General features: G+C 40.1%; 2 protein-coding genes across 2 annotated transcripts; both read right to left on the bottom strand.

Moving 5' to 3' along the window:
* Positions 1-51810: 51810 nt before the first annotated feature.
* LOC144706976 (pentatricopeptide repeat-containing protein At1g59720, chloroplastic/mitochondrial-like) lies at positions 51811-54957 on the bottom strand. The gene is made up of 2 exons (XM_078580082.1): positions 53908-54957; positions 51811-53401 (listed from the first exon to the last, which is right to left on the bottom strand). Exons 1-2 carry the CDS (start codon positions 54826-54828, stop codon positions 52574-52576), a joined length of 1749 nt encoding a protein of 582 aa, XP_078436208.1. The 5' UTR covers positions 54829-54957; the 3' UTR covers positions 51811-52573.
* Positions 54958-57407: 2450 nt separating this feature from the next.
* NUFIP (GATA zinc finger protein) lies at positions 57408-69611 on the bottom strand. Its single transcript, XM_078579904.1, has 8 exons — positions 69403-69611; positions 68629-69285; positions 62658-62755; positions 62507-62580; positions 58760-58832; positions 58338-58434; positions 58196-58258; positions 57408-58044 (listed from the first exon to the last, which is right to left on the bottom strand). The coding sequence occupies exons 1-8, from the start codon at positions 69454-69456 to the stop codon at positions 57484-57486; spliced, it is 1677 nt and encodes a 558-aa protein (XP_078436030.1). The 5' UTR covers positions 69457-69611; the 3' UTR covers positions 57408-57483.
* Between the last annotated feature and the right edge of the window lie 2478 nt (positions 69612-72089).

Raw genomic sequence — 72089 nt, 5'->3', positions numbered from 1 at the left:
TAGTATTGCACAGAGAGATTCGGTATATTTAGAAATGAGATGAATCATTAGAATCTGGGACTGGATTACAATACTGAATCCCGTATCTTCGACCATTTAGGATATTGACGGAACCCATTGTGAAATTTGTTCAAGAATTTATTCACAAGTAAAGCTTACGAATCCTTGCTCTTATGATGGGTCTCATGGAATCTTATGGTTGTATTAAGATATGGAAAACATAAATCATCACTATATAAAAATAATCAGGATCAGTAAAATAATACTGAAACTCCATGAAAATTCAGATTTAAATGTCAAGAAAAATTGGGTTTTCTTGATGTATCATATTTAAATTCAATTCAGTGAATGCTAGAATAAATATTCCATTGTCTTCATAAATATGTCATATAGTGAGTGAGAGAATAGAAGTGAGAGAGCAAGATTATACCACAAGAGAGAGAGAGAGAGAGATAGAGACAGAGGGAGATAGCTGTCTTTATGAGATGGATTCATAGAAGTAGTGAGGAAGAGAGATAGCACCAGAGAGAAATGGAGCTTGCACCAGCAATGAAAATAAATATATAACCAGCAAGGTACATAGATAGAATCAACAATAAAGACAGCTAGTACGCAGGAGGAGTGAGATTATTGCAACGAGGGAGAGTCAGATTGAACCAGCGATGGAGCTAAAACAACATCCAATTTTAAGAAATCATCAGCATCCAACATATTATATTGTTGGTGAAGTATCTTAAAGGTAGCCGCTCCCAAGGCAGAAAAAGCAAGTGCCATACATTTAAAAGTATTTCAACTTCAGGTTGTTAATTGTTAATTGAAAATCAAATTAAAAATACAAGTAAAACAACAGTCAATTTCCTCGCATCTTGAAGTTTACAACGCATTTATTTTTTCATTCTGAAAAATGTATCTTGGCCTTTGTTGGGCATTAGAAACAGTTACATGATGGAAAATGCAAAATGGTATGCGTCTTAGTTGAACAATCTGTAAATATATGCTCATGAAATTTTCCTATGTTCCAGTTTGATGGTTGTCTAAGATTTAGATAATTCGACTTGCTAGACACGCATGGATAATTTGGTCAATTGATAGAAGTCCCACGCCATGTTCCAAGAGTGAGTGGGTCTCTAGAGGAGATGTAGATAAGACCATGCCATTATCAAATTGAATAAAGGCATTCCCATCCAGGAAAATGTGAACAACTCTTTTCCTTGGGATGGAATACTAATAACTGGATTTTTAGGAGTTTATAATATGTTGTTTCAGGTAAATCAACTTATGCTATAATTTAATAATTAATTAATCACTAAGTAACCTAATATAGAGTGAGCAAGGGTCGATCCACCGAGAGGATAGGTGTCTAAATTCTAATTAGGGTTTCTTTACGAATGTGAAAAGATAAGATGGATGAATGGATGATCTTTGAATGTTTATCTCCTTACGAATATCCAAAAAAACAAAGATCAACGTGAAATATGTAATAAGGGTGTTCCTTTAAACCTAAATTGATTTAAATAAAATTATGTAAACAAAACGTACTCCTAATTAAATGTTTCTTTCAGCTATGTCCTAGCGATGATCTCTTCAGGTTCATATCATTCATGAGCCTGTACATTTTGCCCTGTGCCTTGGCATCTTACTCTAACATGAATAAACAAAGGGAAATAGAAGAAATTCACTAACCTATTGATGAAAACACACCTCTTGACATCTCCTTGGGCTTTGTTTCACTTCAGCTAGCCAATGGCTAGAGGCCGCACATAGAAAAATGAGAAATGGATGCTCTTAAAACTCATTTCCTTCACAACTTGCAAATATTTGAGTACCATCAAAAATATAAATTAAACACAACTTCAGGGGCTATTTATAGGTGGTTCAGAAAATGAGTTCTAATGAGAAGAAGATGCCACAAAAATTTTGAGTCAAAACTCCTTCAGGATCAAGTGATGACCCTTTAAAAAATGCCCCTTTTAGGTTTTTTCAATTTTCAGGCATATTTCCAATTTTTTTCTGATTTTTATGAGGTTTTGATCACTTTTTATGATCGGGAAGCTCCTCAGCCATCCAGCTGAACCTCATAAAATGCAGATTCGTCGCTGACCATCGAATAGATCACATAATGGTCATATTGAGCTTTGACTGAATAGATCATCAACTTGAAGATTTGATGAAATTATTATTGTCCAGTTTCCCTTTGAAAGTGCAGAGTAAATCATAGCCGTTGGATGATGATCAAGTGAACGATGTTCTCTGTCCCCAGATGACTCCACATCCCCCTTCGACCTGCATAAAAGACAAAAAAACAAGAAGGTAAGCTCACCATGATTGAACGTGACCCTGAAATTCGCATGAAGCCATGTCGCAATCGTTTAGTCCCATATTAGTTTCTTTCAAACAAGTTATGTGTATAAATATGAAGCTCTATTTGTTGATTTGAATAGTGCTCACATGCCACACTATTTCTCTTATCTGCACGCGCACGCATGTGTGCACACTCGTATACACACGCACACATACATCCACACGTGTGCGCCGCATGTGCTTCCTGTTGGGGTCTAGAGGCCTTGATCTGGATAAATAAATGAAAATGATTCACTGCGGAAGACTTGAACGAATCGAACAGCATCAACAAAACCATTGAAACAATGTACCTTTACACAGATCGCATCTGTGATTTCTTGGATCCTCGAGCGAGCCGAGTTGAGCTACTCAAATGTGCAGCCTCTAGATGTATCCATGCGATCCTCGACACGTTGGATCTCCTCCTTCTCGTTGACAAGTCCCGTTCTTTCTCCGTCGGCGTCGTTACGCCGTCCCGACCACATCAAGGATAGAGAGGGGATGTGGAGAGAAAGGAGAAGAAGGGGGAAAGCCCCTGAACAATTCTGGCCTGGGTGAATTTCATTCAGGGCCATCCCCTATTTATACTAAGTGGGTATTTTTCATAAAAACCACCAAAACTTAACTATGTCTTGCGACGTCCAAACGACCATTTGTGTGTGACCCTCTAGGCCCATGTATCAGTCTAGTTAATGACTCCAGTGTCCCAATAACCTTTATTGGCCTAACAAATTAATTATCTATATCATCATATAGATTAATTAACGTCAGATTGATTTAACCTAATCAATAGGTCGAGTCTCCAACACGTGGGGTGCCAAGCTACACCTCGTGTTCTAGAAGATACAAAGGAGTGTTTATCAACTCAGTCAAGGAACCTGTTCATCATCTCTTCACATGTACATATAGTCCCTCATCCACTTCACACTCCTAGGATGACTTAGGGTATGGTCAACTCTTAAACCCTAATCGGTCATCTGAGTTAGTACTGATGCATTCAGAAATCATTGGAGAACTCTTCTCTGGTATTTCACTACCTTGGCCAAGGACTTCATCGCATCGTCTTCCTTGTGTTGTCACCTCTTATACTGTGGGTGGACGATCCATCTTGACCACTCAATCATCTTCGTGAACTTCTTGATGCACCCAAAATAAGACTATTTAGAATCCCATTATTAAGGACAAATAGGTCATAGTCAAAGTACAACTGTCTGTCCACAAGACATCTTTCGTGTCTCAGGTCTAAGGGACACTTACATAACCGTTTCGTAAATCAACCTGATTGACAGTTCTGTATAATACCACTCAAGAATTTGTACGAATCAATTCAGTCAACTATTTCCACTAAAGAGCACCCACTCATCAAATGAATGAGGTTAGATAGTGTTATTCTATCCGGATACTTTGATGTCCTTCTCGAGTATCCTTCGAATAGGAATATTTAGAACACATGCATAATGACTAGTGATCTCCGTATTAAGATCTCATCATAATTATCCAAATCAGATTATGTATACATTAACTTCATTTTGAGCATTACACGTGCATTATAATGAATATGGAACGAGATGTGAAATGTGTGATTGCCTTGCAGGCCACATATATTTCCATCATTCCCATCCTAATCCATTTGTTCATTGCCACTCAACCACCATCAATATTCATTACCAGCCACTCATGTGAGCCACCACCATAACACATGGTGGCTCACCTAGGTCATCACTATTGCGGACTGTTTCTGGCTATGTTCACCTTCCCTTGCCCTTCACACTTGTGAATACCCCTACTATTTAGTCTCCACATCCATCTAGTATAAGAACATAATATAAAGTTGAATATTGGTTAGAAGGACCTCTAATAACAAATCTCCAAAATGTTACAGAAATTAAGACCCTCAGCACTGCCCTATCACCCAATGCCAGTGATATATTTCTTGTTCTCGCGTTTTGCTTATTGGCCTTATTTCTTATATTTCTTCTTGTGTCTTTCCAGCATCACCAAAGTTATTGGAATAGATTTTTGATTTCATGTAGTTGATCATTATAGATTATTAAATCTGAAGTTGTCATATCATGGTGGTTCTGAAACAATACTCCTTTTCTAAGAGAAGAGGTTTCAGAATCATTACTTTTTGTTTCATGTGCTTTTTTAATGCCATACGATTTAGTGGAATAGACTTTTTGACTTCAGGTAATCAATAACTCAAAATTATTGAATGTGAGGTTTTGTTTTTTCATGGTGGTTCGGATAAAATAATTCTCTGCTGAAGAAATAGGCATAAAATCATCCTTTTAAACATTTTGAATTTTAGAATGGATTCTTCAAATTTGTAACATGACTTTCTTAATTATAACTTAACTTTAGTCCTCTCATTTTGTGTTTATTAAAGTCATGCTATATTAGATATTGTATCGCAGACTACCCTATGTCTGTGTACATTCATTCTATTTTGGATATTGTGTTTCATTCATCTACAATATCATACTCAAAACATCACTGTTTGTGAAAATGCGTCTCTACCACGAGTGATCAGTCCAAAAGATAATACTATGGTTCGTGTCCCTATTAAAGAACTATTTAATCAATATATAAAAACTTTCAATTTAACTCCATCAAAGCAATGAAGTCAAAAATACCCCCACTTAGAGATTCGAGCTAATCATAGGAGTTAACATGACTGGGGAAATCCATATCCACCCAATAATACTGTTTGAAATGATGACAGGACTATCATGATCTGATAGCTAGTATCTACCCAAAAATACACCATGAGGTCATGATGGAAATCATAATGACCATGACTTAATGTATACTCCTGAGGATACTCATTCATGTTGAGATTGGATTTGTGTTGAACATGAAAACCTATATCTACCAAGGAGATATCCCAAGCTTGTAATAGGAATCATCCTGAGTTAAATGATTTTTTACCACCTATGGATAGACCTACAGTTTGTGATAAGAATTGTCCTGGACGCAATAAAGTGTATCCACCAAAGGATAGAACACGAGTTTGTGATTGCAACTTTCCAAATGATGAAAACAGATCATAACAGTTTTAAAAGTGTAACAAACTGAATCCTTCACATTTGAATCTATTACAGAGTTCAAGGAGTATCTTCATTACTGGTGCACGCTCAACAGATATTTCAAGACGTATGCCAGGCTTGAGTTGCAAAAGGTCTAGTAAGCTTAGCTCAATTCAGGAAATCAAGAAAGAAAATAGAGGGATCCATCTAATTCAACTACTAGAATCATTCCCTGCACTCCTTCCGATGCAATAATTGCACATTAAGGGTTCTATTGGATTAATCATCCTCATCCCTATTCATGTGAGCAATTAGCATCTCATTTCCACTGAAACTACAACCATAAGCTACATGCCACATATAAAGTTGGGAATACTATCTTGTGTCTCTCATGTATATATTGTATGTTTTTGGTAGAAGACACATGTTAATAACATCAAATAAGGGTAGTCATTTGCATGCATTCTTCATCATTACTACCCTGAAATTCAGTTCAACGCTACCAAAAACTATTATTTTACATAATAATGAGATCATGCCTTCCACTTTTTCCAATAATTAAAAAGCTATAGTTTTTACTCAATTGAGGTTTCCATCAATACTCTGACATGTATTATACCAAGTAACATAGTTTGGGATTTATGGGATATTTCTAAACCCCACTAGACTCAATGAGTCAAGTGGGACATGAATCTAACAATTTCCCTAGTATGTTGACTTTTCAGGTCAAGGGTTGACTTTCAGTGGTCATAAAATTACGAAATTTTATGAGGAAGTCAAGAAATGAGTCTAGAGTCTTGGGAGGGAATTTCAGATCAAAAGGGGCTATGAATAAGAAGATGCATGCTAATTAGTGGTGCAGACTCAACCGATAGGCTTGTTGTGAAGGAGCATGAAGAAAACCTTCTAGAAGGTCCTTGGAGGCTTTCAGGATGATCACAACATCTAAGAGGGACTCCAGCTGGCAGTTATTGTTTGGTGGAGAGCCTAGGGTCGGGATCCAGTCCAGGATTCATGAGGTGGAACCCATCCATCCATCCATTCCAGCTCAAATCCAAGGGCTAGGGATGATATGTAACTAACTCTATCCAACTTGTTCTGTTCCCTCCAAATTTGACCTGGAGGGAAAGAATCTGGTTGGTTGGAGTCTGATTACCAGGATTGAGGCCTCAAGAACTCAATCCTGGACGTTTATCCATGATCCAACCACCAAGAATGGCTGAAACAAACACATGTAGCCCTATAAAAGGGCCCCCCTCACCCTCCTTGAGGATATCCAAGAATTGAGTATTGTTTTGTTCCACTTTCTTTCTTTTTTGAGCTTGTTCATGGGTCCATCTTCATCCTGAAGGTTCAAGGAGTCTTCTGGGAGCATCCTGCATCATGAAGCCAGTTGGTAGGGAGCTGAAGAAACCACCTTGGGCCCCTTGGGTGTGACAAAAGAGGTTCCTTTATTATTCTCATTCTAACTCCTCCTAGACTTTTCCTAAACTTCTTGACTATCCTTACGCAGATAGCCAACGTCTTGAGCTTTCCAACGCCTACTCACACGTGTCAAAACGATATCTGGAACTCCAGATATCATCGTTTTGGTGCACCGCATGTGAGAGCACCTCCGACGGCGTGACCAGCGGCAGAGCGCTGAAGCCCAACGCACAAGTGCCACTTCCGCCTGCACATTCAGTGGCGGAGTGCCCACTACTGTGCGCTCTCTCTATCTCTTCACTCAGACTGTCGCAAATCGTTCCCGAACTGAGTTAACTCAGTTCGATAACGATTCAAACAGCTCTCTCTCATCCGGTTCAACGACTTTTAACCAGAAAAGGGAATTACAACTCAATTAATTTCAGAATTGTTTATCTCTCCCTAGAGATGATAAAAAATTCTGGAAAAAATCTCAAAAATCATTTTCTGTCTAAGCTTTTCATGGAAACTTTTCTATACCTAGTAAAAATCATATTCATCTTTTTTCGTTGAACATAAACCAGCTTAACAACTAAAAACATTATGCAAGAGACTTATACAAGCTGAAATTTAAAATTCTAATTGAAATTCATCCTAACTAGCTACCTAGCTCCCTGAGGGATCAACCCTTACTAAGTACTACTAGTAAGGTAATAAAATTGTTGATTGGTACATAACTACCCTTACAAATGACTTGGTTAGTGATCTTTTTATCATCAACTTTCAACCCCTAGTTTGGACTAGTCACGTTCTCTTTCATACCAAAGACCACTTCTTTGGATTTATATTTGCACGATGGGCACAAATACTGAAGCGGAACGGGAAGGGATTAACTCAAATGAAGGTTATCAACAAGTAAGAATCCATCATGAAATTAATGTAATACAAAATTTAAGGTAATGATGAACTACCTCAGTTGAAGAAATTGATGAACAATGGCATTGAAAATTACGGATGAATTACCCCTGTCTTTTGGACTATCTTATTCCCCTAGAACTTCATAGAGATTGAAGAGCATTGCATTAAGTCATTTACTTCAAGATGAGTGTTCTTATACTTTATTGATACTATGATTTCAAACAACAGTGATATTGATAATTTCCACAAAACTCCAACAGGTATCCAAATCTGTAAAGACCAAAAAACTATATGATGATTAAAAGGAATGATCAAGCATATTCTTGATGGGCATGCATATACTTTATTGATATCACCTTTCATTCCTTGGATTCATATTATCAATGGCTAGTGGTTGAAATTTCATTTATTATAGTTGCCCTGCAATGCTCTATAAATTGGCAAATGATGCAATAGAAGTTTTGGTGAGTTTTAGAGTTGAGTTTTCTTCTCAGAATTTGCCCTCTCTACTACACCATCATTTCTTGCCGCAGTCATTGCTGCTGAGTGAAGACATTCCTTATGTGAATATTCTTCATTGTAAGTGCCCCATTGCACTATTGAACTCCCCCTTAAATGCAACAGTTTGCCACATCCATCCTCCGCCGCCCACACACTGCCACATGCAATTGTTCCTATTTGCTAGCTGCTGGTGATCATCTAAGCCACTCCTCATATACTTCTACACACGAAAATTGGTCAGAGTGGTGGTGTGTAATAACGACAACCAAAGTGAGTGAGAGAGTGGAAGATTGGTAGAGGGTTATCTTATCAGTAACCTCAAGCACCATGCACAATTTAAGACTCTATATGAGCTGCTGTAACTCACATGAACTGACGTTGTACATTGATGTCACTTTCCTATGCTTCCTCTTTTGAATACCACCATGAAAAAACATCAATTAGGGTTATTTATGTCATTTAAGGGTTCTGGTTTATACAAATATATATAATTGCATCATGAGCATAGAGCAAATAAGAGCCGAATCTGAAGTTAACAAGTATTGAATAAGCAAATTTTATCTTTAACCTTTATTTTTAGGATTTTTATATTTATTAAGAATAAAAATTAAATATTTATATTTATACTTATATTTATTAAGAATTAAATTAAATTAACTTATTAATAAATATAAAAACTAGGGAAGAGTAATAAATATAATTAAATGAAGGTCAGAAAATATGAATCTTATTTATTCAGATTTTATAGAATAATTTTTTGAATTTTAATATCATTTTATATTAAAAAATTACTAATTAATTGAGAATGCCTTTGTTGGTGTTGTGGGAGAGCCGAGCGATGGTAGATGAAGATGGACATGAGTGGAGTGGAACAGATGAAAGAGATATCGTGCTGATTGCAACGAAGATAATGGTTATACGCGCCAATGAACAGTAGAGCCGGGGTAAGTGACGACATTTTTAGTGTCACTGGTGGTGTGCATGCGATTGGAAATCAAGGAAATAGGACAAAAACGGAAGTCTTAAAAACACAAAAATCACACTAAACTCGTTGATACGTGCCTAACGAGACGAGTTGTGCTTTTCTTCATGTCTCTTGATTTGAACATCATTCCTTCAACTCTTCGTTATTGGAGTACAGGATTGGAGCCAAACAATATTGGAATGAGAAAAATACTCTCTAAATCGTAATTAGGAACAAAATCCAAGGGTGTCTTTTAAAAATCATGGAGGGTCATAATTATAGATCCCAGATGGTGGATGGATAGCAAAGCCAAATGTAGAACTACCCCTCAAAATTTCAGCCAAAAACTCCTTCTAAATCATTAGATATCATCATTTCAATTTTGGAGCGATCTAAGCCATCCACTTTTCTCTCCCCTCCAAATTATATAGCCGATTGCCGGCCCGGGATAAACTTTTAGGACCAAAGGAAATCAATTAATTCATAAAATATTTAAATAAACTCCAAATTATAATTTATGAATTATATTTCCTTTACAAATTTAACTTCGGCAAAATTCCAAAAAAATATAAGAAAATCCAGGAAATTCAGAATATCATATTAAAAATATAATAAACCCCCTAACATATTTAAATATATCTAAATAAAATATGTTCTTAGTCGTGAAATTACTTTATTCATGAAATTAATGTCATAAATTTATGTTAAAATATCACAGAATAAAGAAAAACTGGAAATTCATTATAAAAGTGAAGTAAATCATTTTAAACTCATGGGTTGATGATAATTTCAAGGAGCATATACAAATAAAGTGCATGAAGTTACTATGAAAATTAGCAGTTACTTCTGATTTTTACACCACTCTCAATGTCCAGGTCCATTATGTTTTTTCCTCATCCAGCGTGAAAGGAAATAAGACAACTTAGTACGTTTCAGATGTTCTTGATTCTCCTCTCTTGTAGGTTTTTTTTATTTCCTACAAAATATATATAATCCTTAATTTTGAAAATGATCTAACATTTATGCAATGCATGGTGAAGTATCTAGCTTGCATTGGTCGTCTCAGCTGGCACTGATGCTTTATAATCTCGTAACAAAATTTGCATTATGACATTTACAATGCCTTGGCCAAAGCCTTTATTCCAAGTCCCATCTTGAGCATACATGGGCCTGATACAATTATAATTTCTTAGGTCAATGTTTGAAGATAATCAATTATCGGTTCCCTAGTTCATAGTCTAGTATCTATGGATCATGGACACAAATGTGCTGTGAATTTATTTGGGTGATAGCTAATCGCAGTAATATTTAGGGTTTCATATTGATTAATCTCTTGGGCCCCTTTGCTCAATATCTCCACCAAAATGGTTATTGGATCAAACTATTCCCATATAATGTCCATAAATATCCTAAGAATAGGAAATTCTAATATAAGAATATAATTTCAAAAATCTTTGGGTAAAACAGTTTTTGTTTTTGATAAAAAGGATTGTGGATGAGTAAAAATGTGGAACAAATAAAAATATTAGTCAATTAGATATCCAACATGCTAGAAAAATAGAGCTAATTCTTTTTGCCTTGATTGCTCTCTTAGAAATTAGTGAAATCCTAAAAAGGATATTGTAACTCAGGGAAAATTTAGAAAAAATATTTAGCTTTATTCTGAGCATAATAAATTTAACCAGTTGCAGTGAAATATTATAATTGTATGGAATAATCTATTTTGTGAATATGTTAAATAAAGGTAAAACAAATCAAGATATGCATTTATTCAATGAATCAAATGCGTAAACTGAATAAACAATACATGTATACTCATATACCTAATGAATTATGCCAAGGGTAAAAGACAACTAGCATGCAATACCTAATTCAGAATCAGAGCAGTTGGCACGCCATTATTGGATGTTCCGCCATGTAAGAAATAATACAGGTGAGCAGCTAAAATTATAAAGATAGTTAATAGTTCTCATTGCAGGAGGAAAGGACACTTCATCTAAGAATGTCAGAAAATAAATGAGGAATAAAAGAAAAGCAAATGACAGAGGGATGATGTCAATCCGAGAAAAAAAAGGCATTATACGTGGATCCAGTGAAGAAGAAAAGGACAATCCCACCAACAACAGTGAAGAGTAAATCGATCAACAGGAGAGACTTTCAAAATAATTTCATAAAAACAGCTATAACTCCCCAATTTACATATCCACTCTTATTTAGAAACTTCTCGGCTTCCTTCTAAGATGATCCTCTTCTTTGTCCTTCCTCCAAAATATATTATCAGTTTTCAGCCCCACTATCCATCACATTTTTCAAAAGCTTTCAAGGATAAGATCTCGTTAATATCTTCCAAACTATGTTGGGGATGATAGATTGCGCAATATTTAAAATATTTTTTTCCATCAGTGACCACTCGCACTATGACATTGTTGGAAATCTTGCAATGTCCATCCATTATGAGGGGCCGATGCTTTCCCCTTGAAGCCTGGTGAGCCGGGACCCATTTTCTACCTAATTCTAAACTTTTATTGTTGGGTGGGACAGAATTATTTAATTCGTCTGGGACCTGTTCTTGGGCTGAGTCCAAGAGGAGGCCTTCACAAGGCCAATTGGCTTGCACCAGATCGAACTACCAGTAGGTGGTCTCGGAGCTAGCGCTGGGCCTACTCATGAGATGCTTCTCCTGTCTTCCAGCAGGAAAGGTATCCTATTCGTTGCATCGAAGATTATTTCCCCCTTATTTTCACGTGCCTATCTGTCATCTATCACCCAAGTTCTACCCGTCGTCAGTGAAGATTTTAATTTTAAAATAGAAACCATGCTTATCGATAAAAATAGCTGAAAATATATATTTATTGTCGACAGCTGAAGTTATAAGCGTCTAACTGGTACGACAGAGTGGATAAACACCAGAAATAAACTCTCCGTCCTGTCGCCTGTTTGTTGGCTTTCTGTATTAAGATTTGGAACAATTTTTAGAAAAAATCTATTCAGGGAAGCTTGGAAATATATATAGATTCATCGTCGTCAGCTCAGATTACACGCTTGTCGATGGCTAAAAGCTGAACGAAAGAGTAGAGAAACGCCAGAAACACCATCTCTCCATCATTCCATCTATGCTTTGCATTCTTTCCGCTTTAGGAGTTGGAAATTTAAAAGAAATGAAGTAATCGTGGATTTATTAGCTTGAAAAAACATATTCATCGTCGTCAGCTCGACTTTGAAGTTGTAAAAGGCTAAATGCTAAACACCATCTATTTGTTCTTTTATCTCTGATTTGCTGGGTTTCCTTTTATAGTATATAGATCATTAGATCCTTTTAACAAAAATAAAATTTACTCATGGATATATTAGATTCAATTTACACGTTTATAAATGGCAAAACGTTAAACGAAAGAGTAGATAAAACGCCAGAAATACCATCCCACGTCACTCTCTCTCTTATTTACAGGGTATCCTCATTAGAATGTAAAACCACTAGTTAAATAAAATATATTCAATCGATAGATATGCTCGAAAATAGATTTATAATCGTCGGCTGAGCTTACGCACTTGTAAGCGGATAACCGGTAAGCGAAAGAGTAGATAAACGCCAGAAACACAATCTCCCCGTCTTTCTTTATCTGAGCTAACGGCGTTCCGCGTTAGGAGTTTGAACCTTTTTTAGAAATAGAATATTCATAGATAGATAAGCTGGAAAATACATTCATTCTCGTCTGACGAGCTTTGAAGCGGCTGAACAGTAAACGAAATACTAGATAAAGAGAAGATAATCGATGGTTTGCTGGCTTTCCACAATAGGACTTAGAAGGAAAATGAGGCATTCATGGCGGCGGGTGACACAGGAAGACAGCCACGAGTTAACGCTTCAATGCGTGGGCTCAACCGACGGTCCCAATTAGGCTGCCCGTGCATGGCGGCACATGGCAAAGTTGGTGAATGCGTGGCTCCTTCAGTCTTCTCATATCAACCTCTCACGCCGTCTTTCCTGCATGGCTTCTCGAATTCAATGCACCAACTGAATTGGAGGTGTTGAAGATGACGGCGGCCTTATAACTATTTCTTTTCTCCCCGTTTCTACCTTTCTCCCCTATCGCGTATTAATTTTGTTTTGTTTTATGGAAAAGTCAAATTTTCCATTATCGGCGATCTTTAATGGTACTTCTTATTTCAGATATCGTCCTTAACATTAATTATATTCCAATCAACTTTCCTCGTGTACTGACGAGAAACTAGTTTATTGTTCTGATGGATCAGAAAATCTCACCAAGAAACAGAGTCAATTTACCGTAGAATATAAAAATCACGGAATTAAATTTGGGGAAGATTTTGGTTTCAGGCGATTGTGAAGAAGACCCGAGAACTCCTTTTCGCATGCGGAGTAGAGCACTTAACGTGTAATCAAACGAATTGCGAACATGAGGAAGAAACAGGAAGAAGGCGAAGTGAGTAAGATACATCTCCTTAACAAAGAGAGTCGAATAAGAAAGATGCGGAAGAAACAGGAAGAAGGCCAAGTGAGTATAATACATCTCATCATGAAAATCCTCGTTAGAGGGGGCAAGTGAATTAAATTTCTGTTTCGGCGATTGTGAAGAAGACCCAAGAACTCGTTTTTCATGCGGAATTGAACCCTCGACCGGAAATCGAACGACGAAACAGTAAGAAGGCCAAATGGGTAACGAGGAGGAGAGTGAGATACATGTCATCAAGACAAAGTGCCAAGGAAATATCCTCAAGAAAGAAAGTCAATTCGCTATAAAGTAAAAATTATGGAGTCATAATTGGGGGGAGATCTCGGTTTCAGGTGATTGAGAAGAATACCCAAGATCACATTTTACATGTTGAAACGAGCCCTTAACAAGAAATCAAAGGAATCAGAAAGAAGAAGAAACAGGAGGAGGAACAGGTGGGTAACAAGAAGAAGAGCGCAATCCAACATCGGATTTCTCAGACAAATTAAAACCTTGGAGAGGTGACAGAGGAGCAGTCGCAAGGGGCCTCCCTCTCCACCTCTCTTTTGTGGAAGCTTCGGTGGCAGCCGCAGGCGGCGCAGGCGAGGGCTGCACTCGTGCCCTCTTCTCCGGCGGCCATGAATTCCATGCAGCCGTCCACAGCATAGCCTCCGATGGTAGCCGCGTGGTTCCTCCTGCACTCCCCGTACTTCACCATCTTCTCCTTCTTTGCCGCCTCCACCCTTGCCTTCCTCTCCTGCAACGGCCCCATCCTCCCCCACTGCTTTCTGGCCGTCGATTCCGCTACCTAAGAGAAGAAAGAGAGATGGAGCGAGAGAGAGAGAGAGAGAGAGAGAAGTAGAGAAAGGAGGCTTTATAATGGAGGAGTATGATCAAAGAGGGTAGACCTGTAGGGAAGGCTAGTGAATACGGAGAGCAGTTTCTCAACTGGGAGAGAAAAAGAGAGAGAGAGGTAGATAAGGAGCCTTTCTAAGGAAGGAGTCCGAGCAAATAGGGTAGACTAGTGATTATGGAGAACGGCTTCTTAATTCGGAGAGAGTGAGAGACGAAGCAGAGCGATAACCGTACTCTCCCTCCTCCCCATCCCCAACCGCTTTGTTGGAGCGTCTCTAATCTCCCATTCTAAGTTTCCCATGAGAATAGAGAGAGAAATAGATAGAAATAAATAGAGAAGTACATAAAGAGGTAGGCTTTATAAGGAAAGAGGGTAAGCCCGTAGGGAAGGCTAGTGAATAGGGAGAACAGTTTCTCACTGCGGAGAGAAAGAGAGAGAGAGGAGATAAATCTTCCCCAACCGCTTTATTGCCGTCAATTCTCTCAAGCTTCTCCAATCCGCACCCTATCTTCTCTTTGAGAAGAAAACCAGAGAAGCAAAGACTTAGAGAGAGAGGAAGAAGTAGATAAAGGAGGTTTTATAAAATAATAAGGAAGAGGGGCTAAGAAAGGAGGGTAAATATGTAGAGAATGCTTGTAAATTCGGGGAACAGTTGCTCCATTCGTCGAGATCTGTGTTATTCCGCAACGTCAGAAGTGGGTTCGGGGGTATTATTGGGCATGTGAAGTCAACAGAATCTGGTGGTTCAAACAAGTTGCCATGCCACAAGCTTTGCTTTAGAGGACCAAGTGACCCCGAGCTCGTGATTATCAATTAATTGAGAGAAACTATAGAACATACCTGACTCCACTGAAATAGGCTATTCTTGAGGGGTAGTCCTTCAATTTTTGAGTCAACAAGTAGGAAATTGCTTATTCTCTTAAGAGTAATGGGGGCCTCCCAAAGTAGTTCACCCTTACGTGTGACAGAAGGACTGAGCCATAAATATTCGCGACAGGGAAGCCTAATCCTGTTCAGTCACCTAAAGTTATCCCATTTTCAATTAGTATACAGAGCCTCTTCACATCATTTAAACCACGGCTTTCATAAGAATAAATTAAACCCAAATCTTTCAAACGTGAATTACTCTATTATTGATTGAATGATAGCTATAAAATTCAACCATGCATATTATTGTCCATTATTGAATTCCAACTTAACAGTTGACCGTTTCATTATTGTCCTGGGATGTCATCGTCTTAAGTGCGTATTTAAAAATTGAAATTATAGCGCATGCGTCTGGGGCCTAGATAGTGAAAGTAACCTTTGAGGGCGTTGCTCGGCTTCAGTCAGCATTCGAGATGACGTCTGTTGACTTAAATATAAGATTGAGCAAGCACGGTGATTCTTCCCACACGTGCAATGATGGCAGAGTAATCCGGGAAACATAACTTTCTGATTGCACTTACTCTCCCCTATTCGGTGTGGATATGTCTCTGTGAGAGGTAGATAGAGAGAGAGAGAGAGAGAGGCACGACGAGAGATGAGAGAGGCGGGATAGAGAGAGGTAAAGCGAGAGATGAGAGAGAGAGAGAGAGTAGCGATAACTACTTTTTTTCACAAAAATAAAATTGCTTGCCACGCCACAACATGAAAATAAGGAGCCAAACAACGGGCAGAGGAATAAATACGTTTGAGACTTGAGTAAGAGACTGCGACATCGAACAAACGGCAGCTTTACTGACCCATGTGGCACCGAAAATTTAATTAGACGGTGGGGCTGATAATGATGCAGCATTCCACGTCCATCGTAGAAGAGACGTCAGTATGAAAACGCTGAGAACAAGTAATACGACAGCGACGCACCAAAAAAAGCTAGATAATGTTGGAAACAAGGGCTCTCTCCTTGTTGATTTACACAGAATGGGAGAGGCAATAGAGTAAGAAGTATTGGAAAAAAAGAAAGAACTGTGTTTATTAAACAAATACATGTCTTGCACATCCATACTGAAATGGATATATGTTTCCAAAGCACCTTTAAAACGAAACTTTTCAAAGAAATTCTTAAGTTATGCAAGAAGCAATCCTGGTATTTTTGCAACAGTTGCTTCTCTCCATTATTCAATGTTAGGCCATAACTGCCACTGGTAACATCCGACAATCCAGATTTAACCGAACAGATGAACACCCTAACATTTGGATAAAGTGGTAATAGCGCGAAGGTGTCGTTCTTGGAGCTCTTCAATCTCCTACGCAAAATAAATATGGCAAATTGAGATTCGGATATCATTTCAAAGATATTTGAATATTTTAATGAATAGCTTGCATTTGAAGGCTTAGGGTTGTCAGAATAAATATTGATGTTTCTTGAACGATTAACAGAAGAAACCTAAGCGGAAAACTGAGATGGGGTGATTTGCTAGTCTTTAGGAAGTTTGACCATATATTTTGTAATGCTTTTGAATGATAGATAGAAGGCTTTGGAAGAACTATAGCACTTCTGCTTGTGCCCATTGTTTATGAATGAATAATTAACTTGAAACATACCTTGGACCATCGCATCCTCAACAAAGCAGTCAAGCCTTCTTGAGACGAAGCCTTATGGATCAGCACAGGATCACAATCTTGAGTCTCTCTGTGTAAGTGGTTTACCATCAACATCTCTACTGGATTTTACCCCTGCTTTACTAGGACTTTTCTCTTGAGTTCCAGTGGCTAAGATATGAGCCACGATGAGGGATTGTATCAGGTTCTTTGGATTTTATACAATCCAATCTAGTTAACAATGTCAAATAAAATTTACCTTGATACTCAATGAGATATAGGATCGGGTAGACCCTGTTCTTTTTAAAGCTTAGGCTAGTCCTTAATCCAGTTTGGGGGTATGCCCCCCAAGCTGATAATGAGCCTTAACAAAGTTTTTTTTAATTTCCCCAAATAAAACACTCCGAAATAAGGTCTAAAAAGGATACCAAGGAACTAAAATTTGGTGAATGTTTTTCATCCTAAAGCCCCATAGTCTTCCATAGAACAATGATGCTTGATGACGAGGGACCATACAGCTTCGAAGAACCTGTCAAACCAGTTCATCAGGTGAGGGCTCACAGGCGAGACCAAGCCTTCAGGTACCTGGCCTCGTCAACGGGCCATAAAGGTTTGACGTTATCTTTCCTTGCATTTTCCTTGTTAAGAAGGCCATGTATGTCGGTCGCATATGTATTTGTTTTTGTTTGTTCGCACGTGTTTCGACTGCTATAGGGACCTACACGTCTGCGCGTGTGTTAGCGCATGTGTGGGCGTGTTAGTGTGTCTTCCTCTCCTATTAGAGGGCCCTAAATACTTTTTATTGGGCCTTCTCCCCTATAAGGGGGAAAGCCCATAATTGCCCCTATAAAAGGTGGGGCCTGACCATAGGAAGAGAGGAGAGAAGAAAAGATTGAAAAATGTGATTTTTTAGTGATTTTCCTGTATTTTAAAATTTTTTTGATTTTTTGTCATATTTATGAAAATGCCAATGCAAAGTTAGAAGAGAGAAAAAACCTTAGAGTTTGTTGGAAACCCCCATCGTCCTCGTCGCTCCTGACGCCGCCTAGCGTCACCTGTGGCCGCCTGGCAGCGCCAGCGGCTGCCCGCGGCGACCTGCGGCTGCCAATGTCCGCCCACGCCGCCCAGCCCACCCACGGCCGCCCAGGGCATCCGCGGCCACCAAGGCCACCCTGGCTGGCTGCGGCCGCTGATGTAGGATGACTAGGGGATGACGGGGTGATGCGGGGTGGCTAAAGGAGACGGGGACAAGATGACAATGGGAACCGGATACTAGGATGACTAGGGGAGGGATGGGATAAAACAGACCACAAATCACACGATCAAATTCGTAGATTTAAATCCGGGGAAAGTAATGATGGTGCAGCCCCATTCCTCGTCGAGGGCAGGAGTACTGTCTTACAACCACCGCGGTGAAAGCAACGCAACACATTCAATAAATCCGAATGGCGATCGCTAGAAGATTCAATGACCTATTCAACTAGTCGCTTGAAGATTCAAAATCCAATCAAATTCGATGGCGGCAGATGAACACTCGAAGAACATTGGAAGAAGAACACGAACACCAAAGAGTGTAGAAGTACCTCGGCACTAGATAGTGTGTGAAGAGGCTGCGGGAAATTTTTGACGCGTCATTGACGGGACGATTGACGTGGGCTTTGACAGGGTGTCGCAGATCCCACTATGCGATCAGTTGGCGGGGTTTCAAGGGGGGATTCATCCCCTTGCGGGGTTTGGGGCAGCGCCCCGAAACCAAAATGGTAACAGGGTGTGCACTCGCAGAATGAAGGATCTGAAGACCCGGATGATGGTTGTAGGGGTCGTGTGGGTGCGAGGTGGCTGCGCAGGCGGGGTCGGTGCGCAGGCGCCAGCCTGTGGGGGCAGCAGCGGCATGCGGGGGCTGTGGCCTGTGTGGGGGTAGGCGGCCTGCGTGGGTTGCGGCCTTGTGGGCGGTGGCGGTTTGCGCGAGCTATGGTCTATGCGGGCGGCGGCGGTCGGCACGGCTGCGACTTGTGTGGACGCTGGCGGCCTACGCGGGCCGCGGCCTGTGTGGGCGACGGCTCCCTGCGTGGGCGGTAGCCTGCGCACGCAAGTGGCCTATGAGGGCGGACGACCAGCGGTGGCGGCAGCGACAGCAACAGCAGTGGCGGTTCATGAGGGGAGAGGGCTGGGGCAAATCTTCCAAGAAGAAAGAAACTTCAATTCTTGAAAATAAATTCGCCAAATGTTTCTTGCAACATTGGCCTACATATAGGCCTTGGAGGAAAGAGAAAATATGAGAAATGAAATAAAATAAAAGTAGACGACGTGTTATCGTGTCACGTCAAAGGGCAGTTCTGGATCTGACATCGACGACGTGTCATGATGCGTGATGGGGTGTGTGTAGGTGGAGGCGCGACTGATGCCGGTGCGTTGACTTGGTCGTTGTTAGGCCAGTTCTATAGTTGATGTTGGTGATGAGTCATGATGCGGGACGTCTCAGGAGATGATGGTGGCGTGTCCGCGGATGATGTGTTGACGTCGTCGCCATCAGCCGTCCAAGCCACCCTGGACACCCGCAGCCGCCTAAGCCGCCAGAGGCGCCCGCGGCCACCACAACAGCATGCGGTTGCCTCGCCTGCGATCACCTACCAACTGACTACAGTTGCCATCGTGCCTTGCCATCACCCCCGTGGCCACCAACTGCCCTCCGCCGTCATGCTTTGCCATCGTCGCTACAGCCGCCAGCCGTCTGCTGCTGCGCCTAGCCGTTGCCACGTCTGTCACTACACCCGAAGCTGCACTTTGCCACCATGCTCGTGGCTACAGCCATCACGACGCCTCGCCACCACGCCCATCACCGTGGTGCCTTGCCATTATCCCCGTCACCGTGCCTAGCTGCCTACTTGCATCGTTGCTCGTACTTACGGCGTCGCCCTTACTTGCGCCCCCGCGCCTCTTCATGTCGCCTCACCTCCTTGTGTCACCGCGTCTACTTGCACCACCGCACTTACTTGCGCCACCACGCCTCCTTGCGCCATTGCACCTACTTGCACCACTATGCCTACTTGCACCGTCACACCTACCTACACCGCCATCACGCCTACGAGTTGCTTGCCTTCCATGGTTGCCAAATCAGACACCTCCCAAGCCTACCATTCCTGGTAAGCTCATCAATTCCCTCTCGGCATTATATTATTTCTTTCAATGCCTCCAAATGTTTTCTCCGCCACCAGGGTTAGATTAGTGATAGATAGGATTCACGTTCTGAGGATTAGGATTTCATTCGGTATGTCCTTGGTTGAGACCGTCGAAGGAGTGCGCAAAAGTAGTAGTAGCCAAGCTCGCACTGTCGGCCTTCAACCCGATGTGTAGATCATCGGGAGCCTAGTGGCATTCCAAGGTCGCACTTACCGTAGCCTAATTGTCGTCAGTGTCCGTCGGCACCATATTTTTACTTCTCAGTAATTTCATCCTTGCATCATCATCACTTGCATTATGTGCACATTAGTCGTCTCCACTACATGACATGAGTGTCATCGCTCTCCTGTGGTGTAACACGAGCCGTTCAATCCCGGTGTCCATCATGTTATATCACTTGACCTCTATTAATCAGCCATAAAAACCTCCTCTTCGTCATTCCCCAAGTGTTGCATGACATGTGATTTTTAAATTGATTGAATAACTATTTATTCAGTATTATTATCTTTTGTGTCAAATATATGTAGCCTCCAAGCCAATCACACATTCTAAGTCTCATTTTATATTCATCGGTACTTTATAAACATATATTCATTATAATTCACTTTAGATGTTTATAATTGAAGTCCATGAATACATTAAATGACTAAGTGAATTATGATGGAATCATAATACAGATATCACTTGTCTTTAAACATGTGTTCTAAACCTTATCGTTCAAACTACAGTCCAAAAGCACATGAAAACCTCTAAATAGAATAGCATTTATTGAGTCATTCTTCATATTCAAACTGTAATCGTTATATGGAGATACTAATAACATATATTCTGTGTTCTTTGGGCCACAGTTCACTGAATTTATCCATATGAACCCCTAAATGGTATAATATCTATTGTCAACCAGGTTTTTTCATGTCATGATTATGTAAGTGGTCCTTCAAACTAGGACACAAAATATGCATTGTGGATGGACGGTTGTGTCTTGACTGTGATTGATGTATTTACAATTGATCATAGTCAAAACACAATCCATCCAAGCTCAATGGCAGCAACAAGTCCATGAAGGTGACTGTGTGGTCAAGATGGGGCTATGAACCTAGGGAATGAATGAGATTGACGCAAGGAAGATGCTGCCGCTAACTCCCTAGCTAGGGTAGTCGAAATGTGGGAGAAGGTGTTCTCGAAAAATTTCATGAAGTATCACTACGAACAAGAATGACTGATAACAGTTAAACAATTCAGTGTACACTAGGTCATTTGGGAGTCTCATATGGATAAGGGACTATACATACACGGTAACTGATTACTGAAAAGGTTCCAAGAGAAATTTGATCCTCTTTATCTTCTGTGGCACAACGATTATGATGTAACACGACGGGATGCCGGGATCAAACAGCTCATGTTACACACAAGCAGGGCAAGGGCAATCATGTCATGTAGTGGAGATGACTTATGTGGACGCAATGCAAGTGATGACGCAATCTTGAAATCAATAAGTCCGGTGCCGACAAACATCAACAACCACTAGGCTACGATAAGTGTGACCTGGGAATGCAACTAGGCTCCTGATGACCCAAACGACAGGTTGAGGATGGACGGTGCGAGTACAACTATTGCCGCTCGTGTGAGCGCCCTTCAAAGTGCCAACCAAGATCCCACCAATAGCAACCTATTCCCACTGACATTTTCCTATCTATCACTAACCTAACCCCAGCGGTGGACATAGGCTCGGGAGGCACTAAAAGAAATAATTGAATGCGTAAAAGAGAAGAAGTGTGGGTGTACCAGATTCGCGACGGCTAGCCTGACGTTTGTATATGTGATGACGGGGCCGGCTTGCAACCTGGCGAGCTGTCAGACGATGACGGCAGCGATGGGAGCAGCAACAATGGTGACATGTGTGGTGGTGGTGTCAATGAGCGCGGCGGTGACAACGACGGTGTGACAACAAAGTGGCGCAAATGCTGCGGTGGGGAGGCCAGAGAAGCAGCGTGCGCAGCAAGGAGGCGTGGCGATGAGTACCGCAACGGACGCGGAGGCGGGTGCACCAAAGGGCGCTACGCCAGGAGCGGCGTTAGGCGCAACAGCGTAAGCGGCAGCAGGGCTCAATAGCGTAGGCTCCAGCGGGTGCGGAAATAGGCACAATGGCGGTAGGGCGCAACAGCTAGGCGATAGTAGGGTACTGCGGTGCGGAGGTTGCATGCAGAAAGGTGCAACGACGACTGGGCGTGGTAGTGATGGCAAGGCACGGCGGCGATAGTGGCGGTAGGCAGCTGGCAGCCGCGGCGGTGATGGTAAGGCATGGCGACGACAACAAGGCGTGGCAGCAGGGCATAGAGGTGGCGCCAGTGGATGGCGCTGCAGTAGTGGCTGGCGACAGCAGCCGTAGCTACCATTATGGCCACGGCTCCAACTGCTGTTGTGGCTGGTCACCGCGATTGCGGTTGTGGCCCTGGTTACGGTCGCGACTACAGCTAGCAGCTTCGGCCACGGCCGAGGCCGCAGCTGGTGGCCAGAACGCCACGATAGTGGTATGATCCTGGGGACGACGGTTGCAGGGGGGAAGTCTGCTGGCGGCGGTGGTGGCGGTTTCTAGTGAAGACGGTGGCAGTTTCTGGCGAAGACAATGGCAGTTTTCGACGAACTTTAGGATTTTTTTCTCTCTCCTAATGTCATAGTGGCATTTTCATAAATTTTGCAAAAACTCAATAAAAGATTAAAAAATCAGGAAAAATCTGTAAAAATCACATTTTCTTCAATCTCTTTTTCTGTTCTCTTCCTATGGGTGGGCCTCACCTTTTATAGGGGCAAATATAGGCCTCCCCCCTTAAAAATAAAGGGGAGAAGGCCCAATAAAGAGTAATTAGGGCCCTCTAATAGGAGATGGAAACCAACTCACGTGCCCACACATGGGCTCACATACGCGCAAACGTGTAGGTACATACAGCGGTCCAAACACGTGCAAACAAACAGAAAATAGAAACATATGTGGTCGACATATAAGGCCTACTAAACAAGGAAAATAAGGAAAGATAATGTCAAACCTTTGTGGCCCATTGATGAGGCCGGGTACTTCAAAGGCGGGGTCTCTCATGTGAGCCCTCGCTTGACGAACTGGTTTGAGAGGGTCTTTGAAGCTGGATGGTCCCCCATCAGAATAGCTTGGCACTCCACAGGCCAAAAACATAACCAACCAATTAGGTTAGATCAAACATTGATTAATTAATTTATATGAGATATATTTAATAAATAAGGTCGGCCAAAAAAAAGGCCATTGGGCAATGGAATTTATTACCAACACTGATACATAGGCTTAGCAGGTCACAGGCAAAAGGTTTCTTGACGTTGGTTGATATACTCAAAGTTTTGGGGCTTCAATCGACAAGATTTGAAGTCATTTGCTTAGTGAAATATCAAATCAAACATGAATATCAAAACAATGACTATGAAAAACAAAAAAACCACATTTGCATGGATTCAATCCAAGATTTCTTGGTTCGTCGAGTGAGAATCTTCAAGCCCTTTTGATGTGTGGCTTTAAGACATTTCCACATTGTCTTGAGAGTGCTGGATTTCATGTTCTTTCTGTGAACTCTATTGTCGGGAATCTGATTTCCTCTCCATCTAACCCCACTAGAAGCAAGAATTAGGGGAAGCGGATGAGAATAAAGAGGGTGAATCTCAACTAGATCCCAAATGTATCAAATGAGGGTGCCCCCTCTATTTATACTACTATGGAAAAAAATTATAAATAGCAGTCCTTAAATGTCCACAACAACCTTACCCTTATAATGAATTCTTTCAATATATGTAATGACTTAATGAATTATGATCAGATCATAAAAAGTAAAGAGGGTAATGTGTCAGCAAGTAGAGAAGAATAATACAAGAAAGAAACTGATGATCTTTATTGTGTGATAAAATTCATCTCATTTCACTCAACTATGAATCATCTTTTGAAATTTATTTGATGGATGAAGATGACCACAACTCTTATATTGATGATGTGTTAAACAAATATGATGTCCCAAAAATGACAAGATTAAACATAAATTAAAAAATGGAGATAATAAAATCCTTTACTAGGGAAAAAAGAAATTCTAGAAAAATAAAATCCTAGGCTTAAAGGAGAATTTGATAGATGTCTGTCTCCTACAGTAGTAAGTATAAGAAAGGAATAAGGCCTAAGAATTCACGGCCTTGAGATGAAAAACACTGTACTACTAAATGAGAAAAAAAACTAAAATAAAAAATAGGTTCCCTTGGTGAGGATATCAATTGGATTAATGAAGAACTAGACTAAGGAAAACCCATATCATGAAGAAACCTAAGAACTATGACATTGGTAATAAATAATCTAACTATATTGTCAACTAAAAGAAACTTGACATCATGTTTCAATCCCAAGGTCCAACATCATAAACGAGGGCTTAAGGTATGATCCATTGATAAAAAAGGTAGCTAATTTAATCCAAAGTGGTCCAAGGAGAATTGGGATCCACTTCAGAAATCAAATAAATCTCAAAAGGCCACATCTTTGGGAACAAAATTTCATATCCAAAAAACTTTCACATATCATTAGGACATGCAAAACACTTAAAAAACTTTTACATATCATTAAAACAAAAGTTCATATCAGTATGCAAAATACTTAGGACATGCAAATCCCAGTCTTGTATCAATCATACAACAGTCATCAAAACAATGGGAGGAGCCATACTAGGTATGAACAACCATACAATGGTGCACTAACATATTGAATGAGAACTAGACTTTAGTACATATCTGGATGATAACTCATCAATGGATTACACCAAAATATATGAGATTAGATCATTAAGTACAGTAATTATCTGTATAGTTCTGATCAAGTGTTTGATTTTTTGTAGTCAAACCCAACGAGATACTGATAGAAAATATATGTGGCCACCAAGCCAATCACACATTCTATATCTCATTCAATCTTCATCAATAGAACATATTCATTATAGTGCACTTGTGATATTTATAATGAAGTCCATGAATACATGATCGGACTTTGTGAACTAGTCTTTAATCATTTGTTATAAAAATTCATATTTGAAGGATGCTTGAGAAGGACATGGAAGTATCCAAATAGAGTAACACTATCTAGCCTCACTCAAATGACGATTATCGCCATTTCCGTAGACATTAGTATGGAGACGCTAAGGATAGATAGTGGGTGCTCTTTAGTGGAAAGAGTTCCCTGACTTGACCTGTACGAATCCATGAATGATATTATACCAATTTTTTAATCAAGTTGATTCACATCATTGTTGTGTAAGTGGTCGTTAGGCCTGAGACCGCAAAGATGTCTTGTGGATGGACAGTTATACTTTGACAATAATCTACGAGTCTTTATTCATATGATTCTAAACAGTCTTTCAAGTGCATCAAAAATTTCATGAATACGATTGAGTGGTCAAGATGGGATCGTCCATTCTCAATATAAGAGGAGATAGCTCAAGGAACACGATGCGATGAAGTCCATGGCCAAGGGAGTGAAATATCGGAGAAGGGTTCTTCGATGATTTCCAAACGCATCAATAATAACTCAGATCACCAACTAGGGTTTGATTCTAGACCATACCCTATGTCATCCTACGAGTGTCAAGTGGATGAGGGCCTATACGTACCCGGTAAGAGATGATGAACAGGTTCCATGAGTGAGTCGATTCACACTCCCTTGTTTCTTCTATAGCACGAGGTGTAGCTTGGCACCCCATGTGTCAGAGACTCGACCTATCGATTGGGTTAAATCAATCCGATATTAATTAATCAATATGATGATATAGTTAATTAATTTGAAAGACCAATAAAAGTTATTGGGTCGCTCGAGTCATTAACTAGACTGATATATGGGTCAAGAGGCTCACACGCAAATGGTCTTTTGGACGTCAGAGGGTACTTAAGTTTTGGAAGTTTTTATGAAAAATACCCACTTAGTATAAATAGGGGAAGGCCCTAAACAAAATTCAGCCAGGCCAAAATTTTTCAGAGACCTCCCCTTCTTCTCCCTTTTCCCTTAGATCATCTCCATTCCCAATGAAATCAGGAAAGTGTAATAGCGACGAAGGAGGTCGAACAAATCTCGCTAAGGTGAAGGAGGACATTCAATGTGTCGAGGATCGCGCGCCTACATCTAGAGACTGAACACATGAGCAATCAATTTGTCTCACTCTAGGATCCAAGAAATCAGTAATGCAATCCATGAACAGGTGATTCATTTCAATGGGCTGTCGGTGCCATTACGATTCATTAAAGTTTTTTGTTGCAAATCCTTTTGAGTTCTTCATTAAAATCAAGGCCTCTAGAACCCAACAGATACATGAGGCAACTAAATTTGTTACCCAAGCCAAATTAGTGAGCATTAAACTTACTCAAACTAAAATTCAGAAAAAAAAAATTTATTTATGTTTTAAGAACAGAAATTCCATTTTAAATGTATATTTGATCTATAAAATCATGATAATACATACAGCCCAATTAGGTTTTTCAACTGAGAATCCAAACTGAAAATGAAATCTATGTTATTTATTTTTATGTGACAGATAATGAGCTGAATGAATTTTACAGCTATTTCCACTAGGTTGTGAGAGAAACTAGTTTATTAATTCTGGCTGTCACTAGGTAATAGGTAACACAATGTGTTTTTGCCAATGTATTTGGGCTTAATATTTCCATATGATAATCTTCTGAAGGTAAGAAAAAATGTTTTGTATAAATCCATTATTTTCAACTTTAAATATGAATATCACCATTTAATTACTTTCTTTATTGTCTAAACTGTCATACACAAGAGATTTTCATACTTCTGTTTTAAAACTAAATATTAAAAATTAGTTTTTATATTTCTATTTCAAAATCTCAATGCTATATTTTAATTTCAAATAAATGAAAACCTCAAATCTCTAATTTGAATCAAATTACACCAATAAATGATTATATTACTGTGAACTTATCTAAAGAACAAGAAGTCTTGTATTAATTATTTATCTTTTAATGAAATATATAAAAATACATATCAATTTTTCATTTTCTCTTCAGTTATTTTGTGATGTCAAAGACTGAAAATGAATACTATCTTGTGGAGATCAAGGATTGGCACAATACTTTTATACAGGTGAAGGCTAGTCCCTTACTCCTGTCCCAAGGATATCATTTCCCTGAGTTCAATAAAGATATGTCTCAAGTTCAAAACCCCCCAAGAAAATGCTCAGAAAAAAGGTTATAGCAGGATATTAAATAAAAAAAATTTGCTGAAGAACTTGCCAGTCATCTGCTACCTTAGCTTTGTTGGATGCACATTTCATCCACCTCATCTTCTTCTCACCAGGAAGGTCAAATTAACTAGGCACCCTTAGCCATCGTGAATACGGTTACCATAACCTCAGTGTTTTACCACACAGATCATTGAATGACCCCTTTAGTCTAGTCGAGGTAACTCTCACCATATTCCTAAACCTCTCAAGATTATAGGTGACAAGTAAATAGAAATAGATAAGTTCATATTAAGTATTATCTTGTGTTTGACCTTATATCCTATATTTAATTATTGAATTTGACTTTTGACTTTGACTCACTAATGTATTGATCAATAAATCACAACTCCTTCAAGGTGCATTTTTAAAAATCTCTCCTACGAATCCCCACAAATTGGTATTGCGAAATTTTCCCAACACTTACCTTGATTGCCCCCTAAACTCCACTTCATGGGACATATTGTCCTTTATTTGGTAAGTCCCAATTGTTTCTCATTCCTCCTCAAACTCAATTCTTAAGTATTTTTTTAATAATCATTAATCCTCACCCAAGTTTTTTCCTCTTTGTTAAATCATTATTTTGCTCACTATAAATTGTCCAAGACATTTTTAATATATCTTCTCCTCAATTCCTCTTTTCTAATTCATGAAATTTTATGTTCTATGTATTAAAATATATTCTTCATAAACCTAATAAGATCCTCCCAGGGAGGGAAGTTATCTAGGTCGGATGCCTCCTAAAGAGTAACGGAGGGGTGCGAAGGTAGGCTCAAGTATTGATATTGCTCATGAGCATAATGGTATAGGCCTCCCTGAATATGAGACTGACTGGTCAAACAGAGACAAAAGTTGGCCATAGTGATCCGAGATTCCCATGTGGAAGGACTCTTGCTCAACGGATCAAAGGAACCCTGGGGATAACAGGCTGATGACTCCCAATAGCTCTTATCGACAGAGTAGTTTGGCACCTCAATGTAGACTCATCACATCCTACGGTTGAAGAAGGTCCCAAGGGTTTGGTTGTTCACCGATGAAAGTGTAGGGTTCTAGAGCCCTTGACATGGATGAAGACGAGGATTCCATGCAGGGGAAGACGTAATGGAATCATAACAGCATCATTAAAACCATGAAACAATGTACCTTTGCACGGATCGTATCCATGATTTCTTGGATCTCAGAGTGAGACGAGTCGAGCTGCTCATGTGTGCAGCCTCTAGACGTATCCACATGATCATCGACAAGCCAAATCTCCTCCTTCTTGTTGGTGAGCCCCATTCTACCTCCATCGTCATCGTTACGCCGTTCCGATCGCATCGGGATGGAGAGGGGTGTTGGGAGAGGGGAGAAGAAGGGGAAGACCCCTGAACAATTCTGGCCTTGGTGAACTTCGTTTACAGCCTTCCCCTATTTATAATAAGTGGGTATTTTTCATAAAAACCCCCAAAACTTAAGTATATCTTTCGACGTCCAAAAGACCAGTTGCGTGTGACCCTCTAGGCCCATGTATCAGTCTAGTTAACCACTCTAGTGGCCCAATAACCTTTATTAGCCTTCCAAATTAACTAAATATATCATCATATAGACTAATTAATGCCAGATCGATTTAACCTAATCGATAGGTCGAGTCTCCAACACGTGGGGTGCCAAGCTACACCTCGTGTTCTAGAAGATACAAAGGAGTGTGTATCAACTCACTAAAGGAACCTGTTCATCATCTGTTACAGTGTATGTTTAGTCCCTCATCCACTTGATGTTCCTTGGACGAATTAGGGTATGTTCAACTATGAAACCCTAATCGGTCATCCGAGTTAGTACTGATGCATTCAAAAATCATCGGAGAACTCTTCTCCGATATTTTGTTGTCTTGACCAAGGACTTTATCGCATCGTCTTCCTTGAGCTGTCCCCTATTATACCGAGGGTGGGTGATCTCATCTTGACCACTCAATCGTCTTTGTGAACTTCTTGATGTACCCGAACTAAGACCGGTTAGAATCCCATGATTAGAAACTCATTAGCCATAGTCAAAGTACAACCGTCCGTCCACAAGACGTCTTTGGTGTCTCAGGTCTAAGGACCACATACACAACCGTGACGTGAATCAGCTTGATTGACAGTTCAGTATAATACCATTCAGGGATTTGTACGGATCAATTCAATAAACTCTTTCCACTAAAGAGCACCCACTATCTATCCTTAGTGTCTATACACTAATGGTTACAAGATCGGCCATACTCATCATGTGAGTCAGGCTAGATAGTGCTATTCTATCAGGATACTTAGATGTCCTTCTTGCAAATCCTTTGAATAGGAATGTTTAGAGCACATGCTTAAAGACTAGTGATCTTCGTATTACGATCTCATCATAATTCACCAAGTCTGATCACGTATTCATGGACTTCATTATAAGCATCACACGTGCACTAAAATGAATAAGTTCTATCAATGAACTTGGACCGAGATGTGGAATGTGTGATTGGCTTGCCGGCCACATATATTTCCATCTGAAAGTGGTATGTCAGTCGGCTTTAGAACATTGTGACGCAGTTCAGTTCCTATCTACCGTTGGTGTTAAAGAGAGAACTGCAAGGAGCCAACCCTATAACGAGAGGACTGGTTGGGCCAACCTATGGTGTGCCAGTTGTTATGCCAATAGGAGCGTCGGGCAGCTAAGTTGGTATGAAAGAGCTGTTGCTTAGCAGGAAATCCTTCTCTATACAAGTTCTAGTGCGAGGTTTTTTAACAGAACTTTGATAGGAGAGAGGTGTAAGCATCGCAAGGCGTGAAGTGATCTTGTACTAAACTAATTTCACTTTCCAACACAAAAATATATGAAAGAGAACCAAACCGTAGGTCTCGAAGACTTACTAAAAAACACAAAAATTTCCGCCCTTTTGCTTCTTACTACCTTCCCAATGATCTTCTTTTGATCACTCCCTTTACTCCGTGATACTTCTCTTTCACTATACAAGTTTTATTTCTGTCTCCAGGTCAATAAATCTTCTCAAATCTATCTCCTTTATGAAACTTTGAATAAATAAAATCACAAAGTTTATTTATTGGTTGTTCAAGATCAAGATATTCTCAACTTTAAGATACTTTTAATCCACTCTTTCCTTATTCTATATGCTCACTTAATACCCACTTTTTTAAAACAAGAATTTCCTTTATCTGTTATTCAAATATTATTAGATCGACCTCTTCTAACTGATATTAGATATATGTATTTAAATAAGAGGTAGGTCGCGGCCATGCACCTTGTTTGTGAATGCCTTGAACTTTTGCCTCCTCATTGTTTGTCCTCACATCCAACATAATCTGACCTCTTTCATGAAAACTACACAAAAACAAGGAAACAAATGGCCGTAAAAAGAAGAAAGAGCTCCATTGTTTGTTCCACATTAGTGAAACTAATATTTAAAATATATAAAATAATCCTTCAAAAATATCAACTATATACTTTTGTATGATAGAAATATTTAAAAATATGTCTTGAATTTTCAGAAATACAAATCCATAAATAAGTAACCAAAGGGTGCTAATGTCTCTTCCAAAAAAGTATTTTAATTAATTAATCTACTACTTCGAAACCATCAGAGTAATGTATAAGTCTTTAGAAATATCAAATGTTATTACACACCAAACTTGGTCACGAAATTCCTTAAACTTTTTTATGCAAGCAACAATTATTTGTATTTTGATTTCAATAAATCATTTTTATTACTTATAAAAAATGGTCATTCATTTGACCCAAAAAATTAATTATAATATAAAATATTAATGAAGTTATTTAAATTTAAAACTAACTCTTGATCATTATCTAATTTTTCCATTCAATATGGGTATCATAGATATATACATAAAGCTAATGAAACCCAATCTTCAAATGTATTTTTTGCTCCAGTTTTAATTCCTTTAGTTGACAATATTTCACTTTATATATAGTATGCATTAACATTTATAAAAAGTTACTCTAAATCATTTGGTTAGTTTAATTTTTATTGCAATAAATTTATATACATAATACATAAAATGGAAAAAAATTATTCATTGAATATATTAATTTATTCAAATTTATCCGTGTATGAAATAAGAGCTTGAAATTCTTCATACAAAATAAAACTCATTCAGATTATGGCCTTGGATAGATTTTCTAATTAACTTTTAATATTTTCTAAGATAAATATCAATTCACTAAAAGCTAATTTTAACAGGCATTACATAATATTGAGTTCATGGACCATGTCTATGATGACACTGACTCATGCATGCATGGAATGAAGTATTCATTTTTTGTATTTCTGAAGAAGTCTAACTTTGAGAAAACAATTAATGGCCTTAAAAAGGCCATTTTTACATAAATTTGAAGTCCCAACTTAAAAACTTATTGGATATATATATAATATCATCATTTAAGGTCAATTTTGTATAGATATATTTTAATAGATAACGTAAGAAAAATATCTTACTGATTATCGTTTATGTTAGTAAGTACTAGTATTCTTTATATTGCTACATTGGATTACTATGGATGAAGGGAACCTTTTACAGCTTTATTAAAAACTCTGTCACTTGGGAAGTCCCTACACCATGCTAAGGGTGTCATAGTACCTACTAAAACAGTTAACTTGAGGCCAAGGATCTGGGGGACCATTTCTTTAGCAAGAAAATCATATTATTTGATTTCTCAATAAGGGAAGCGGTCAATTGGTCTAAGGATAGAAGACAGTGCATGGAAACCTCAATCTAAACTCTCAAAAACAGAGTACTTAGGACAACAACTGGATACATTTCTAATAACCAGGAATATTTTATAATTTTCCAAGTCCAAATAAGATGAATTATTACATATGTTTTCCCTATGTTAGTGATTTATTATCACAAACATTTTTAAAAAAAATTAAAACAGCTTTTACATAATTTTTTCATCTACCAGATTTTTTCCATATTTTTCCATTCATGACGAATAAATGGAAACATAAGCTACTCATGTGCATGTGTACCTCAAAAAGTGGGTTACAAAAAAGAAATAGATTTTTACTATTTTTTCTGAAATATTTATCTTCTCTAAGTTTTACCTTACCATTTACTTTGAAGAATTAGTGCTTTGACTCAGTGATAGTCTTACTGTTTAATCTACATGGGCTTATAAGTTAGACATAGGAATATTCTAGATAGCACATTTTTTCAGTCAAAGGTGCCTTCTGAAAGTCGTTCCATTAATTTGTCAGACTCAGAATTGACTCCCTAAAGTAAAATGTATTGGATTTTATTTAAGTGTGCAAAAAAAGGGTGCACTGATTTAAAGGCAACATACTCAAGAAGAGATGGTGTTGTCAAGGCTGTATGAACAACAGACAGGAACGCCAGCCCAAATGGGTAAGATCAGCAAGAAAATCTTTCAAAGTCAACCAAAAGACTTGGTTACAATTCACACATCAAATAGGGCCTAAAATACATTTTTTTCTTCAAGCTGGAAATACATGGGTGGTAGATAACACCAAATTTGATCAATAAAATTATGCTGTTATACATCTTTTTTACCTCAAATTTTTATATTTGCACCAGCATTATTCACCATTTAAAGATAAAATGAGAAATCTATGATTTATTTTCCTAATTCCTAATTTTATATATTGTATTAATTTTTTAGACTAACCCCACTTGACTCCTCAGAGTCAAGTGGATTTCTAACATCTTCTCAGAGTTTATATGAAAAAACAGGAATTAGATAAATACAACGGTGGATTTGAGATAAAATGGTAGGAAATTAGAAACCTTATCCACCTTATAGATAATAAGAAGCCCAATACAGAAGAAGTCCACTCAGGAAATCCATTCAAACCTCCTTAGGGACCGGGTCAATTAACGGCAAGAATTGCGGAACTAACCAACAATTTGAATTTTAAAGACATTTTTTTCAAATCTGGGAAGGAGTTAACATAACTCCATGCTAGAAATCAAGAAATCCTAGCCCTTCAAACCCTTGGAATTAAATCCAATGGCTGGGAATGTTAGAATGCTTTTTTAATCTCTTTTCCCCTCTCTTTGTATCTCATCATGGATTTTTGCTCCCACCTTGTTGTTGGAGGCCTCATGCATCAGATTTCTTTGATCCGCTCTTTGTTCTAAAAGATCCTAGGAGAGAGTCTTCAAGGGTGATCAAGATTTTTAGAAAAAGAGCACCACTTGGCCCTTAGGGGAAGTGACAACAAGGTTTGTGTGATCTACTGAATGTTTGATTTGAATTTTCTCACCTTTTTCTCTTGGTAAATATTTCAATGGATAGGTATGCTTCAATCTTTCCAACACACCAAACGGCACTAAAAACATCCTCTTGAGCAAAAGTTACAAAATGTTTAGTCTACCACACCTTGGTGCCCAATTTGTCCGCCCAATAGAGCGCCCCCTCCAAATTGTCGCCAAAGGATCACTTTAGCATAAAATCTTACATCTTGCCCTAAAAATTCCCAAAACAAATCCTTAAAAAATATATTTAATTATTAAACATTATCTAAAAAAAAAATATGTATTTCACTTATTCAAAATTGTTTTGACTAGGTTTGATTTATTTCATTGATTTTCCTATTTACAAAATGCTTTAAAAAACCATAAAAATATTAAATATCTAAAATAATTATTTTAAAAAATATTTTAATCTCTCATTTTTTCCTCCTCGAGGATTCGATCTTACTTATCCTATTCTAATTAAGGAAAGATTATAAATATAGTTGCAAAAACCAAACCCTTAAAACAACTTATTTAACCTAAATTCTAATTTATCAACCTTAAATTAAAGCGATAAACTAGCATTATCAGATTATACTTGCATGATAAGGATAGTTTATTATGTAATCATCTATGGTGAACTCTAAGGATAGATTATGAATGCTCCAGATGGAAAGCTTTCAGTGAATTGATTTGTTTGAAACCCTGGACTGTTCTATAAGGAATAGTGAAGTTTTTTTATTCAATTCAAAGTGATGTGATTTCACGTTATACATGAGAAACCAAGAAATTATGGGTGGATGATTGTACTTTGATTATGCCTTAGTAGTCTCTAATTAAGGGATTCATGCTATCTTAGCTCAAATGCTTTAACAGGTCAATTAATCTCATTTTGAAAATGATGGAATTATAGGAAAATTTATAATGCTATCAATGCACTTATGCTACACACGGCATCCGGCATAAACTATGCATAAACCTTGTGTGCACCTGATCCTGTGTCAACATCATGCACCTCTCAGTGTGATTTTTGGGTAATAAATATCAATTCATTATTATCCCTTAAACACTCATTCAATCAAGGACATGAAAATTCACCAAGCTCATGGTACCCTGAACCCAACACAATGAATTACGAAATGAGAAATGCATGGACCCAAAAAAATTATCATTTTCACGTCTTCTTTCCGACTGGCCAAGCAACGTTCAGGTAGAGTCTGAAGTATAGATTTACGAACATAAGGATGTGGATGCAACACAGAGAGGAACTACCGAAATTTACACTCCTTTGATTTTTATCTAGCATATTGATGAGCCAAAAACTAAGTCAAAATATATAATTCTAAGCTCTCATTTATGCAACAAACACATTCAAAGTTTCCTTCAAATAGGCTAGAGGTTGAATCTACAACAAGGCGGCAACAAAACTGAAAGTTTTTTCCCTTAATATTGTTTTTGTGATTTTTTTATCATTTTTTTCTAATTTTTAGCTACTAACTTCAACGGAAAATAACCAAGCAATAAAAACTGATTTGAATACAAAGTAAATATTCATATCATTTTTAATAAACTCTATGAAATTAATATATTATTAGGAATTTTTCAAGATTTACAATAAACTTTTAAGACCAAATTTTAAAAACTAAAAACCATATAACATACTTTGGTTTGATTAGCCATCGGACAAGATTTTTCTTAAAATTTCTATTTTAGAATGTTCCTTGTTTAAGAGGAGTATGCTCACTTAGGGGCTGAAAAACAACAAATGATGTGAGAAGTAGGAGTCAAACCCGGGTGATAACACCTAATTTCGGTCTTTATTTCAAGTATTTTAGCACAATTTTATGAATGTAATGAGATTAAAAGGGGTTGTTATCATATTTTTACATGAAAATAGTGTTTTCAAGTGATTTCTGGTTTTTGCCTAATTTTCTGTTAATTTTATGAATTTTAAGGGATTTATTTGACCTTGAAATAATTATTTCTAAATGAAAATGGCAGGTTTAAAATTTATTTTTGAGGTTATTTTTTATGGGGATGAATTACTAAATTTTCTAAAATTTTCTGGAATTTTATAGGATTTTTTAGGATTTATTTGGATTTTTCTGGTATTATTTAAGTGAGAAATGAATTTTCAAAGAGGAAAGGATATATTTATAAGGAAAAAACAAGTTTTAAAGCAATTTTTACTCTCCCAGGGGCTTTACGTAATTACGAGTTGCAATTATACCCTTAAAAACAGCTCTCGGTCATTTCGGCAGGCTCATCGATCCAATTATGAAAAATTTGCAGGGATTTAATTAACAAATGTCATGGTATTTTTGTGATTTCAGGAAAAATTTGGAGGAGAGAGAGTGCGAAAGAGCATATACACAATTATTTGTGGGCGGCATCAGGGGGCTATTTCATATTTTATAAAGGGGCTTAAATGCAAAATCACATAGCGATTTTCGACGAGTTACGTAGCCGAATCACGGCCGTTAGATGAGAATCCGACGGCACTTTATGAGTGTACCACCAGACGGTAAGTTCACCATCCATGCAGTGCATACAATGCACACGCACGAGCGATGATGTGGAAAATTGCTATTCGCATATGCTGGAGGAAACGCACGGGTAGATGCGGGTTAAATTTACTACTAACATTTCTTTTGATTTTTTTCTTTCATGTTATTTTCGTCTTGACCTCATCTTTATATTGGTATGTTATCATTCAGATAAAGCCTACAATGATAGACAAAAATTAATTATTAAACGGGCTAAAATAGTAATTTTTACCATGTAACCTAAGTATAAAAGCTGAATTTCGAGAGGAGAAGCTCATTCTGGATGGCGCTCTATCACAGCTGAAAGACAGAGAGGAGCTGCAGCTTGGATCAACCTATTTGGTACCTTTTTTCTACTTTGTATTTGAAGTTTTAGTGTATTTTGGATGATGTTTTAGTTAAATTTCTTCTTCGTTCTTCTTGATCTTGGTCTGAACTTCTAAATCGTTCGGCTTGAGCAAAATGTACAAGCCCTTACTGAGATTGAGAGGAGAGATTGAGAGATTTACTTAGCTATTCCAAGTGCACATTAAAACTATAAAAAAACTTCACTTTCTAGGAGATTAAATTTCCCTTTTTATTATCTAATAGTCTAGTTATTTATGAATTATCAAACCTCCAAAACCAACCAAACCAAATCAAGATTTCCCTCGCAACCTCTCTAATATACCCCTTTGACCCTTCTCTTTGGATCAAAGAAGCCAATCTAGAGCCCCTTATTTCTTCTATTCCTCTCATCTCTTCTACCCCCCTTTCTAACTTCCTTGTCTAATTAGGTTGACTTGATCTTCATTGAAAATCAAATTAACTCTAATTAGGGTTGAATTACTCAAGCAAAGCATCAAATTGGATTCCTTACTAGCTTCCCTTGGAGGATACCTTTACTTATCACTATACATCTTAAGTTAAGGTTTTATAAATTTTATTGTATAAGCCAAAATTGACAACGACAAGGGATTAAATTTGGTAAAATTGACCCCTATTTTTGGCTTATCACCGAGGTTTGATTAGCTCATTTTGGCTTGGATTGAGTCATCTGAGTTTGATTTGGGTTTGTTCGGATGTGTTCATTTTGGTTCAAATTGGATTCGGCCATGGCTGACCAAGTTGACACAACATCAGCCAACCAGACCCAGTCAGATCCTGTTTTCATGGATCACGACCAGTCAGTTTAGATGGTGACCGGGACAGTTTCTAGCTATAAGGGTTAGAGGCTGCTAGAATGGTAGTTGGCAGTGGTGAATGGGCAAAACATGAGGTGCCCAAAATCACTATAATTTTGGATGTGGTTTGAAGTATTGGAGAACTCAATGTCTAGAAATGCTTGCCTACAAAACAGAGAGGAGAAAATCCCTAGCGTCAGACTAGTTTTTGTTTCTCTAAGAATCTTGATGAAACAAACTCTCTCCTACACTCTTTTAGAAAAATATGTATCCAAAAAATATGATGCACCAGGCAGCCTACAATATGGGAGGGTAAATTTAAGACAATATTCAAAGACAGGATGAAATATGTCAAATGAAAGTGCCCAACCTCTGCTGGCCTTTGGATTGAATTCTAAGGGCCTATGTAATGGGATGACTTGATCCTGAGCCTAGACCCACATCCCTTGTAGCCCAAATTCTGAAATGATCCTTCCAAACTCAAATTTTGGGTCGGTTCCATAATTCCTGCTTTATCTCACCCAGCTCTTTAGAAGACATGAATGGGTTCAAAATGGATACCTTTTGTTTGGGCCTCTTTTATTGTTTTGACCATGATTTGGATTCCCTGTTATAGTCTAGGACATGGCTTGGGCTTCTCTTTCATCAAATTTTTATTCAGAAGTCACCATTTAAAATACCTAGGTCCTAAAATTTAATAAAGAAACTTCAAGATGTGAGAAAAATCCAATTGACTCTAAAGGATGCAAATGGGGTTCGTCTCAAATTTTAACATTATTCAGAAAAAATAGAAATTTAAAACTTTATTATATTTTTCTCATATCAAACTTAACTACTGAATAATGCAATCAAAAACTTAAAATAAATGCAAAAATCATGTATAAAAGCATATTTTATTTACTTTAATTGATTCTACCATCCATTAAAGTATCTTCTCACCAAGATGATTGATAACACCCTAATTTTGGTCTTTATTTCATGTTATTAGCATGATTTATGCATTTAAAAGGCTTAAATTTGGGTTGTTATCATATATTTACACAAAAATAATGCTTCCAAGTAATTTCTGATTTTTCCCTAATTTTCTGTTAATTATATGAATTTTTAAGGATTTATTGAAGCTCGAAATAATTATTTTTGGATGAAAATGGGACATTCAAAAGTTTATTTCGACATTTATCAACATGGGAATTAATCAGGGAATTTTCTAGAATTTTCTAGAATTTTCTAGAATTTTTTACGAATTTTTAGGAATTTTCTGGGATTTATTTCAAGAAGAAATGCATTTATTCTATGAAAAAAGGGCATATTTATAAGAGAAAAAAATGTATTTATGCAATTTCTAGACTTTTTGGGGCCTTTTTGCAACGTTTCGTTGCAAAAAGATCCTAAAAACAGCTCTCGGTCGCCACGGCAGGCGTAAAGATCCTATTTAAAATCATTCAGGGTTTTATTGCAATTTTTTATATATATTTTTAATGTTTTAGGAGAAATCGGAGGAGAGAGAGTGCGCCAGGGGCATATACGCAATTACTTTTGGGCGGCGTCCAAAAGCAATTCCAGGCTTTTTAAGGACTTTTCTGCAAAAAGGAGGATTCAAAATGCGCCAGCCAATGAGAGAGCGACACGTCATTGCGTGTTTAAAAACGAAACTAATAAATAAATCAATTTTAAATCCAATGGATTAAATTGGTTTAAAATTGATTTATTAATAACTTTTGATCCTGAAGTCCGATTGAGATGATTTTTTTATGGATTTGTTCGTCTTGATCCCCTCTTTCTATCTGTACGTTTAGATCATTCAGATCTAGCCTAAATTGATAGATAAATATTAATTACTAAACGGGGGTAAAATGGTGATTTTTACCCTATAACCTAAGTATAAAAGCTAAATTTCGAGAGGGGGAGCTCATTCTAGAGGGTGCTTCATCACAGCTGCAAGACAGAGAGGAGTCCCAGCCTGGATCAACAGTTTTGGTATTTTTTTCTTTCATTGTATTCAAACTTTTGTGCATTTTGAATGAAATAGGTTAAGTTGTTTGTTTCTTCATCTCCATTCTAGTCTGAACTTCTAAATCGCTTGGCTTGAGCGGCATGTACAAGCCCTGATTAGGATTGAGAGGAGAAATTGAGGAATTTTACCTGGGCATTCAATTGCATTACAAAAGAAAATTATAAAAAATTTAGTTTTAATTTTTAGAAGTCTCAATTTACCCCATTTTAGTTCTGAATTATCAATCTGAAAAATCAACCCAACTCATTTTAAGAACCCTCTTTCAACCTCTCTAAATGATTTCTTGGATCCTTTAATTAGGATCAAATAAGGAAATTTAGAGCTCTTAATTCTTCTAATCTTCCCATCTCTCCTACCCCCCTCTCTAAATTCTCACCTAATTAGGGTGACTTGATCCTCATTGAAGATCAAATTCACTCTAATTAGGATCTAAAACACCAAAAATTAAATCAAATTGAAATTCCTACTTGCCTCCCTTGGACGACACTCATACTTATCACTATACATATTAAGTAGAGTTTTATAAATTTTATTGCATAAGCCAAAAATTCACAACGACAAGGGCTAAAAATTTGCGTAATTCTCACCCCTATTTTCGGCTTATCAATGATGTCGCAATATCCAAGAGCTTTGAAACTCCAAGGGCTGTGGTTGACATACTTCAATAGCTTAAAACTTTTATACTTTGGCATTGAGCCCAATTGCTGAATTAAACCTGTTCTAGTAGGCTTCCCATTTACATAACCTATTTACAATTTTGAAAAGTCAAATCCATAAGACACCAATCATTTCACTAGATATCATCATTAGCATGTGTTGAAAACATGTGTTTCATATAAATAAATCCATATCAATTGAGTTCACTCTGGGAATTAATATGAAAGCATCCGATCGAATTCAAGGTACTATGATATTCATCTAAATATGAATTTAACCATTAAACAATATGATAGCACGCACATAATTAATCTATAAAAAATGTGATACGCAAATGATATGAATGCATGATTTTATTAAAGGGGCATGGAAATATTCACGTAAATGAATTAATTTTAATGGATTCCATAATTTCTTTCGATAGTACCAAAAACATAAAAATATTCATTGAAATAATCTTTATCTTCTATATCGTGGTTTCCTTTATAATTTAGTGATTGGGTTGAACACTAAAACGATGTGGTTCATTTCAGATATGATACCCAATTTGTCAGCATTATGATTTAACTAAAATTGAATTAAACTTAATAATATCTTAAGAAGAATATGAAGTTTAAAGTATGTTGAAAAATCAATTTTCTTTAGTGTACGATTAATTAAAATTTACTGGAATTATTGATAATTTATAAAGAGAAGAATATTTTCAAAAACTTTGGACCATGAGAAAGTTATATGTACTTCCGTATTGAAAATATTTAAGTAATATAATCCTATAAGAAAGTTTATCTAAGGACAATGGGGATAATATAATGGACATTAGAGAACTTATGTACGCACATATTTCTATAATAAAATCTACTCTTAATATACTTAGCTAAGAGTGTATTATTTATTTTTTTAAGTATAACAATAATGATTATTTTGGGATAATATAGCCCTATAAGATCCTTAAAAACTTGGATCCCTAATTTTACTTGACATGAAAATTTAGATAAATTTGAAATGGAAGGGAGAGACTACAGTTAAGGATATGATAATAGTCAAAGGAATTAACCCTTTAATTAAATTTGGCTTTATTTATCAATTTATTTTTTCATATTAATGATATTCAGATATTATTTATAAGCGTTGACATTAAAATTTGTATGGATGAATCATGTGGCTAACATATGAGTGTAATTTCAGGAATTTTTTGAAGAAATAAAATATCATAGTTGATTATAAGATTATTATTTGATAGAATGAGGAGTATATTATTAATATATGGGATAAAATCAACTAAACTTAAAGCAGTTTTTTAGCAATATATTTTCTAAAATTTCGTTATGGAGGTTGAAAATTTTATCATATGGATACTATATATCAATTACAATCTCATATCAAAGCATACCCTGAACCTTCCATGATATCTTTTTGTTCTTATGGGTATTTACCATCCCAGATGCACCTTCTAAATTCCAAGGGTTCATCTCTGTATAATTAATTGCCACCTATATTTTTCAAATTTTACTTTATTCTTTCAAGGAATCTAGCTGGTATAATTTGCATTACTTCACTTTAGTTTGCTTTCCTTCGTTTGTGTTTTCTTCAAAGGTGGCACACGATGTTTTGACCTTTTTATCAAAACTCTGACATTGCAAAATGGAGATTAAGCTTTAAGGGCATTTTTAGCGCAATGCTTCAATGTGTGTTTTGATGAATGTTCAAAGTGATGCATGCCTCGATAAGGATTGTGATCAAAGCACAATAGGCCCTCAGTCAAGTAGTTGACTGATTGTATGGGAAGATAAGACAGGAGCCTTAGATATATTAAAAGGCTACTTAGTTTGATCATACGATGAACAAGTCAAATCATGTATTTAAGACTTAAATTTTTATAACATGAAGATAAACATAGTTTTTAACATTTTTCAAGTATTTGTGTGAATTTAACTTTATTTTATTTGTTGAATAACTTATTCAAAATCCTATTTACCAACTTCGAGTATTTAAGGCTAAATTTACTGATGATTTAATGAAAATCAATTACATGAAGATATCATTATCCAATGGTGATATCTTTGTTTAAATGATGTGGTAAACATACCTAAAATTTTAAGATTATTTTAAAACTCAAACCCTTGCCATAACGGCTAGTTTTTGCTCTTAACTCTTGAAAAGTATTTTGAATTGATGGCAAAATTGTAAATATAAAAAATCAAAGTTAAAGTTAAAATCAAACTTAATTATAATCAATGCATATGACTGTTGCCCTTTTGACATATTATCATTATGCCCTTTCAGATTTCTAATTCCATATATTCAGTTTTGAGCCCAAATTTCAAATTCCCTTCTCCTTGCCCTTTGAAAATCAAAGTCCAAAAGTTAGAGAGATGTCTCAATTCGTGGAGCAATTTTGAAGCAGTGCTTGAGCAATCTTTGAAGAGATAATTTATTTTTAATATCAATCCAAGTCCACAGAACTTAGAATCGTGTTTTTTGGTGCAGGATATTTCAAGTTTCGAAGGAAAGAAGGCCGGCATCCAAACTTCACACATCCTTGACCTTGTGATAAGTTTACAATAGTTAGAATAATTTTCATACTGATTTTGAGCTTTTTTTAACACATCAATTGTTTTTAACATCCATACAAAACCGAAAAACTTGGAAATGTGTCATTTGGTTGAGTTTGGAAAGAGTTACAGGGATTTAAAGTCGGACATGGAGGGATCGGCGGTAAACTAAGGATGTGGAAAGATTGATCTCTAGATATCTATATGATTTTCTTAACACTTCGTTGAAATAAAAATTGTGCAAAATTGTGTAAAAAAACCGTTCCAGGTTGAATCCTTAAATTTGGTGCAGGAATGAAAAAGATATTTGAGTTTTAAGCTTCAATGGTCAAACAAAAATCAAGAATTTCATCCAAAGAAAAATGTGGAGGAGAAGAGGATTGAACGAAGAACGACTACAAACAAGGAGGAATCCATAGTTATATTTATGAATCTTTATCTCTGAATTAATAAATTTTGACATAAAAATATTTTTGGTTAATACAAAAAATTGGTCCTTGTCTTGAATAGTATTTTAAGTAGCCATCAATACTAAGTGTTGTTGAGGAGAATACATTATTCAGAAACATACTGTTATTGTTAGATCTTTGTGATCACTCAAGTTTAGGCTTTGGGGGCCACGGGAAGAAGGCTTTGGGGGCCAAGTTGAAGTAGATCAAGCAATGTCATTCCGTGGAAGCCTTTGAAGGGTTGAGGACGACAAAGCTTTATCGACTTTTTCATTTTCTTGGTATCCTTGTTCAGCACTATTTCCAAGTGATTTTCTTCGGGGGCATTCACATGAACTCAGTTAGGGCACATTATCACCTTGGGACGGACCCCCCAACAACATTAAGGATTAGCCTAAGTTGTCTTTAAAAAAATTATGTCTCCCATTTTCCCTACCTCATTTCCTAGGTAGAAAAATCCTAGGCTAATTTAAAATAAAAATATAATATAAATAAATAACCTAATTCGCCCCCCCCCCCTTAGGTTATTCCTTGGCCACCTAAACTAAAAGAAAACTTGTGCCACCCCAAAGCAGATATGTACTGTACTTGCTAACCCTTATTTTTGTTCAATTAGGAAGGCGAATGGGGAATCCCTATCACTATGCAGGCGCTCATAATGAGAGAGTGATCGTGGTTTAGAGAGATGTGAGACCCATCTTTTCATTGAGAGCAGTAAAGACACTATAATTTTAGTACCATGAATGGATAAAAGTAAATATTTCTTCTCATGTCATTCTCTCTTTCCAAATCATGAGGCTCTACCCCAGCATGTTCTTTAGAAATAAGGCTCACATTTAGAATACCATGGAGAGAATGCATGCAAAAAAAAACTAATTTATCAAACACTTCATACACATGAATTATTTTTTTTAATGATGAAATAAAAATCTAAGGATGACCTGCGAGATGTTGCCAAGAATTAGTGATGCATCTAAATTTTTGGTTTTCATGTCATTTTCAATTTAAAAGTAAGAAACGGCCTTTTTCATAAATTTGTCGCTTAAATTCTCTATGATTAATATTGGTTATATTAAGCGGTTGATCCATAAGATGAAATAAATGACAGTGAGATAATGATTTTGGAGTCTGGAAATATATTTTTAGAAATTATTATTCACTCTATATAATTATATATATTTATGGATCTTATATCTACATAGAAAGGAAAGAAATATTCGTGAATATAGCATATATTATTTTACTAATTATATTTAATACTTTGAACAAAAAATCTAATTAATGTAAGGTTATATAGGATAAATTTATAATCTCTCTGGATTTTATAATTTTTAAGATTTCCCAGGAATTAATTTCAAAGAAAAACATTTATTGTATTTTACAATTGATATTTTTATATTTTTCATATTTTATATAATTTCATATTGCTTGAATTTTTAAATTTTATCTCATCAGTTGCCAACAGTGGCAATAGGCAGCTACGGCCAGCAGTGATGGGTGACAGGCATATGTCTTGGCTGATTCGATCAGAGGGCTCCAGTGGAGAAAGAGAAATCCCTCCCATATCCTGAATTATTCAAAAATATGGTATTTTCAGCCAATGCCTAAAAGACTATGAGTACGTCGGCAGTGTGGTGTTGTGTGCATGGCTACATGAACATTCATCACACAATGGGGATGATGTACAAAATTGATATGAATTTATATAAATGGAAACTATAAATAGAGTTTACAATTTTGATATAGAATAAATGGTGGATTCTAGGAAAAGAAATTAATACAAAAGGTGGAATATAGTGAACAAAAGTGATGCAAACTGATGGAATTTTGTAAGTGGTATATAATTAAGCATTTATTATTCATTTTATAAAACACATTATAATCTATTTTTGAGGAATCTTTTAATTGAATAAAAAAATAAGTAAGTACATCGGGCTGTGTATTATTGTGTATATTTTGATATACTTAGAACAACTATATTTTACTTCCTTGAAGTCGTGGTAAGATTGACCCATCTTATTAAGGTTATTTCATTGAAATGAAAATTTAGTTTAATGATAATTTCTAGATTCCAATGGGACCAAAGGAGAATCCCAAGTGAAAAGGTCGGCGTTGAATTCCCAAAAAGTGGGATACCCAAGCCGCAAAAATGGGCATCCAAGTCCCATATCCAACATACTGAGGAACCATGACTCGGTCAAACTAGTTCCACCTTTTTAAGGATCTAGACTAAGCTCCATATCTATGTTCATGTGACTTAAGAAAACGTATCCATATATGGCTCAAGAATCAGATCAAGTCATCCTCACCCTACAAATAGAGGACATGGAATGCTGACAGCTGGAAAGGTAACTTTTCAATTTTTTAAAGACTTCAAAATTGGTCAACTCTCCATTCTTGGGACTCTAATTTTCTCACTACAACAATAATCTGTACGCTCCATATTTTATACTAATATGCATAATATCCTTAGTATTAATTATTAACTTCTCACCTTACCATTTCTCTCCCATATCTAGTTCTTGGCTAAAATTATCCCTTCTCGCCATCTTAATCACCATTTTAATGTCATTAAAATCCTGATTGCCGTTCCTTTTGGGATGACCCTTACCTATCACTAACTTGTCTTATCCCACTGGTTAAATGTTTAATAAACTCACATACCAATGACAACAAAATTAACACCATCATTTTAATTTAATCAGGTACACAAGCTGACCAATGATCATGATGCATGGGTCACATCAAATCTTAAACAGTAATGATTTGATATTTATAGACGCTATATTTCTTGCATTTCACATAGCCAAAAAATTCCCTTACCTTAAATAATTTATGATGACGATATTGCAATATGTGTTGATCCCATTGATGGGAAATTTTAACTACTTACTAGTTTAAACAATAAATATGTTATTCATAATTTAGGCATTACATCTTGATGATTTCGAGGGTTTTATAAATATTCCTACCTCATTCATGTATCTTCTTTCACATTAATGTCCTTTTATTTTGGTTCTGTTGAATGTTATGCGGGGAAGGTATATCCTGCTTATTGTAATCTCTTGATATTCCAAAGTTCTCGAGAGAGAATTTTTTTTTGGCAATTTTCACCTATATCATTTTATTTTGTTGTCCTTTTATTAATTCTAATAGTAATTTTTAAGTTTGGTTTTTATAAGCATCTGTAATATTTCAATGGAAGGTAAAACCATAATTTGTAATACATTTAAGTGCATATATGATAACATCAAATTTGGTCCATAAAAACACTTTTTTCTAATTTTTTCCACTAATTTTTTAGGTATAGATTGCATAAGTCACCATTAAACATTATGCAATTTAAACCTAAAAATTCAAGGTTAAACAAAAAAAATCTAATTTAGTTCCTTAAGTTATATTTTTATATCTCATTGATTTCTGTGACAAACCCCACTTGACTCAGAGCGAAGTGGATTTCTCTCTCATCTTTTTGCAGTTTTTATTTTAACGACCCAGCTACACGGGCAACCGGTTGCCCCAAAGGAATCTTGGGCAACCGGTTGCCTCATTTTTTTTGGCGCTCTTCTTCTTTCGCGCTCTCTCTCGCCCCTTTCACTTTCCTATATTCTCTCTCTCTTCCCGGCGATCCTCCGGCGATTCTCAAGATTCTGGAAAGCCCCGTTAGCGCATACAATCGCCGCCCCGACCATCAACGCCAAGACACGACTACTAGGCTACGCGATGACGGACCGAGAAAGACGAGTCCAGGTAGGACCCTGCTTCCTCCGCATTTTCCGCAATCTCTCCATCTATCTATCTATCTATCCATCTATCTATCTATCTATCTTTTTTTGTTTTTTTTTAAGAAATAAAATGCATTGATATGAACGTGATAGTACATTACTGGAACATGCCTTCTGGGCAGTTCCTCACCCATAGGACAAAGAGTGTGACAGAAAATTGAGCTAATATTGCGCACACTACAGCTTCATTGCTTTCAATGTTTGCCTGCTCTTTCACACTGCTTTGTATGAATGCTTTCTTTAGTGCTGATTTCACTGAGTTGACGAAGACTGTAGATATATTCATCTCGAAACCGAGCCCTCGCTTGTGCTGTTTTTTATTCTTTGTCTGAAAATTTCTTTTTTTGCCTTTGTATCTTTACCCAGCTCGCATTTTTCTTCAAGTACAAGAATGTATCTGTGGAAAGAGATAATTTGGTGAAATGGGGCTACAATCTTAGGCAAACATGATTAAAAGTCATTACATAAACTTGCAGCATGAAAATGGATTTGTGGATTTACATTGATGCCATGCTACATGATATGTATTGATAATCAGAAAGTTTTGTAACAGATAAAACATGGATCAACTATGTTCCGTTTGATAGAAGCCAGTATTTTGTCAATCATTCGATAGAGCATGAACTGAACCATAGTAATACCCATTTTGTACTCTTGTTCCCTTAACTGTAGTGCCAAATATCAAAAGTCATTGAAGAAGGTTAACTTAGGTCTTTGATGGTCCACTGAGACTCTTGGTGACTATGGAATGTTAACCTGGGCTTCAAGTATATACACATTTACTTCTTCTTTCCCTTTTCTAAACTCTTGAATTCATACATTCCTTCTTGTTATCGCTTGATGGTGGTTCCATTTTTTTTTCTTTTCTTTGACTTGTCTGTCTTCTTCCTCTTCATCGTCTGCTTCTTTATCTTCATCATCGTCTCCTTCTTATTCTTTGTCTTCTTCTGCCTCTTATTTGTCTCTTTATCTATCTATCTATCTATGAGGGACATGAAGAGAGAACATAGGAAACCCTACAAATTGATTTTCGGCAATGAAGGGTGCTGAAGCTGGGGTTGCTATGATCTCTGAAGACGCAACTGCTTCACCACTGCCTCAAGCGATGTTGGTCAACGGTAGCTCCTTGAATGAAGATGTTGGTTGTGCTAGCACGGGAGTATTAGATGTTGCTCCCGTCATCGAATCGTCAATTGCTCATGCTTGACCTACATCATCTAGTGGTGTTCTAACGAGTTTGAACAGTTGTAGAAACTTGATTTCGGCTTCTGTAGAAACTCAGAAAGTATCCGTTGGAGATGTCTTCGAAACACTCGAGCAACCACGTGAGAAGTATACCACGTACGCCAACTGCCCCCTTGGTCAGAAGAGTTCCAAGCACTTGAAATTCATTAGGTTTCTTTGTTTTCGCGGTGGTCAGGCATCGATGAAGCAGTCCTCAGTTTCTACAGAGTTCCAAAGAGAGAAGAGGACATTGAAATGTCAATGTCCATTCGTAATTAAGCTGCGGTTAAATCAAGCCTCGGGCGTCTATGAAGTGTATCAGATAAATAATCAGCATAATCACGATCTTTTTACTGAAGTTGAATTGGCCCAAATGCCGCAAAATCGCTTCATTCCGGACGAAGTGAAAACAAAAATGCTGGAGTTAAACGAATTTGGCATGCTCAGGTGCTCTCAAATCAAGACATTGATAGAGCAGGAGCATTTTCCAGATGTTCTAGTTACGTGGACAATAAGAGATGTACAGAATTTGTTACAAAAATCTTCTAGCAGAGCTCGCGAGACTAACGATTTTGTCAAATTATTGAAAGAGAAGTCCAATCATGGTTGGTCCTTCAATTTCCAATTGAATGATGACACACTTCGCTTGGAGAGAGTTTTCTGTATTTCAGCTAATGGCAAAGAGAAGTATGTGCAGTTCAACAATGTTTTAGAAATCGATGCTAAAAACAAGACGAATCGCTTTCGCATGCCTCTAATGATGTTCACAGTGATCGATAACCATGGTTTGACAGTATTGATTGCTGGTTGTCTTTTGTCCGACGAGCAATTTGACTCCTACTCTTGGGCTCTTCAACAATTTCGATCATATACGAATCTCGATCCCGTCATCTTGTTTACAGATGGCGATATGGAATTGGCCCGAGCTATTAAGGACATTTGGCCCACTACAGTCCATCTACTGTGCAGATTCCACATTTCCCAGAATATCACTCGTGCTCTAGCTAGCTCTTTGAGGGCCAATCTCAGCGGATTCATGGATGATTTCTGGAGGGTCGGCTCCATTGAAGATGTTGATGGATTCGAGATGGAATTTTCAACATTGAAGTCAAAATGGCAAGCGGTAGAATCCTATCTTCGAGTTCTCGAGGAAAAAAAGTAGTGGGCATTCGCTTACACCCATAACAACTTCGTCGCAGGTGTGTCTTCTACACAACGCAAGGAGATGGTCAACTGTCAAATCAAATCCGCGTTACTGTCGAATTCGTCTCTATTGCACATTATTGATGGTTTTGATGCAATCGAAACACGATCGCAAGAGAAGTTGTCCCAAGCTAGCCTTTCCACCAAGTTTGCCGCAGCAACAATGGATCCTCTAATTAATGATGCTCTTCAAATATTGAGAAATTATGCCCAGGTTCTTCTCAAAGCTGAATCAGGAATGTCGCTTTCATATACCTGTGTTGCAGATGATTCCAAAGATCAGGGATATTTCCTAATCAGTCACAAAGACTTTCCAAACAAATTTCATGTTGTGAGGATGTCCATTGGCTACGTTGAACAAAGTACGCGCTCATGTAGGAAGGCGATTTGGCTCGGTATTGTATGCAGACACATGTTGTATTGTTTTTGTCACAATACCATATTATCATGCCCTGTCTCAATGTTTAATCGACGCTAGAAAAAGGACTGTGAAACTGTGGATATTCAGTCTGTCTTCATCGATATTGCGTTGGCTACGCGACCCAGCTCTGAAGTCAGGGCTACACAAGGAATGACCGAAGATCAACGTCTGTTTGAACTAACGGCTCTGACAAAGCCCATTTTACACCGTTCAATTGGAACCGAGAGCACATTTCAGTTGTACAAGGCATCAATGATTGTTTTGGGCGAAACTATTGAAAGAAACCTACAGACATCGCACCGTGCGTTGTCTGATTTAGAGGAAGATATTGTTAGAAATCCGTTGAAAGCTCGTTGCAAAGGACGACCCAAAATAGGGAACAAGCGCTACATAAGCATGGCAGAGCAGCTGCAAAGTAAAAAGAAGTAGAGGGGTGTCACTTGCTCTAGCTGCGGGCAGCAAGGGCACAACGCCAGAACTTGTAAAACAGTTTGATTGTATCTTGGTCAACTCCGTCAACACCTATTCCGTGGGTAATTCAAGAGCAGTCTCGCCTTTCTCAAGAAAGCCATGAAGTCTTGGAGTTGCGGGCCCAGGTTAGTGATTACCGAAAAGATGAAATCGGCGACTGTTTTAAAGCCAAATAGAGAGAGGTAATTTTGTTATTTTTCTATTTCTTCATCCATCTTATTGCATAAATACTCTGAAATTCTACAATGAATACATCTTCATTCTGAATCCTTTAAATGAGAGTATTTTTATTCATCTTTACCTCACAATTGAGCGCATGCTTGTGTAACACGGGATGCGTCCAACTGACAATTCTCATTTGCATTTTAACTTTTTCCAGCTTAAAGCTAGAGAGACTGGACAATTCGTTTTAAATCTCCTAGCAAATTTATTGGCTTTATCCCAGATTGGCAATTTGGGATTTGGGCTTGAGAAGAGAAAATCCTAATCCTTTAGCTTGTTTACAAATTTATCTAATATTTCGTATCAATATCCTATAAACTCTTTTGGCTTTATCCCATTTTGTTCTTCTTGGATCTGGGCATAAGAGGAGGAGATCATAATCCTTTGGATGATGTAATTTATCTACTTTTTTGCATTAATTTCGTGGTAACTTAGTTGTGTTTCTCGGATGTTGGTCACCTTGGGTAGCTTAGGCTCATTTCCTCTCATTTCTTTTCACTATTTCAGGCTTCATTTGCACGAAGCATGGCTACTCGACGGTTCGACACGTGGATTGTTGAAGTGAGGGGTGCCTGCCTGAGCACACGCATTGACCAAGAGGGCTCAAATGAAGAGGGAAAAACTTCTTTCAAACCATATAATACGACAGTATCTGCTCGTATTAATGGTAACAGATCTGCCATACCCGAAGAACAGAATCTGGCAATACAACCTAGTGAGGGCAACGATGATGTCCTATCTTCGTGGAAGGAGTCACAACTAGTCACAAAGTTGACTGAAACTTTAACTCGTCTCACCGAGAGGGTCTCAGGCTATATCAGTGAAAGTCAACTGAGGGAGATATCAGACAAATTCTTTGACCAAATATCAAAATTATTGGAAGACGCCCAACTGTCTCAACGCTTTGAGGATGTCCATGTTAAGATTTCTAGATTGTTGGAAGCTGGTCAGAATTCTGCCCTTTCGAGTCAGATTGGAGAGCTTAGCCGGGGGTTAGTGAGCATCCTTGAAGAGAGTCATAGGTCCGTTTCTCCGCCACTATTCGACCTGCACGAGCGACTTTCAACTACTATAGAGGACTTCTTGAAGCAACTTGATCTTGTTGAGATGTACAACTGGGATTTTGACAACTATCTTGAGGAGGATATCCCTGCTGCTGTAAGATTTAGAATCCACTTAAAATGCATTAATAACACTTTTTGGTTTCTGTATGCTTAGAATCCAGTCAGGACCAAGTGGTTTGCTTAGAATTTGAGAGAGAGAGAGAGAGTAAAGTTAGAGAGAGAGAGAGAGGGGATTACGGGTTGCCCGGGAAAAGGAGAGATAGCAGAGAAAAACAGAGCGCGAGGGATAGCGGAAAAAAAAGAGCGTGAAAGGGGCGAGAGAGAGCGCGAAAGAAGAAGAGCGCCAAAAAAAATGAGGCAACCGGTTGCCCAAGATTCCTTTGGGGCAACCGGTTGCCCGTGTAGCAGGGTCCTTATTTTAAATACAAAACTTTGGCGAATGAAATGGCTAGATCCCACTTGACTTAAGAGTGAAGTAGATTTTATCTTCTTCTTCCGTAGATCTCCAAGGGGCATCTGTCACAAACCTAGAACTACTCAACTCAATTCCAATGTATTTTGGATTTTGATTAGGACAACGCTGCACCATTTGAATGTATTGGTGTCTTTGTTTGGTATGTCTAATTTCCAAAACCCAAGGTGGCCAGGTACACACTTGCGGATTTGCAATAACACATTCTTCCATTGCATTTTTCGCATAATAACTTTCTCATTTTTGTTCTTACAAGCTTGAACCGACACAACTTCAAAATTGGATCTCTTAATCGGTCTGCTAATACATTATGTGATTCACCCAGCCCACTATTTTGCAACCGATATTTATGCCAGTATCCTTGAGTCACTGATAATTTTTTCTGGCTAAATGCTAAAGAGAGGGCTTGCTGTGCTGGAGTAGGTCTCTGCAGGACCCTAGTTGGGGTTAGATGACCTGGTCAGAACAGCAGGTCTACCCGACCCAAAGTAGACCCAACCACCGAAACCAACTTCCATGATTTGACCAATTCAGTCAACCTGAGTGCCAGTTGGGCTGACCTTAGGATAGGTTGAATATATCATGTCCAAGAGAGATTAGGCTTGCGACTTCCAATGACAATGTAGTTAAGCATATAACTTAGCATGGATCTGATCACCAGAAATCCCCACATGAGCAGACACCTCCTTTGAAGCGATGAAACCGGACGCGGTCCCTCACCACAATCTCTTGCTCAAACTCCCTGCTTATTATCTTGGTCACTTCATGGCAATCTGCACAGACCCTCAAGTTCTTCACCACCCTGATAATCACCGGTGGTGCCATCTTCATCATCCCAAAGGCGATGGCCAGCCTCTCGCTGTGCTCGCACAGCGCCATCTCCTTCTCCTCCTCCCCCACATCATGCATCACCATCGCTGTCACCGGCCTGTGCCCAGCCCTCCTGATTCTCTCCTCTATCTCCTTCATCATCTTCCTGATCCCCTCCATCTCTGGGTGGGACCCGCCACCAGCGATGAATTCATGTACTCGTCCACCAACCTCCACACAGCTTAGCCCTGGCATGGCCTTCACCCCGCGGTCTTTCATCGTCTTCCTCAGCCTGCCCACCTTCTCCCACTGGAAGCTCTGTGCATACAGATTGGAGAGAAGGACATAATTCTCCGCATTTGTCGGCTCAAGCTCGAGCAGCTTTCTTGCCACGTCCTCGCCTGTTTCCACCATCTTCGTGTTCTTGCATCCGACAAGCAGAGTTCTAAATATTACTGAATTTGGGGGGATGGGCATGGCACTAACAAAGGAGTTGGCATCGTCAACCAACCCTGCTCGGCAAAGGAGATCGACCATGCAGCCGTAGAGCTCCATGGATGGATGGACCCCAAGCTCTTGCATGGTTGACCAGAACCGCCGCCCTTCTGAGACCAGCCCCCGGTGGGCACAGGCCGATAGCACTCCAATGAATGTCACCTCATTCGGCTTCACCTGCAAAAGTTCCGTTCATTCCATCATCTAGAAGTAGTTGTTTGCCATCACTGATGATGATGATGATGATAATGATAATCACGACGATGATGAGAGGACAATGACTAATGATCATCATCCCCATCATTTGCCCTCACCAGGAGGACGATAGCGATGACAAGATCATCATCATCCCCATCATTCCTCGTCCTCAGGACGACGACTACAATGATGACAACAAGACAAAATCTTCGTCGTCCCTTTGTAAACCTCACTTAAGTGACCATAGATGATAACAAAATCATCATCTACATTCATCTTCTGGAGGATGACAATGACAATTAAATAGTCACTGCACAAAAGCTGTTGACGATGACGATGACAATGAAAACAACAATGACATGTTGTTGGATGAGGCTGACGATTTCCGTCATAATCCACAAACACCAGCAAGAAACTCTGGAGAAAATCAATGGTGTCCAGATCAGGCAATTCCCCTCCTCCGATGGCAATTTCATACAAAGTACCTTGACGGATCTCATCTCGGCGAAGAGGGCCAGCGCGTCCTCCACAAGGCCATGGACGGCGAGCCCGGCGATCATGGAGCTCCACGCCTTGGTATCCCTCTCAGGCATTGCATCAAACAGCTTCCTCGCCATGGCAATTGAGCCACACTTTGCATACATATCAAGAAGAGCGGTGCTGAGCTCCATATCCAAGCTAATCCCCTTCCTATCCACAAGCGCATGGAGCCATCTTCCCAATCCCAATGCCCCGGACCTCGCACAAGCAGAGATCACACTAACCATAGTCACCTCATCAGGCTCAATTCCCATCTCCTGCATCTTCCTGAACATCTCCAAAGCCTCATTCACCATGCCAACCCTCGCATACCCACCAATCATCACGCTCCAAGTCACCAAATTCTTCTCTTGGGCGGCCTCAAACACTGATCTCGCTTCACCAACGAGCTCGCACTTGGCGTAGAGATTCAGCAGCGCGGTGAGCACAAAAGGGCTGGAATCGAGACCAAATTTGCAAGCCTGGGCGTGGATCTGGGCGCCCTCGCAGAGAGCCAAGACCAAGGAGCAGGCTTTCAAGGCGAAGGAAAGGGTGAAGCTGTTGGGGGAGGCGGACCCGCGACGGAGAAGAGTTCTGTAGATGGAGATGGGTTCAGTAGAAGGAGGGTGGAGGTTGGAGCAGCCCCTGATCATGGAATTCCAGGAGAAGATGTTCGGGGAAGGCATTTGAAGGAAGATCCGACGGGCGTAGGCCATGTCTCCGGAGGGGGAAGAGGCGCAGAAGCCGAGGATTTTGGAGAGCGCGAAGAAGGAAGACGAAGGGGGCGAAATTTTGAGAAGGAGAGCGTGGATTCGGCGGAGGGACGGCATGTCCGGGCATGATTGGACGAGCCGCGAGATCTGTTCTTCGGCCTGCTGGCGAGCCATGGACGAGCTTCGCGAGGGGCCGAGCTTGGCAATGGCGACGCCATCTCCTTCTCCCCCTCCTCAGAGGAGGAGGAGGAGGAGGAGGAGGAGGAGTTTCCCTCCCGCCATGGCCAGTTAGAGGAAGATGAATCTGAGCTTTTTTTCAAAAATTTAGCCTTTTAATGAAGTATTTAAAGTCTTGCCCAACGGGATGAAGGTGGACGATGAAGGATGACGGGTGACGGATTATAAATGACAGTGATGCACTATGGATGACGGTGACGGATTATAAATGACGGTGATGGATTATGGATGACGGTGACGGATTATGGATGACAGTGGATGATGAAGAATGACGGTGACGGATTATGGATGATGGTGATGGATTATGGATGACGGGTGACGGATGAAGGATGTCGGTGACGGATGAAGGATGTCGGTGACGGATTATGGATGATGGTGACTGATTATGGACAAGGATGGATGATGAAGGATGACGGGTGACGGATTGTGGATGACAGTAATGGATTATGGATGACGGTAATGGATCATGATGATGGTGACGGATTATGGATGACGGGTGACAGGTGACGGATAGTAGACGACGAAGAACTGACGATGGACAAAAGATGACGGACGAGTGGAGACAGACGAGGACAAAACGCTGACCATGGACGATGGATGACGGACGACTGATGACGAATTAGGAGTGGTAGAGGACGGAAAACGGATGACGAATTAGGGGTGATAGACGACGGAAAATGGACGCCGGATTAGGGATGATAGAGAACGGAAAACGGACAACAGAAAACGGACGCCGGATTAGGGGTGATAGAGGACGGAAAACGGACAACGGGTGATGAACGACATACACAAGGATGACGGTTGTTAGATGACGGGTTAGGGGTGATAGACGACGGATGATCGACGACGGGCGATGGACGACATACAATCGATGACGGTTGAGGGACGACGTGTTAGGGACGATAGAGGACAGGAAACGGATGATGGACGACAAAAGACGAATAGGAATGATAGAGGACAGTCGAGGGACACGGAGAACGGATTAGGGATGACAGGAACGGATGACGTATTAGCGACGACAGGGGGACGGATGAAGAATGAGGGACGACAGATGACGGATGACTGATTATAGACAGCGGAAGATGGATGAGGGACGACAGATGGTGGGTGACGGATGACAGACAACGGAAGATGGATGGTTGACAACAGACAACGGATGATAGAAGATGGAAGACGAAAGACAAGATGGAAGATGGATGACAGATGAAAGAGTGACGGATGACGGGACGGTACATTGGTACAGTCATTTATCTGTCAAAGTCTGTGATTTTGTTTGGTTCCTGTTTGAGGGGCTGGATGGAACAGATGACAGAACGGACGGCTGTCCAGGGATAACGGAACGGGATGGAGCATTCCGAACAGGACGGAATGGAAAGATAGAAGCAAATGATGGTCAGGGATGGAACAGATGAGGAAACCATATCCGATGAGTTTTTTTCCCTTTGAATTAGGGTTCATTTAAAGGCGATGGATGATGGATGACGGATAATGGACTGTGGATGACGGATAATAGACGGTGGAACACAGAAGATGGAAGACAGATGACGGATGATGGAATGTGGGATGATGGGACGGAACATAGCTATTGGCATTTATAAGTCAAAGTTTGTGATTTCGTTGGGCTTTCATGTGAGGGGTTGGATAGAACAGATGACAGAACGAACAGAAGACGGCTGCCCATGGAGAATGGAAGGGGATGAGGCGTGTCTGAACAAGACGGACTGGAAAGATAGAAACAGATGATGGTCAGAGATAGAACAGATAAGGGAATTTTCATCTGAACCTTAGTCCTGCAAGAACCAAAAGAGCCCACTAGAATGTTGGCCATTTCACCAATGTGATGTTTTCTTTTAACTAGTGGAGAATTTTCCAATAAATGCAAAGGTAAAGTAGTAAGGTTCATGGGTTTTATGCACTTAAGGGATTTGAAGTAGTTTCTAAAGTTCTGTTTCTGACTTGGTACTTTTTCTTGTTTTATTTTCATGGTGGGATGAGAGAGGGTGGAACTTGCTACAGAGCTACTAAAGTACTAATTTAAGCTTCTTACTTCCAGATTATTAGCTGTCCTACAGAAGACCTGATCTATTTAAGGGAAAGCAACATAACATTACAAAAATGCCCTTAATATGCTACAATGCCAATGGGTACCGGACGATATCAAATTTGTAAGCAAATCGAACATAAACAGCATGATAAACCCCAAAAGCCATGGTTTTCCTCCACTGGGCTCTTAAAATCCAACAGGAGTTGAGTTTGGGGAATATTATGCAGTAAAAATACCAGAAATTTCAGAAGGCTTTAAAATGCCACATTAAGACTTAGCCATATCCACTAATAGACTTTTATCTTATTATTAGGCTTATGGTAAGTGTGCACATGATTGGATTCAAAGGTCTGAATGGGGACAACTTTTGTTTAATAAATAGGGAAATGGTCCACTTAGTTGTCTCGGCTGATCCAATCTTCGAACAAGCTCTTAAGCTGATTGCTTTACTCGACTTTACCTCAACTCTCAGTACCATAATTAGGGAGAAGTTGTAAGATAAACTACACTAGCCACAAACAGTAAGATAAGCTACAAAACCCATGGTTTTATTTACTGTCCTCTTGACCCACACCCACATTGCCACCCACTACCCCTTCATCTTCATCATCAGAGCTTCCCCTGCCATCAGTTACACAGTCACTCTCTTCTGAGATCTCCCCAGCTTGCTGCTTGCCCGCTCCAAGTTCATTTGTCTGAGTTCCTTCTCCACAGCCTCCACTGCCACCACCACCGTCGCCACCATCAGCAAATTGGGAAATTTGACCATCTCCAAAGGTCAAATTGGGGAACTCCAGTGGCTTTTCTGGCCAATGATCGAAGAAAGTATTCAGGGTCATGAATCTGAAAACTTGCAATAGATGGCTGGCATCCCTCTTGATCTCTGAGCTTAGCAACTTCTGCAAGAGGCTCTGCTTTGGCACCACCGGTGGAGGTGGCGGCTGCCCAGTTCTTGGCCTTTGCTTCTTAGCTTGCCACTTGTCACTGCCTCGGCCCCTCTTCCCATGGTTATACTGAGGCTGCTTCTCCGAGTCGAACAGATAGGAAGAGGGAACTTCTGCGGCCTCAAAACCTAGCTCCCTTTGCTTTTTCAGAACCTCCTTCAGTTGCTGCCAAAGAAAAGCCAAAAAAAACCATTGATTTTTGAGCAAAAAAAAGATCACGGAGGATAGTTTAGGGATAATATTTGATATAAACTTTGATCAAGTGTTATGAATATCACAAGAAATGCACTTGAGGATACCAAGAGAGTAAACTGACCTGACGGCGCAGTTTGGTGTCCTCAGTGGAGTCTACTGAGTCGCCGTCGGCTTTCTCAAGCTTCTGCAGACGCGGAAGATGTTAATGTTAAATTAGGGTTCGGGTTTTGGGGGAGAGATATAGGAGTTAAGTAGGGCAGAACCCTCTGTAAATTGGCTGTTGAAGGAAAGTTCCTCTTCCGTGCTTCACGCCACAGCCTGACTTCCTCCTCCAGGTAGGTCGAGGCAGTTGACAGTTTGCTGCACAGCAAAACAAATAGTAGTAGAAGATTTAGGAATGAAAATGAGTGAACAGAGGGAGAAATGAGAGAAAGAAATTAAGAGCAAGAGAAAGAGAGAGCAAGAAAGAGTGTGTTTGTGTGTGAGGGAGAGAGAGAATGAGAATGAAATTGACAGAAAGACAGACAAATAAAGAAAGAAACTGAGAGATTGTGTGAGTGAAAGAGAGAAAAAGAGACTGTGTGAGAGGGAAATAAATTGAAAGCTATAAAGAGATTATGAGAGAGAAATTGACAGCAATGGAGAACAAGCGGGACTTAATTTTTGAAAGAAGCAGGACTTCTACCTGCCGTTTTCACCCGGATTTCTTCTTGCGTGCTTCATGAATGGGGTAGTTCTCTCCAGTCCCTCCTGCGGTCCTGTTTTTTAAATCACAGGGCTGATCCTTCAATAAGAAATTTTATAGCTACATTGACACAAATCAACACAATAAATACTTTCATAGTAAAGGATACACTCGTTCAGATGTTACAGGCGGGATTACTGGATTCTTATCTTCAAGAGTTTCAATTATGAAGGCATGGGAAGTCAAAAGTGTGTTACTTTGAAGTCTGCTCAGTAATAACGATTAGGTTTCCGGTGTTTTTTCCTGCCCTAGACCTGTCAGTCCGACAGACATGACGGTGTATTTGAACACGCATTACACATCAACCATAATCGGCCTGTCACCATAGGTATATGAGTCATCTAAAACTGTCTCGAGGAAACATAGTCGTTCTAATGGTGCCAGTATGTTAATAATAAGAACCTCAACCCCTGTCAGGATTATCCCTGTCATTTCAGCCAACTAGGGGCATTTCAGTCTTTTCCACATGGTGAGTGTTCCTCTTTATATAGGGCAGACAAGAAGTGTAAATGAGGTAGGAAGGCAGGGTTAATCCTGGCCTTATACATGTAATGGAAATGACTGTAAGGGTTAATCCACTTATAAACACTTGCTTACCACAACGTGGGCTTATAAATGTTTTTACAAACCAGAACGTGTCTTCTTTGCATAAAAGTATTCTAATGAATTTTCAGCAAATTAATATCCCACGATCTGTCAAGGACACATTTGTTCAACCCCAGTTCAAGGAAGCTATGAATACCGAAATGCCAGCCTCGTATGCTACTCATACTTGGAAATCAACTCCTTCTCTAGGTAAGAGTTAAATTGGCTGTCGCTGGGTGAAGCCAGTTAAATATCGTGCTGATGGTCAGCTAGAACACTATAAAGCACGATTTGTTGCTCAAGGCTAAAAGCAAAAACATCGGGTTGATTATATGAATACATTAACACCTGTTGCTAAAATGAATATCGTAAGGATTCATCCTCAGCAACAAATCAGAATTGGAGGCTGTCATGATCCTATCCAAGAGAGATAGATGATCTTTTAATATGGATCGGATGAGATAATATTTCAAGAATTCACTGAAACCAACAAGTAGAATGGCACTCCAAGAACAGAAATCCGCCAATGAGTTCGTCAAGTAAACAAGAGATGGAGAATCGCATCTACAGCACCCCCGAGATCGAGAATATCTCTCCTCATGCAGGAACTGCAGCTCCCCCTCCTCCAAGGAAACCAGGTTTGCCTGGATGCCCCTTACTATCTCCATCTTTTTTATTTATAGCCCCCGGCTCCCACCTTCAGCCATTTGAATTTGCATGTGTACTGTCTGAGACACGTGCAATCTCCCTGCTTCTCTTCTTGCGAGATTGATAGGTCCTCAGATGGACCGTATCAAATTCTTCTACAGTTTGATGTAAAAATAAATTATAAGGCCAACTTAACTGAAGATGAGTACATGATAGGATCCTAGGGGGTAGTTTAGTCATGTTAGCCCACAGGGGCATTTCCGTTATTTAGTGATTGCTGTATTTCCTTTAAATAGGGATGCCCTCCCTTTAGGAGGGCAGCCAAGAAGAAGAATGAAGTAGTGTTTTGGTCTCCCCTCTTCTCGTCTAAGTCTGGTCTCTCTCTCTCTCCCTCAACGATCCCCTGCCCTCGTGATTGTCTCTACCTCACCGCGTCTTCAGGCGGCTCGTCCACGGCCGATCCCTACCCCATCTGCTCGGCCTCCTCTCTTACCCTTCCCGTTTCACCTCTCTACCCCCGGAATTCCCTACCTCCCCTCGTCCTCTCCCCCTTCCGATCCAAACCTGGCACAAGGTTCGTATCTGTTGATGCCACTGGCTCTGCACTGTCAAATTTTTTGATAAGATCTTTTGGAGGACTTCTCATAAAGAAGGCAACGGAGTACCCTTCCGCACCACAGATTGAGCACAGATAACTGTTGTGCCTTGCCTAGCCTAAGGGCCCATGGATTATATATTTGCTATACGTACCTGAAATTGGGAATAGTACTGACATGATTCCGGGCTGTTATACGCTAAACGCAAGCTCCTGTCAGCAGAAGAAGGCCCATGGCAGCCACACTCAACCAATATAATTATGGGGAAGCAAGAGTACACAGACAGCCAAGAATTGCCAGTGAGCCTCTTCCTCTCATTATTGTCACCAATTCAGTTTCCCTAAGCTTCTATCTCTCAATCTTCATCGCTTCCTCTCTCTTACCTTCTGCAATCTCCAATTGGCCAGTGGTCAACATTCTCCAGTGACGTCAGCTGTTACTCTCTCTTTCTCTCTTCTCCCACCCATGCAATCTCACACACTGGATTCGTATCGAACCTCAGTTTAATTGAAATATCAAGATTCATGGCAAAATTCCAATTACATAGGTCATAATTGGCCTTTTCAAGAACGTATCAGTACTCTGTAAGGGTTTCTTAAGAAGTATTGTCGTTGTCTTTTGGATCTCCCAAGCAGCATCCAGCTAGGAGTTGCCCCGCTGCATCTGGCAGGGCAATGATCGCCCTATCTTCTTCTTCTTCCCACGCGATGGTCCCACTGGAAAGGTTACCTTGTAAAATCCCATCATCTTGAAACCCTCATACTTTGTCTTCGACTTTAACTTTCATCGTTGGATTTTCCAGTGGGACCTGTCACCTGATCGGGCTCAAAAAATATAGGCCTAGACAAGGACTGTTACAGTGACGGAAATGTGTTTAGCTGTTCTGAGAGCTGTGGTGGGCTTGTTAGCTAAGGCCGCTGGGTATTGCTCTAAGACCATGTCATAACCACTTAGCAGTTTTCTTACCTAAAGCCAAGTTACTACAGCCCAAATCCCATTTGCAACAACTCTGAGATGTGGAGGATACTATTAGTTGTTGCTGGAAGGTAGCCCATGAATGAAGAAATGGCAGATTTGGGAAAAGAAATAGATAGACTGCAGGAATAAAATGTCACTCTGTACATTCTTTTGGAATTTTTATGTAAAGGCGCGGATCTCTATCAGTCTATTTAAGGTAGCTAGAGTGAAGTTAAAGATGCACTATTTTTGGTCTTATTTAGAGCTCCCAGGGCTGGGGCTCCTCTTGTAGGCCAGCCCCCTCCCTCTTCCCCTTCCAGCATCTCCAAATGTAAACCAAATCGAATCATGGGAATATAGTAAAGACTCCCACTCGGAAAACCAAATTCAAGCCCCTAGACAAATCGAATCAAATTCAAGCCCCTAGACAAGTGGCAAGCTTTAAGGCTCAGTAGGTTGTCCTCTCTGCTATTAGTCTTCCTTGGCAACCATCACTCTGCTTGCTCTCTCACTCTTGTACCCTGCTTTCCGACGACAAGAATGCAGGTTCCTATCAAAAGACTAGCCTAGTTGATGCCCCTAACTATTAGGATTCTGATTTCTCTTGGTGCAGATCAGAAGTTGGAGCTTTGCCAATAAAATGTGAAAATTGCATTCCTGCATGGAGACTTTGACGAGGAATTTCTCACATGTTCCTGAAGGATTTTCTCAGGTTTTTAGGGCTCAGTCAACCTTGAGGAATCCCAGTAATGCAGTCTTGAAGCAATTCATGGATTATAGACAAGATATTTTTATAAAGATAAGTTATGGTCGACTGAGTTTTCGAAAAATGTTCTGGAATTCATTTGCCAGATAAAAGATTACAAAAGGCCCTATGGTCGAAGAAATAATAAATCCATACCTCTGTCCCAATTTTTCTTTGGGGTACTTCCGTAGCCCTTTGAATGGCCCATGTTATGATTTTGCTTCTGAAATCTGAAGAAAAATGACACGGTAAAGAATAAAAGAGTATTCCCAGTATGCACCAGTAAGAAAACACGGGGATAACTTGCCTTCTCTGTGAATGGTCTCTGTTATTATAACCATTAGAATTCCTCTTAAAGTTTTGAGAAGCTGAAAACCCATTATTGTTATGTTTGTCTTGACTAACCTGGAGATATATTTGACACAAAAGGTAACGTTTAGGGACAACATATCAACACTCCAAAATGAAGATGAAAATCAAGAAAGAAACCTTTAGCGACATTATTACTTGGTGTTAGTGAGACATGTCCTCTATGGGCTAATGGGCCCTGTTCTATAAGCCCATTAGCCCTATTCCCTATTCTCTATTCTATCTCTTAAGGGTATATATACCCCTCTTGTAACTCTCATTCATTATGTCATTACATTCTATTCTCCTTCAACCTCTCTTCTCCCCCAGACCCTCTAGGGTTTACATGGTATCAGAGCTCAAGCTCTTGATCCTAGTGGAGGACTTGACATCATCCTCCGGGTACACGACTCTAGTCGTGTTCGCCATCCAGCCTGTGTGCAGCCCTAGCCGCACACAGACCGCCGCCCGCAGACAGCAGTCCGCGCGCCGCAGCTTCCGCGCGGCCGTCCGCCCGCAGGCAACAGTCCGCGCGGCCGTCCGCCCGCAGACAGCAGTCCGCGCGCCGCAACTTCCGCGCAGCCGTCCGCCCACAGGCAACAGTCCGCGCGGACGTCCGCCCACAGGCAGCCGTCCGCGCAACCGTCCGCCCGCAACCAGCAGTCCGCGCGGCCAGCCGTCCGACCTCTGCTGTGCACCCATCTGCTGTGCATTACGCCCGCAGGCCGCCGTTTGCCCAGCTAGCAGCCCGCCGTCCGCGCCGCCCGCAGCGCACAGACTAACACTCTGCTTCTGCGATTTCGTCTAGATTTCGTGGCGCGGCTTCTCCGATTTCGTCTAGGTTTCGGGGCTCCGCCCCGAACCCCGCGGGGGGCGCTGCCCCCTCGACCCCCGCCACCTGACCGCGCAGGTGGAACCGCGACATCCCAAGCATTGCACGGCTCTGCTGAAGATCTGGTGTCGTCGACTGCCCAGTGAGCCGTCTGCTGTGTGTCGAAGCCGTCTGTCCAAGCCATGGCTGATGACAAGTCTGCTGCCACCGTCACGGCCGACGAATTCTCTGACGCTGACTTTCTCGAAAAACCGCTTTCCCATAAAGTGGTACGTCTTCGCCTAATGTATCAACATACGCTACGTCTTCGCTTGCTGGGCTTCATCAGGGGGCTGAATCGAGAATATGAGCACATCCGACGCGCTGCCATGTACCGCACGGAGGGTCTGCCCACCATTTCCGAGCTGGTGAAAGAGCTTCAAGAAGAGGAGAGTCATATCCTGAAGTTTGGCCGTCAAGCTTCCGAGGATCCACGGGACTCGACGGCCCTCCTCTCTCGGCCCTCCTCCATCCCTGCATCGACCCAGGAAGGCGCTGCCCCGGTCTGTTCCTACTGCAGCAAGATTGGTCATGTGGAATCCCGCTGTCGGAAGAAGTACTTCGCTGAACAGAAGAAGAAGAAGAAAAAAGAGTCGGCTTTGCTTGCTCAGTCTACTTCCGGCGCTTCTCAGCATGTTACGGCAGAACAGTTTGACCGTGTGCAGGCCGAGCTTGCTCGGCTCACGTCCCATCTCGCTGCTCTTCAGACATCCACCGCGGTGCCCTCCTCTGCTTTCTTTGGTGCGTGCTCTCACCCTACCCACTACGGAGTGGTACTGTGGTCATACCGCCTTTACGGCTCCTGGTTGCGGAGACGACTTGGGTAATTGACTCGGGGCAACGGAACATATGACCCCTTCAACCACCGGTTTGCCTGCATCTGGCGACATGGTGGGGGCCGCACTGTTCTTACTGCGGGTGGTGGACGTCTTCCCGTGGCGGGTATTGGGGCAGTCTACATCGATGGTCTGGGAGTGGTTCAAGGGGTTCTGCATGTTCCGTTGCTGCGAGCCATTTTGATGTCCCCTCAGCGTCTTGTTGATTCTGTGTCTTGTTCTTTTCACCTGACACCTGACGGAATGTCTCTGTCTAACAAGGTGGGGAGAACTACACCGATTAGACGCGAGCACGGGTTGCTGCTGCTGGACGATGGGGGGACCTTGCAGTGCTTCCGGGTGCAGCCCAGTCTTCGGCCGGCCGATGAGCAGCGGAGGGGTCGACTACATCTGACGCATCAGCGCCTCGGGCATCCGTCATTTGCTATTTTAAAGCGTTTGTTTCCGACTTTGTTTGTGGGTTTGGACCCGAAGACTATTGTGTGTGAGGCTTGTCAGTTGGCTAAACACCGCCGGTCATCTTTTCCCTCATCTCAGTCTCATACCTCGACGCCACTCCTCCGCATTCACAGCGATGTCTGGGGACCGGCCCCCAAACCGAGCCTGCAGGGTCATCGGTACTTTCTGATTTTTGTTGACGAGGCCACACGGTTCCGTGGACATATTGGGGTGAGGCGATTTTGACGAGCACCCATCTCATCAATCGCCTCCCATCCCAATCCCTCGACTTTGCTACGCCTCTTGACCGTCTCGGTGCGGCGTTCCCGGGGGTTCCATTGAAGACCGGCCTTCTTCCACGGGTATTCGGATGCACGGCGTACGTCCACGATACTTCACCGACCTTGACGAAGTTGGATGCTAAAGCTCTACGGTGTGTGTTTGTGGGGTACTCGACTCTCCAAAAAGGGTACCGGTGCTATCATCCGCCTTCCAGGCGGTTCTTCGTTTCGGCGAATGTTACCTTTGCCGAGTACGAGCCCTACTTTGGAGATTATTCTTCCTCACCCCGCCTTCCGTTGGATGAGGATCCTTCGGTTCCCCACTTGGAACCGGTTCCGTCCGCGGAGCCCACTGCTCCGACCGTGTCATCGTCTCATGATCTATCTTCCTTTGACCCTCCAGTCCCCTCTTCGTCATCTCTTGAGGTTCTTCCAGCACCTCCTATTCCCGACTTCGATGTCGCTCCCTCTTGGTCTCCTCCTGAGGCCTCTTCCTCTCCGATGGTTGACACTTCCTCTCCTCTCGGCGAGTCATTGCCGACTCCCGACGAGATTCTTTTCATGACTGTTCTCCTGATTTTCCTCCTACTCATGCTTCCGCTCCCTCTTCTTCCGGCGATGGACCTCCTTCCTCCGATGGCAACGATGATCATCTTGGCTGGCCCATCGCCCTTCGCAAAGGGGTTCGCAAGTGCACCCGCACTCCCCTTTATCCCATGTCTCATTATGTATCTCTCGCACGGCTGAGTACCCCCTACCGGCTGTTTCTTTCCCGCATCGAATCGGATCCCATCCCTCGCCGCATCACCGATGCTATCGCTTCTCCTCATTGGAAAGCGGCGATGGACGAGGAGATGCAGTCCTTGCTCAAGAATCGCACTGGGATATCGCCCTCTTCCTCCTGGAAAGAAGGCGGTGGGGTGCAAGTGGGTCCACACTAAGAAGCACCATGCAGATGGGACACTCGAGCGTCACAAATCTCGACTTGTGGCTCGGGGGTTCACCCAAGCTTATGGCGTCGACTACTTCGAGACCTTTTCTCCGGTGGCGAAGATGGAGACTATCCGTCTTCTCTTGGCATTGGCGGCTCACTTCCAGTGGGTAATTCGACAGTTCGATGTGAAGAACGCCTTCCTGCACGGGGATCTGACTGAGGAGGTCTACATGCAGCAGCCTCCGGGCTATCCTCTCGGCCCGCCGGGCACTGTCTGTCGACTGCGTAAGTCTATCTATGGACTGAAACAGTCCCCACGGATGTGGTTCGGTCGCCTCTGTCATGAAGGCTGAGGGATACACCCAGAGTAATGGGGATGCCACCCTGTTTTTCCGGCATTCGTCCGGTGGTGTCTCCATTCTTGCTGTCTATGTGGATGATATGCTGCTGACGGGGTCTGATATGGTCGAAACTACACGTCTTGCTGCCGCTTTGGCTAAGGAGTTCGAGATCAAGGCCTGGGCCAACTTCGGTACTTCCTTGGCCTTGAAGTTGCTTACTCCCCTCGGGGTATCTTTGTCTCCCAGCAGAAGTACTGCATGGACTTGTTGACTTTGACCGGCATGACGGAGTGCGCGCCAGCCAGCACTCTCGACCCTAACGTAAAATTAGGGAAGGGGGAGGACTCGCCTCCAGTGGATCACTATGAGTACCAGCAGATTGTGGGAAAATTGATCTACTTGACGCACACTCGGCCCGACATCAGCTTCGCCGTCAACCTCCTGAGCCAGTTCATGCATGATCCACATGCCATTCATCGCCAGGCGGTCACCGGGTACTTGCGTATCTGAAGGGCTGTCCAGGTAAGGGTGTACTTTACTTGCAGCTCGGACCGGACGGTGAAGGTCTACACCGATGCAGACTTCGGGGTCCTTGTTGATTATCGCCCACGACCGGGTACTGCACCTTCGTCTTCGGCAGCCTGGTTAGTTGGAAAAGCAGCAAGCAGGACAAAGTGTCCCGCTCTAGTGCCGAAGCCGAGTACCGAGCGCTTGCTGATGGGGCCTCGGAGGCTCAGTGGATCTATGGGATACTCCATGACCTACGGGTTGAGTATGCCGGCCCGATTCACTTCTTCTGTGACAACAAGTCGGCAATTGCACTGGCCGAGAATCCGGGCCAGCAGGGAAAGATCAAGCACATGGAACGTGACCGCTACTTCTTCAAGGAGCGGGTTGACGAGGGCATCTTTGACCTTGATTTTGTTGTTTCCTCTGATCAAGCTGCTGATGTGCTTACCAAGGGCCTATCCAGGCCTCTCTTGCAGCGTGCAGTATCCAAGCTCGGTATGGACGATATCCACACTTCGCTTGCGGGGGGCTGTTAGTGAGACATGTCCTCTATGGGCTAATGGGCCCTGTTCTATAAGCCCATTAGCCCTATTCCCTATTCTCTATTCTATCTCTTAAGGGTATATATACCCCTCTTGTAACTCTCATTCATTATGTCATTACATTCTATTCTCCTTCAACCTCTCTTCTCCCCCAGACCCTCTAGGGTTTACACTTGGTTTACTGCTTGAGATTCCCAAATATTTTTCATTGATTTCTTCTTTTTTGTAATAGATTTTTCATTGATTTCAAAGCTAGGGCGATGACATTCGTTTATTCAACTTGTAAAAATACCAGAAAAGGCAAAAAGTTTGATGTTTTGGATCTTCTGAAGGAATGCAACAAAAATATTACATGATGTTGAAACAAAGTTATTACATTATAAGAATATGGGTTTTACATCAAACTTATCCAAAACTCAGACATCTGACTCAATCTTAGATTATCTTTAGAGAAACTAACCATCTTACTTTCAATGCCATTGCGGAAAACAGAACCGATCCCCTCACCAAAAGATAACAAAAAAGAGAATCTTCAAGAGACAGACCAATAAAAGGAATATATTCAACAATTATTCTTCTTTAATAAAGGATACAACATAGCACAATAGTAACATGCAAAAATAGTGATGATGAAGCTGGTTGAGAGTTTCCCGATTATGTTGTCAACATCAACTGGCATTAACATCATCATCATCAACCGTCCATAGTTAAAGAAGTTTTCCATCAGTTCCATCATTATCCCCCCCAAGGCCGATGACATTGACATTGACAGGGTTGCCATTTTATTAAACTATAATTGACAGGATTGACAGAAGACGTCAACCATCTGTGCTACCTTGCCATCCTCAATGTCAACTATAACCTCGTCAATGCCATCGTCATCGTCTAAAACCTTAAATTTCATCAATGTCAGTGAGAATTTATGACACTGACGATAATGATAATGTTGATCGTGATGAAGACGATAATGATGACGTTGACAATGATGCTAACGAATGAAACTGACATATGCCAAACTATACAATAGGGAATACTGACAGGACATCAAAGCAAATGTTTAGTTTTTTATCTCTGGAATATTAAACGTGATTTTTTCGCTGGCAAAGTTACATAAAATGGCATGATAATAGAAAGTAGATGCTCTTGATAGTATCTCATAAAGATCATTTCCAGGCACCTGAGCTGGCCTGGCTGAACCTGAGGAAAAATTCCTTTGAGTATCTTCCATTTTGTTTAAGCCAGTGGTGAACGGAAATGTTTTATTTGGCCACTGCTGACCATTTGATCCGGTAGGAGCCGATCCCATGGAAGGTCCCACACCATGAGACTTGACTTGCGATGCATCGTCAGACACCAACACATTGCCAAATGGAGTGTGATGAGAAGATAGATTGATATTCTGAGATGATTGTTGACACTGATTTAAGGGCAACAAATTAGTCTGTGGAGCGTAGTGCCCTTGAAAACCAATTGCTTGGTTGAAATTCTGAGGCAAATTTTGCGGCCAAACTTGCCCACCACGCGGAAACTGATAAAACTGGTTTAAATTCTGCATCTGCCCGTTAAAACCTAGTTGCCCACATAATTGCTGCATTCCAAGCTGGTTTAAAACTTGAGAAATATTGTAAATCTGTCCAGGAAATTGCAATCCCGCAATCTGGTTCATATTTGGGGGCTGTTGACTGAAATGAGGATGCCCAATTTGTGGTTGCACGCCCATGATAGTAGCTTGGAGAGGGTTAGGAACAGACCCAAGTGAAGGCGAAGCGCTTAAATGTGACTGGTTGGGCATGATCATGTTCTGATTATTGAAAACCGGCATTTGCGGTCGATTCTGCGCAAGCAATTGAAGGGATATCGATCAAACTAAAACATTGAAACGAAGAAAAAAATGGGAAATTTAGAACAAATGCGTAAATGTAATGAGAGTGGGAGAGAAAAAGAAGTAAACCTGCTGTCCTTGAGCCTGAATATCATTCATAGAAGATGGGAAAAATGGAAACATCTTGGGCAGATTATCTGACTTCTTGGGTTCTTGAAGGGCCTAACGCAAGCAGTCTGACGAGGGTTTTGTACAGAAATCGTTGAGCCGACGTCTGCTCTCTGGGTTAGAGACGGCTGAGTTTTTCCCGCCAGAGAGACAGAGAGCAGATTATGCACTGCACAATCTATTTAGGTTTTACACTAGAGTTGACTTATGTGCTTGTAAAAAATGTGTAGATTATTTTGTTTCTCAAGTATATTAGGAAGATGTGTGATATAGTTCCGGATCGTCCGGGACATGGACGATGGATGGGATGGGACGATGATTGTCTCGTCTGACGTCCGGAATCAGTGCAGGGATGCGGACGGGACGTTGTTTTCGTCCGAGACGAACAGACGGGACGGTTATTTAGTCCGAGTGGAAGCATACTGTCCCGTCGGGTTTGTCTCGGGATGAATTTCCGTCCCGGTTTTCGTCCAACCTCGCAGAAGGGACGATTTTTTCGTCCTGGGACGAAAAAACCGTTCCGTCCGCCTCCTTGCACCAGTATAGTTCTGGATGGTCAGGGACATGGACGATGGACGGGACGGGATGAAGATTGTCCCGTCCACCGTCTGGAATCAGTGCAGTGACGCAGACGGGATGGTTTTTTCATCTGAGACTTCGGACAGGACGGTCTTTTCATCAGAATGGACGAAAACCCTCCCCTCCGTCTGTTTTGGGATGAATTTCCGTCCCGATTTTCATCCAACCTCGCGGACGAGACAGTTTTTTCGTCCTGGGACAAAAAACCGTCCTGTCCGCAGCCCTGCACTACTATAGTTGCAGATCGTCCGGTCCGACATCCGAAATCAGTGCAGGGACACGAATGGGACATTTTTTTCGTCCGAGACGAACGAATGAGACGGTTTTTTCATCCGAGTGGACGAAAACCGTCCCGTCCATTCGTCTCGAGACAAATTTCCATCCCGGTTTTCCTCCAACCTCACAGACGAGATGATTTTATCATCCTAGGACGAAAAAACCGTCCCGTCCACGTCCCTACACTAGAATATTTCCGGATCGTCGGGACAAGACGATGGACGGTACGGGATGAAGATCGTCCTGTTCGACGTCCGGAATCAGTGCAGGGACGCGGATGGGATGGTTTTTTCGTTCTAGACTCCGAACGGGACGGTCTTTCATCTGAGTGGACGAAAACCGTCCCGTCCGTTTGTCTCGCAACGAATTTCCGTCCCGTTTTTGTCCAACCGTGTGGTCGGGACGATTTTTTCATCATGGGACAAAAAAAACCCGTCCGCATCCCTGCACTATAGATGTATCTGTGCAGTATTCTACAAAAGTCTGGGTGCTTGTAAAAGGATTATACATTGTATTCTGTTACTTAAATCAAGTATAATAGGAAGAAGTGTGTGTAGTAATCTGCAACTTTATAGGCTTCCAAAAACAATTGTAGATTATTATGTTTCTCAAGTCAATATAACAAGAACATGTGTGTGTGCAGGAATCAAATTACACTTCTTTTAAAATAGGTTTTTTCTTTTGCTATTGAAATTTTAGTTCAACTTTTTCATAATGTGTCTTAGTGATAAAAATACCAAATATGCTTTGTGATTGGTAATGTATCTGTTTTTTGTTTAGTATGAGAGTGATTATGTGTATTTGAGACATTAATTGGATGATTCAATGATATATTAGTTTAGATGATTGATTCTTTACCCCAATCAATGTATGGACTATTTAAGCAGCTGCTCTTTTGTCCACATAGTGATTGCCAAGTGGTGATACTGAGTAGGTATATTTACAAGGTATTAAGTTGTAGATTTGACGTATATCAAGGAAAGGAGGTAGGAGATATGGATCTAACACAAAGTTTGATTCTACTTCAGGGTTAATATATACCTAATCCATTGGTGGATGTTCCATTTCTACGGTGTTCTGACAACCATACAAATAATAATGCAAGTACTAGACTCGTAAAATGTCATGAACTTCTAATTTTGAATTTGATATTTGAACCTCTGAGCTCTATGACTTAGAGCTTTAAAGAACTGATAAAGATACAATCTGTCTGAATTTGAGCAATCCTTTGTGAGATCAAAAACTTTATTAAGTAGTATTCTTATATCAGTGTCACTAATGTACAACATTATAAGGTATGAGTATACCTGAATTTAGAAAATAATTCATTTTTTTAATGATATTAAGTACTGGGATAGTGATATTTTAAAAGGTGGCATTGGCAGTACTTTCAGTATTTACATTCATAGCAGGGGCTGACTCCACGTCCAATATATCAACACATCTACTAAAATGGCATTATTTTTCACCAAGAAAAGCATAAAATATGTCCTTATTGAAAATAATTTCCCTAATCTCTTAGTATTTCTCTTCACAAACAACGAAAATAAGAGAAAATTAAAAACTAGACCAACAATGGGTTTTTCAAAAATGTAGAAGTAATTCCATGATGAGATTAATTGTGAACATGTGCAACTAGAAATGTTTTCTAGTTAACATTTTTAACTGATAAATGGGAAAAATATATTGTAAAATCAACTGGAGAAGACATTTTTAAAATAAATAGTTATGCTATTTATAATTGAGCTAATCAATTAAATGTATACATGACTCTGACTCTTGAAAAAATGATT

This window comes from Wolffia australiana, chromosome 8, assembly GCF_029677425.1.
Source record: "Wolffia australiana isolate 7733 chromosome 8, ASM2967742v1".
Classification (NCBI taxonomy): Eukaryota; Viridiplantae; Streptophyta; class Magnoliopsida; order Alismatales; family Araceae; genus Wolffia; species Wolffia australiana.
This window is presented reverse-complemented; position numbering and strand designations above follow the sequence as displayed.

What these genes read in the sequence shown, in the direction of transcription:
- LOC144706976 (XM_078580082.1), bottom strand. Translation starts at nt 54,828, where the DNA reads ATGGCTCGCCAGCAGGCCGAAGAACAGATCTCGCGGCTCGTCCAATCA. An exon ending in CCGAGATGAGATCCGTCAAG is followed by an intron (nt 53,402 to 53,907) that starts GTACTTTGTATG and finishes GAACTTTTGCAG; the next exon opens with GTGAAGCCGAATGAGGTGAC.
- NUFIP (XM_078579904.1), bottom strand. Translation starts at nt 69,456, where the DNA reads ATGTTTCCATTTTTCCCATCTTCTATGAATGATATTCAGGCTCAAGGA. An exon ending in TTCAGGCTCAAGGACAGCAG is followed by an intron (nt 69,286 to 69,402) that starts GTTTACTTCTTT and finishes TTGCTTGCGCAG; the next exon opens with AATCGACCGCAAATGCCGGT. An exon ending in AATCCGGGTGAAAACGGCAG is followed by an intron (nt 58,435 to 58,759) that starts GTAGAAGTCCTG and finishes TTTGCTGTGCAG; the next exon opens with CAAACTGTCAACTGCCTCGA.